Consider the following 72,089-nt stretch of genomic DNA (forward strand, 5'->3'; position numbering starts at 1 on the left):
CCAAAAATGTCCCCAGGGGTAAAATAGTCAAAATTCCTAGAATTCCCTCATGATCTCACTAACTCCCAATATATCATCAAATAATCATTCCCATTACCCAATATCCCGGTAATGTGCTAAATACCCAATATACCCCTTGACTCACTCCGAGTCAAGTATGGGTCCTATTGTGACTTTCCCACTAGCTTGCTCCCTAGGATCGTCTTGTGCCAAAGTAACCCAAACATACTCACATAATAATGTGGTCTCACACACACATATATCACATATATGTCAAATATTCCCAAAATGGGCCAAATTATGAAAATTGCCCAATTAAACAGAAATGGGTTCACATGCATATTTAATACACCTAAACATGCATATCAAGTCATATTATAATATAACTCACATAATCACATAATGATGCACATAAATATCACATAATTCCATAATTTTCCATCTTGGCCCCCTAATCAAGGCCCTAAGCCTTATTAGGAAATTTGGGACATTACACTAAACATCCTTTCTCATAATTTGTTACAGAGTAACGACCAAGCACCTCACCAAAGTAGGTCGCTTGAGATAGAGCCAAAATTCAATTAACTTTATCCCTGATGTTCTGGACACCAAGAACACGACTTGCAACAATGAAATCTGGAATTTCGTTTCCAGCCAGTTCTTTATGTTTGATAATTTCTTGACATTGTTTCCAATGAATAATATATCATCTACATAAAGGATTAAGAACACCACAATGTTTTTTCCCAAAGTTGTTAAAAACAAGGGCCGACTACATTTTTTTCAAAACCACATGTCTTAATGTTTCCATTTAACCTTAAGTTCCAGGAGCGCGAAGCTTGTTTAAGTCCATAGATTGACCTACTCAACTTGCCGACTTTCTTGTCTAACTACTTTAAATCAATTTGATTGATCAATTTTAATGGTCTCATCAAGATAGCCATTAAAAATGATTCATTGATGTCCATTTTCATTTTCTCTTAATCAAGAGTTGTGGCTATAGATAAGAGTATACTAAATGAATTTTGACATGGCTACTGGAGAAAGAGTTTTCTCTAAGTCAACTTTCTCTCTCTACCATGACTCTAGCCTTTAATGTCTTGACCTTTCCATCAGCCCCTCTCTTCTTCTTATAGATCCACTTGCACCCCATGGGCCTAAAGTCCAATGGCACATCTACAAGATCTCATACAAATTAAGCGTACTTCCTGGTACTTGGCTTCGAGTCAAAGACTGCTTTCAGACTTACCCATTGCATGTTTAAAGACCAACGGATCATTGTTACTTGTGTCCCCAACCAGCTTGTGAGTTTCACTATCCATTTCATAGGTGCCGGGTTCCGAGAAACCCTCCCACTATGACGAGGCATCGTAACTTTCTGACTTGGATTAGTGGTTTCTAAATCTACCTTGTTTTCATCGACTTGCGTCAGTGAGGATGGAAAGTTGTTTGATCATTTTTCCATATAATACTATTTTGCTACGAGACTTGAAATTCATTATGTAGTTGTTATCCAGAAAAGTAGCATTTGAAGAGTCAAACACTTTCTTGTCTACTGGACTATAAAATAGACCACCCTAAGTACCTTTAGAATAGCCAACAAACAAGCAAACCTCAGTTTGTTAAACTATCTTTCTTACCTTTTTCCTCATGACATAAACAGGACACCCCCAAATTCCATAATGACATAAACTAGGTTCACGACCATTTCATAATTCTAGTGGTGTCTTGGAGACAACTTTTGAGATGGCACAACATTTAAAAAATGTCACATGCAGTCTAGGTAGTATGTCTCCACAAAATATCTGAGTAAGAAGTTGGTAGAGTTGAATAGCTTATCATAGAACACACACTTTCATAAACGTACAATTCACACCGCTCAACAACATTGTTCTGTTGCGAATTCCTTGGGAGTGTTGCTTTAAACAATCCTCCAGGTTCAATTAAATGATCTTGGTTATGATTATCCAAATATCCTCCTCGCCAATCAGATCGCAAGATCTTTAACGATTTACCTAATATGGTTTTAAAGCCATAACAATGAATTCTTTGAACTTCTTAACAAATTTGCAGAATTCCTATGCTTTAGGTACTTACATGAGTCTCTAGAGCAATCGTTGATGAAGGTGACGAAATACTAATAGTAACCCTCACTTGAACATTCATAAGTCCCCAAACATTTGAACATACTAGCACTAGTGGTTCTTTGGTCCTTTCTCCTATCACAGAGAATGGAAACTTTGTCATTCTACCCTCGAAACTAGATTCACAAACAGGTAGGTCACCCTAGGTGAGTTCCCTCAAAGGCCCAGCCTTTGTTAGTCTTTGAATCCTATCATAGAAAATATGACTAAAGCGAAGATGCCAAAGGTACGTCATTTCTAACGTTATTGACCTTTTGTCGTTTAACGGTCCTAGATTTAGCTATCTTAAACAACTCATTATTTAGAACATAGGGTTCATTTAGTTGCAATAGGTATAGCCCGTTTTTCATACATCCACCCCACAATTCACATCCATTTGAAGAAATGAGATTTTATTACTTGTGAAAGTAACTACAAATTGTTGTTGATGTAATAAGAAAAACAGAAATTCAAAATGTCCATTGAAAATCGGAATAAAATAAAAATTGTCTTAAAACAATATATTTATTTCCAAAATACATTCAAACTTATCATTTTTCCTTGTTTGAAAAGAACAGGACATGATGGATTCCAAGTTGTGGCTTTTTATCCTTCATAGCTTTCCCAATGCTAAAAAGGTGTAAAAAAATACATGCATGTTTAGTAGATCTTAATTCAGCGATCCAAAACCGAAGTATCATCCTCTAAAATCACATACATCAAAGACAAATTTTGTTATCTTGGGTTCCATATGCCTTGAGTGTCGGGCAATCTTGTTCCAATTCCCAGTCTCCTTGTAGTTGGAAACACCCCCCTTTTTGTGTACTTATAATCAAGTCTTGCTCCAAGATGCTTTGCAACATTTGGTGCCTTGCCAATGGACTTCTTATTCCTTTTGTTTGAATTTCTTCCTCATTTGCTCTTCAAAAAAGAAGCTTAAAGCAGCTTCTCCTTGAGCTTATTTAGTAGTATTAGCATCGTTTCATTTGCTCGAACCACCATCAACAATCGTCTTTTGAAGGATTTGGTGATCGTTGCATAGGAAAAATAGGAATATATTTTATCATCACGAACTCGATGTTGTCCATAATCAACACCATGTTGATGTTGGACAAACATTTCGTGAGGTTCTCACCATAGAGTAACCTTTTATAGATTAGAGAAAGTATAAGGTGGGAAGCCTGGAGCTACGATTATCAACTAAGTAGAAATCAACGCATTGCTTGACAAACCCTTATTCATTAATTTTTTAGAAATAGCATAACAGTGTCCCGATAGGCGAGAGTCGAATATATTCACTTAGTTAAATAGAGAAACATCTCAATTAATAAAATGTCATAGACTTTTATTAACTACATATCCATCCGATCAAAGTAACAAAAACGCATATGTATCAGTAGGCAAGAGTCGCAAATATTTATTACGTTATGAGTTTGACCCACGATTTTGATTATTATAGACTTAATTTCTATAGTCACTGTAGGGATGAGTCTATAGAAGGCCCGCTATAACCATATATCCTAAGAAATTTAACCATGTTAAGAAGTCCAGTGAACACCTTCCGTAAGGAAACAAAATCAAAGTGTCATGAGGCCCCACTGAACTCTAACCTTGTTAAATCAACGGTGGATATCGAATTCAAAATTTTAAAACTCATTATTAAATAAATTAGTATTTTATTCTTTTTGAAAAATTTCAACTTAGGTTTGCCAAATTATTAAAATAATTAATAAACCAACATAGGTTTTCCAAATTATTAAAGTAATTAATAAACCAACTTAGGTTTGCCAACTTAATAAAATAATTAATAAACCATAGTTATAATTTTTTCATTAATTCTAAAATTACCATTGAAAATTAATCCAAAAATTAGAATTAGTTTGTTTCTAATTAATTATTAGGTCCAACTAAAAAGAATAACCTAATACAATTAAGTCAAACTTAGGTAAATGAGCATTAACAATTCGAGCTTGCATGGAGGAGAGCTAGGTTCAGTATATCGGATCCGCTACTAAGGCTCCCTAACTTCCACACAAAGCCCAAAAAGACAGGAATTTGAACATTTGTTTTATTAATTGTTATTCAATTGATTAGGCCCAATCCAGTAATGCAAAGCAAATGAGCCTTCACAAGTGGAACCACCCACAAGAGAGGAATTTAAACTTTACATGTTCAATTAGGCCAAAATAAAACTTTATATTTATGAAAGTTTTATTTGAGTTTTTCCACATTTTTCAAACACAAAAATTGGGTCATCATCATACTTATATTTAAAGCTCAAATGCAAATAATAACTTAATAATGATGCTTGATATGTTAATAATTGGATGGGCCTAACATGTTACTCTATAAGCATGTATTATTAAATTATGCAAATATACCACAACAATATACTATTTTGCAAAATACCATAATTAATTAACATCGAATTCATTAGATAAAATTCAATATAATTAATTAAACAAGTTGCAAAATATTAAATTAATTAAAATAGAATTTATTAAACAAAATTTAATTTCAAATAGCTAATTTAACCTAGGCTGTTAAGTTGTTAGGAATGACAAGATATTTTATTTTTAAATATTTTAACCAATTTTAAAATATCAAAATATATTTTAAGCAAATTTAAAATATCTAAAATATCTAGAATTATCTGATAACCAATTATAAATATTTTAAATAATAAAAATATATTGAAGAATTAGATAACTAATTTTAATATTTTATTTATAACAAAATAAAAAAAAAATCTTAGAATATCTTGATTATCAGATAACTAATTCAAAATATTTTGAAAAGCTAAAATATCTAAAATAATCAGATAATCAATTTTAAATATTTTAAACTTAACCACACAAAATATCCAATTTAAAAAAATTATAAAAATTAACATTTTTTTTTGTGAAAAAGCCCACTGCGAGCCCGGCGTACGGACGCCGTACGGTCTCGGGGTCCATACGACTTTTTTATGCGTGTTCGTCACGCATACTGTTGACTGTGTTTTTAGCCAACGACGTGAGAACATAAAAAACGATGAACCTTCAAGAGAAGTTAAACGACACAGACAGTTTTATCAAGAAAAGTAAATAACACAAGAGATTTTATAGTGGTTCAACCCAGATCAGTCGGTAATAGCCTAATCCACTTAGAGTTGTAATTATAGATCTATACTCAAGATCAGATGGACTGAGTCAACTGAGTTTCTTCAGTACAGATTGCAAAAATACAAGAATTCTTTCAAATACCAGCACTTTCTCTCTCTAGAATACTCAAACCCAAATTTTCCCAAAAAATCTAGAAAGAAGGAGCAGAAGCCCCTTTCTAATCCCATCAGCCACATATTTATATGCTTATGATCATATATCTAATATCCTCTAGAATAGGGATATTTTATTATATTTATTACATTTAAATTACAAAAAACATTCAAAATGTAATAAAACCCCCAATTTGTGGGAAGAAGGAGAGATTCCCGGGTGTGCGAAGACCGGTTCTTGTTGAAGTCGTTTATGGGAATCTTGACTTAGTCCTCTCTATCTGGTCGACCCATATCTCCTACTGACCACCCATGCAAGTGCTGGTCGGACACATGCATGCTGGACATATGCAAGTGCTGGTAGGACAAGCATTTGCTGGTCGGACATATGCATGGTGGTAGGACATGTTTTTGTTGGTCGGACAAGTGCATGGTGGTAGGACATGCACTCCTCTCCTCTAACAAGGCACTCTCCTCTAGCATGCCATATCTCTCCTCTAACATGGCACTCTTTATTTGGGCAACCATGCACTTGCTGGACATATGTATAAAGACCACATTCTTGGGGTCTCCTCGGATCAAGGTCCCCTGGGCTCTCCTCGGACCACTCTCTTGGGTTCTCCTCGGACCAAGGTCCCTTGGGGTCTCCTCGGACCAAGGTCCCTTGGGCTCTCCTCGGACCACTCTCTTGGGTTCTCCTCGGACCAAGGTCCCTTTGGCTCTCCTCGGACCAAGGTCCGACCTCACCTTGGCCTTTCATCGAACCAAGGTCCGACCGGGCACTTGGACTGCTCCTCAGATGTACTTGGCTTGGACGCGACACTCTCAAGCAGTCAAAACTCTTCATCAGTCTACCGGGTCACTATATCACAACTGTAAGGAGTCAATGTATTTATTGACTATTTAATGTGTCTTTTACGGACCATGTACTGCCATTTGTCACTTCTATTGCCACGTCATCAATCTCCATTTTTGGGGATAACACATACTACTCAATCAGTCCAAAAAATTAAAAATCAGTGCAATTTTTCAATCCCAAAACAAGCAAGAAACAACCAAATTATTGCTAAATTTATAGAACAAAACATAAACATGCACCATCCAATTCACACCCTAACATATCAATCAATTTCATACATGTTCATTCATGAAAATAAACTAGCAACCTATGACTCTGAGGCCAATTGTAGGAAATACATATTAGAGGATCTTTATTTATTTCATGTAATTTACATATTATCAAACAAACATATAAATTCCTAGAACATGCTCCTATGAAATTGATACAAAACAGAGTTAAGTATAGAAACTTACATATACGCAGCGGAACTGGAATAACTCCTTCCTTCAATCTCTCTAACCCTTGATTCCTTTCTGTAGCAAAGTATCATCAAGAGATTAAACTAGATCAACAGCACAGTCTTCCTCACCAAGCCTTTGATCAACCTAGAACTAGTGTGAGCTGGTTCTCAACACATGAGATAGAGATCTAGAAGAGAAGAAGAAGAGTGAGTGGTCAAGAAAGGATTAGACTGTCTAGGTTTTCACTTACCCAATGAATCAATTGAGACTAACTTCCTTTTGAAAACCCTAGATATCATATTCTTTATATAGGCAACTTAATGGGCTTTATTTAAATTTAAATTAAATTAAATAATAATAAGAAAAAAGATAAAAGCCTTGGGCTCCCACAAATGAACTTGGGCCGAATCTCTTTGTTTTGAATTTAAATCCCAACTGGGCCTAAATTCAAAAGTTTTTATTTATTTATTTTAATTAATTAATTAAATCCTTATTCAAATTAACTAGTTATAATATGAAACTTGATTTAATATTATTTATTTATATTGACACCAATTTATCAATATTAATAAATTTACCCAAAGATCTTCTTTTGTTATCTAAATCTCATATCTCTGTAAATTTTCCAAAAGTAACCTAATCAACTTTAAAAATCCTAATTGATAATTAAATCAATTAATTGAGACATTATAGATGATTTACTCAAAGGTGATGCGGGGACCATGGATCCATGAAATCAAGCTCTAATAAATTACCGTGAATTTATTTACGAATAATTTCACTACCTTATTAATTCCTCGTGACTCCACTATAGACTCGGAATTGAACTCTTGAATTCATAGAACGTATTTTCCAAACCATAAATACGTTATCCATTGTTATAACCATTACAGTCAATCAATCATTTATCAATGACTTACTAACGAGATGGGTCCAAATTACCGTTTACCCCTCATCAATATTTTATCCTTAATTCCCACTAAGTTCCTTATAAATGATACTTCCGTGAACTTAATCATAGAAATGAGATCTCAGTCATTTAATCTTTTGAACAAAGCAATTAAGGAAATCATCTTTTCACTTCTCATACAAAAGTTATAGATTTCATATCTATGAATAATACTCTCACTCAATTACACTACTAAATATCTCCAAGATATAAGTATGGGCTAGACTGTAGGATAAGCTGGTAACGAACAAGTCAAAATATTTTTAAATAATATAATTAGAAGAATATTATCACTCAGAATTAAGATTGACTTTACCTATGGTCAACGTTGTGACATTATTAGATTTGATAGCAACGATACTTATTTATCAATCAATAGTCAATATCGTTCCTAGTCTGATGTAACCAATTACATCCGATCTTATCTACTTGGTCAATGCCTTGGACAAGACATCACACCCCGAATGTGTAAATAGATCATATCGTAGATTGCCTAATTAGTGAAAATCCAATGCATTGATCTAATCTTAGGACTCGTTCTTTTGAACATATAATTATAACTATAATCCACTGTAACCTAGTCACTATAATTGTAACAATCCATATGTTAGAGATTTTATAAATGTTTGTATTATTTCAATAATCATGTAATAAAACAAGCAAACAAGACGGTTGTCAAACTAAATGATTTCTACTACTTTTATTGACAATGTGAAATTGTGTTACATGTCCGACATGGTTTTATAAGGGCATAAAATCCAACAAAAACACTCTTAGCATGTTTTCAAATAGCATACCATCATCAAACTGCATAAATAATTTTCATTAATCAATAAATAACCTCTAATCTAAAACAAAGCAACAACTAATCAAATCTAATGATCAAAACATATATCTCCAAGATGTAAGTATGGGCTAGACTGTAGGATAAGCTGGTAACGAACAAGTCAAAATATTTTAAATAATATAATTAGTAGAATATTATCACTCAGAATTAAGATTGACTTTACCTATGGTCAACGTTGTGACATTGATTAGATTTGATAGTAACGATACTTATTTATCAATCAATAGTCAATATCGTTCCTAGTCTGATGTAACCAATTACATCTGATCTTATCTACTTGGTCAATGCCTTGGACAAGACATCACACCCCAAATGTGTAAGTAGATCACATCGTAGATTGCCTAATTAGTGAAAATCCAATGCATTGATCTAATCTTAGGACTCGTTCTTTTGAACATATAATTACAACTATAATCCACTGTGACCTAGTCACTATAATTGTAACAATCCATATGTTCGAGATTTTATAAATTTTTGTATTATTTCAATAATCATGTAATAAAACAAGCAAGCAAGACGGTTGTCAAACTAAATGATTTCTACTACTTTTATTGACAATATGAAATTGTGTTACATGTCCGACATGGTTTTATAAGGGCATAAAATCCAACAAAAACACTCTTAGCATGTTTCCAAATAGCATACCATCATCAAACTGCATAAATAATTTTCATTAATCAATAAATAACCTCTAATCTAAAACAAAGCAACAACTAATCAAATCTAATGATCAAAACATACACATATATTGACAAAACATCAAATACTATTATAAAACGATGATCCAAGAATCAAACCATAAAATCAATCATAGATTAGGGGAAAATATATTACCTTCCTTGATTGTGTTCAAGAACAAAAAAGCAAAAGAACAATCTTGACACCTAGTAATTTCGAACACCACAAAGAAAAGAAAGAAAAGAAAACTTAGCATCGAGGAGGAGAAACTTATACTAAGGGGAATCAAAACCAAAATCCAAGATCTAATCAGACCTAGTAATTTTGAACCCCTAGCCTTCTTCTCCTTCTTCCTATCTTTCTTCCTCTTTCTATCTCATGCTCTCTCTTCCTCTCTATTCCTCTATTCTAGGCAGCCACCCTAAGAGCTCTTCAAGCTCTCATTTTTTTCTATTTAAGGGCCTAATGGTCGAACCCTAAGTGTGGGTGGGAAAAGGGAACTTTCCCAAATTCTATTTTCCATTGATTTTTCCTTTAAATAAAAATAATTAAAGAAAATGATATGTCTACCTAGCTAAATAAGGAAACCATTATTTTCCGTGGTCTTCACTTTCCACACGCCTACTCTCTCTCTCTCTCTCTCTCTCTCTCTCTCTCTCTCTCTCTTGTTTTCAATTTTACACTTGTGTGAAGACAAGTGTTCTCGAGTTTTCCCTTCTTATAATTTCATTTTCATTAAATAAAATAGGGAAATTAATATGCATGGAAATCTAATGCATGCTTATCATGCATACCATGCACATATTCACACACAAAGTGCACAAGTCTACCCTACTAACCATGCACTATCATGCACCTAATCAAAACTCATAAATAAATTCACAAAATAAATCAAATAAATAAAACAAATAAAATTCAATTAACTCTAAACATTCAAATAATTAACTTAAAATTCCTAACACTTAAAAATGAAAAAAAATAAAGTAACTAATAAAAATAAAAAAATTTGGTGCACTACATTATACCCTCCTTAAAAGGAATTTCGTCTCGAAATTCTTTCTTATCCAATAACTCGAGGTATCTTTCTTTTATGTCATTCCTCTAGTTCCCATGTTGCCTCATTCTTCGTATTATTCTTCCACATGACCTTATCCAATGGAATCTTCTTGAACCTCTGTTCCTTGATTCCCTCTTCAATGATACGCTTCAGCTGCTCATCGTAACTCAGGTCCTTCTCTAGTTGTAACGGTTCATAACTCAAGACATGGGAGGGATATGACACACACTTTCACAACATCGAAATGTGAAGGACATTATGCGCTTAGCGAGTATTGGGGCAGTGCCAAACGATACATAACTTGTCCAACTTTGTCCAAACTCTCATATGGACATATACATCTCAGGCTCAACTTTCCTTTCTTGTCAAAATGCATAACTCCATTCATTAGCGAGACTATCAAAACACAACTCACCAACTGAAAAACTCGATGTCCCTTCTCTTAAGGGCCACGTATAACCCCTTCTCGCCTACTTTGAGCAGTAAGATTGTCCTGGAGAAATCACTTAATTTCCTCATTAGCTTCTCTAACCATCCTGAGGCCTAATATATGTTCCTTCCCAACTTCATCCCAGTTCAAGGGAGATCTACACTTGCGTTCATATAGCATCTCGTAGTAGCCATTCCAATAGCATACTAATGACTATGGTTGTAAGAAAACTCCATTAGAGGTAGGGATCAGTTTTCAAGTTTCTAAAAAAGAATCCAAAGTACAATACCTCAACATAACTTCCAAAAATCTGGTTGGTCATCTCACTTTGCCCATCTGTCTAAGGGTGAAAGCAGTACTGAATTTCAACCTTGTACCCAATTCTTTTCTATGTATCCTTCCAAAGTTCGAAGTAAACACTGAGCCTCTATCAACAATAATCGACTTTGGTACCCCGTGAAGTCTCACAATTTCATTATTCTTATAATCTTGGCGATGTATTTCTTTATTCCTGACCACTAATATAACGTCTTAAGGTCTTGGTATGCTTTCGTTGATCTTAGATTCAAATAATGGGTGTCATATGGGCCTTTTCATAATTCTTAAACACACAAAGATTCTATCCTTACATCACGACAACCTCTTTTTGGAGAAAGAGAAGTCACCATTACCATTTCCTTGTACCAAAGCCTCTTGCTTTTCTAGGGCTCCATCTACTTTCCGCCAATCTCTATTCTGTTCTAACATAATGAATTATAGGGTGAGATTTGTTAAGCCTCCGATTACCAGCCTTATTCCAGCACTGATGATATGCCTTTTAAAAATGGTGCCTCCATATCTTTAGTGCAAACACTCATGTTGCCCACTCTAGGTCATGAGTAGGAAACCTTTGTTTATAACCTTGAATTTGTCTCGAGGCGTACGTTACCACCATTTCATTCTACATCAATAAGCATCCCAAGCCATTTTTGGACGCATCACAATACACCGTGAATCTCCCCCTTTGGTGGGAACACAAAAGATCGACACAAAGGTCAGCTTTCCTTTCACAGTTTGGAAACTTCCTTCCCGTTTCTTGGCCCAGGTGAACTCTTTGGTGATTATGGGCTCAGTTTGATCAAGGGCGTCGCAAGCTTGGAGAAACCTTCAACAACCTTCTGGTAATAACTTGATGACCCTAAGAAACTCCGGACCTCTGAGCCATTCTTGGTTTGGGACCAATTCCTAATGGACTCAATCTTAGCTGGTTCCACTGCTGTTCTGTCTTTGGATTCCAAATGCCTTACTTGTTCTTGACGTCTACTGTGTGCCTAACTCAAATGCTCCTCATTCTCTTCCTTAGTCCTAAAGTAGATTAGGGGTGTCATCTGTGAACACCACTGGGAACTTATCCAACACATCCTTAAATACTATATTCATCAATTCCATGAATGTCGTTGGGCATTGGTGAGTCCAAAAAACCTCACTAGAAACTTATGACACCTATAGCGAGCTTGAATGCCGTCTTGGGAACATCTCCCCTCACCCCCTCTCATTGATGGCATCCGGATCTCGGAATGCGAATCAATATTGGAAAACACTGCTGCCCCATGCAGTTGATCAAAAGGTCATCTATCCTAAGCAAACGATACTTGTTATCAATTGTGACCTTATTGTATTCTTGGTAATCGATGCACATTCTTATACTTCCATCCATTTATAAAAATTTCAAATATTGAAAGGATAATTATATTGAATACTTAAAATTCCTCAAAATAGGTCTTTACCATTCAAATATCCCAAAATATCCAAATATATCAAAAGAAAATCCCATTTATTTAATTAATAATACTAAACAAGGGATTTAGGGAAAAAAGGCTCTAAACTTCCATTGTCGACTCGTCCTCAGAGTCGTAATCAAAGATGTCCTCAGAGATATGAAAGTAATCAGGGGCACTAGCCCTTGCCCTTAACTTGTCGCTTACTTCCGGTATATCGTGTAGCACCTCTTGTCGCGTTGCTTCTCCCACAAGGTCGTGCACCATCTTCTCGTGCTCCTCTAGATCTACATCCTCATTTGGAGTAAGAATCATTTCCAGTCGATAGAACTCATAATTATCCACGAGCTCATAGATAGTGTGTTGGAAGTTAGCAAATCCTAGATCGTCTTGGATTATGTCGTGCCATGCTTAAGCTAGCTGGAGAAAAGCCTCGAGGACCATAGCTAGTGACTCCCTTAGCACCTAATATTGTTTGATGGGCCAGAGAAGCGCTCCAAAACATTACACACAGTGATATGGTACTGCTTTTTAAAACAATGAGTCCTAGTTTTGATAAATGTGATTGGTTATGCTAAACTATCATGTCACTGTATGTAATGTTTAAGAGCATATTTTGGGTGCACATATCATTACTTATTATTGAGTCATATAGAATAAATGTATGCACATATATATTGATATACGAGCGTACAATATGCTATTTAAATCCTGATTTCGATATCCTAAATTATCTAAAATTTCTTAAAAATTTGTGAGAACTCTGTTGTAACTACATTATCCACCGGTCATGTAAAAAAATATAAAGTTATAACTTATTCATATATAAAAAATATTAAAAATACCTATCGGTAAACAATTACTACAAAAAAATTTCCCATATATAAAGAGCTTGCTTGGTATTCCCATAAATTATTACATAATAGATTGCAAGAGTTAGAATATCTTTCCCACCTTACACTAAACAAAAAATACAAAAGAAAGTTATATTATATATTTACACAAGAAGACAGAAAAAAAAGAGTGTAACTTGTAATATTGATCCTTCTATAGAATATGGTAGATATTACTATATCTACTATTTTTTTGGTCAAAATATCTACTATCGAATTAAAAAAAAGTAATATATTATCTAATTAAAAAAATAATATTAATGCAACTTGCTACTCACGACTCACGAGTCTCGCTTAGCCGGACTTGTTTTTTTGGCTTAGATAAGAATATAGGACAATGCAACATCACATTACTATAAATACTCACCTCCCTGAGTTAAGTTCTTTATTATCTTTTGGAAAGTAAAAGTTCAAATAGTCCAAACCAACTTTTCTTTTGTTTCTTTATTAGCTAGCTACTACAAATTTTCTTTCTCAAAATATCAAAAACAAAATTAGTTATTGAAAAATATAACAAATTTTTTTTTTTTTTTACCTTAGACTAATATAATCTAATCACAACTAAATAGTCAGGTAATATTTTAAGGCTACAAATTGGGTTACTGTTCATCGAGCGTTGACCATTTACGCTCAAACTATGGATAGAATTTCATATATATATATATTTTGAGTTAATTAGAGAAAAGAAAAAAGGTATGACAACTTTTTCAATTTTATATAGTCTTATTGGTACTATGGGATGAGTTCCCCATGTTCTGTTGGCTAAACTATTACGGTGGCTTCTACAACAACGGCCACGTCACTCAGAACATATAATATAATAACAAAAGTATTCGTAGGAAAGAACTTCTCCTGGTGCCACGTGTCACTAACCAAAGGCGCCGCTGGTAAAACTCCAAAACCCAAAACCCGAAACCAAACATTATGAGACCACCGGTTTTAAAGCTGTGGTTTTTACAATTGGACACCAATGCAATTATTTTCATAATCTGGTTTTGATTTTTTTTTTGGTAAGCATGATCTGGTTTTAACTTTTGTGTCCAGCAAATATGGTATTATGCTTTGGGACCATTTGACAATTTAGTACACCAAGATTTTTTTATTATTATTATTTTTTTTTTTTTTGAAAAAAAAAACTGTGTTTGTCCACTTATATAAATACCCTCTTTCCCATCTCTGATACTCACTACAATCATCTAAGCTGATCTATCATAGCTTTGAAAAAACTGTTACTTTCACAAAATCACAGTCGTTTTCTGAGGAGAAAAAGAAGAAGAAGAAGAAGCCATGTCGAGCACAGCTGGTCAGGTCATTAAGTGCAGAGGTCAGTCTTTTTCTTCATTGATTCCTTTTTTTTTACTCATTTTTCTTATGATCGATCTTCTTCTTTGTTGTTTTGTATTGTTAATGATCATTTGTAGGATTTAATTTCTGTTAACTGTGATTACTGATGCTGAGTCACTGAAAATCTCATTGAAAAAAATTACACTTTCCTTTTTCTAGTAGCAGGGTAATACGTCATCCTACCCTTTGATGACTTGGAATCCTCTGTATTTTCTTAAAAAAATATTTTGTTTTTTCGAATGAGAAAAGAATGTTGGAGATTTTTTGACCAAAAACATAAAGTAAAATTGTTACAAATGGCAATCTAAGCCTAGATTTTGCAGAAAATTGTCTTTCTATGACTAGCGTGGTCGGATTTTTTTTTTTTCCTTTCAATAAAAATATTAAAAAACAAAAGAAATATTAATAATAGTAGTATGGGGTTTATGTGATTTCAGCTGCTGTGGCATGGGAAGCTGGGAAGCCACTGGTAATTGAGGAGGTTGAGGTGGCACCGCCACAGGCTAATGAAGTTCGTTTGAAGATCCTCTTTACCGCTCTTTGCCACACAGATGTTTATTTCTGGGAAGCCAAGGTAAATCTATGGATTATATAAAAATTTATTTATGTATATATTTTTTTTTTCCTTCAAAAAGAGACATTCTAAGCCTATACTCTAGATTCTGATGAGTGGTTTCTCTCTATAGGTAGCGTTGCAATTAGATTCTTTAGAAAGTAGTACTATTCTTGATCTTTCCATAAAACTTTTCATAGATAGATATATAGCATCATTTCTGTATATAATCTTTCCCAAATATAATTTGGTTCTATTTTTGCAGGGTCAAACACCGGTGTTTCCTCGCATATTTGGTCATGAGGCAGGAGGGTACGTATTTGTATATGGAATTAGATTTTAACATCTTTGCCTTCAGCTTTTATTAATTTTTTTTATTTTTTTGTAGAAGATCATAGTAAGTAACTAGCTGATGTGACTTGATCTCTGTTTGCAGAATTGTTGAGAGTGTTGGTGAGGGTGTCACCGAGCTTCAGCCAGGTGACCATGTTCTGCCGGTGTTCACCGGGGAGTGCGGGGATTGCCGCCACTGCAAGTCGCCGGAGAGCAACATGTGTGATCTTCTAAGGATCAACACGGACAGAGGTGTTATGCTCAATGACGGGAAGACCAGATTCTCCAAGAATGGCCAGCCCATTTACCATTTTGTTGGGACCTCTACCTTCAGTGAATACACTGTTGTCCATTCTGGATGTGTTGCCAAGATCAACCCTGCTGCCCCACTCGACAAAGTTTGCGTACTTAGCTGTGGAATTTGCACAGGTTCGAATCAACATATAGACAGTATTAGGGGCGAAGCCCCACACTCGACTAACTTAAATTTCTAGCTTCGCCTCTCGGCTACTAAAGTATTATATGGAAGCATGTTTAGATTTGATTTTGATAAATTTGGTGTTGTTGCTTTGTAGGTCTTGGTGCCACTTTGAATGTTGCTAAGCCAGCAAAGGGATCAACTGTTGCCATTTTTGGATTGGGTGCTGTTGGTCTTGCTGTAAGTTACTCATTCTTGTTTGTTCTTTGTCACTCTGATTCTGTCTGTGTTAAAGGGTGTGTGACTATATCCTCTTCTCTTTTTAGGCTGCCGAAGGTGCGAGGATGGCTGGCGCTGCGAGGATCATCGGTGTTGATTTGAACTCGAACCGATTCGAAGAAGGTAAAGTTGTTAAAGGCTGTTGAGTCTGCATTATACATAGCTCTCAATTAAGTTGTTATATACTTGTGTGTGTTGATTTTTAATACCTATTCTTACTTGCAGCCAAAAAGTTTGGAGTCAATGAGTTTGTGAATCCAAAAGATCATAGCAAACCAGTTCAAGAGGTTATTGCTGAAATGACCGACGGAGGAGTGGACAGGAGTGTCGAATGTACCGGAAGCGTCCAGGCCATGATCTCTGCCTTTGAATGTGTTCATGATGTAAATACTTGACCAACTTCATCTTCTCTTGTTTGAAAGACGATCCAATTATATTGCATTGCATTGGTTATTCAAAGATTAACAACATTTTTTTACTGTTTTGGCTTAGGGATGGGGTGTTGCTGTACTAGTAGGTGTGCCAAACAAAGATGATGCATTCAAGACCCATCCAGTGAACTTCTTAAACGAGAGGACTCTAAAGGGTACCTTCTACGGTAACTATAAACCCCGGTCTGATCTTCCCGGTGTTGTGGAACAGTACATGAACAAGGTAAACTGGTCTTGTCTCTCTTTCTTTTAACAGAAGTAGTTTGAGATTATACTTCTTTGCTTTGAAGTGGGGTTGAACTAAATTTAGCCTGAATTGCTGAAACTAGTCTCTGGGACCATCATTATATATTATGGAACTGGTGCCACTTCTAATAAACCATAGAAAAAGAAGTAATTAACTTTTGAACTTAAATGTAGTCATAAGATTCCATGTGTGAACTTTATTAAATTACTGTGAAGCAAAAGCCTTATTCTTTTCAAGGAAACATACTATTTTAGGTATATTTCCATTGTTTATTATTGATCTTGGTCTAAATCATTGGTATAGAACTTGTCAATCTCACTTTGCTATTTCTAGTATTGACTTAGTTTTGATATTTGCAGGAGTTGGACATAGAGAAATTCATCACTCACACAGTCCCATTCTCTGAGATCAACAAGGCATTCGAGTACATGCTGAAAGGGGAGTCTATCCGTTGCATCATCCGCATGGAAGAGTAGAGTGTTGCTCAGATGGGTTCTCTGTGTTCCATCGAATAGTCGTTGAGTGTTGATAATCGAAGAGAATATGCCATGAAGGAGTTTATATGTCCAGCTAAATAAATATGTCTGCATTTTCGAGTCTTGTCTTTTGTCCAAATAAAGAAAAAAAAAACTCTTTTACAATAATATTACAGCGATTTAAACTTTTCCCCTTTTGTTCTTACTTATGTGATGATTTGTTTAGCTGTCTCTCTGATGATGATAAAGTTTATGCAAACTTGAAAAATTACAATATAACTACTGCAAGCATAGTATACTACAATCTATTATGAAGAGGTAACTCTTAGCCAATGGTGTTTGGCTCCTCAAATAGTGAACAAACAGAGCAATCGGTGTTGTCCTCGCTGAAACATTTCAAGTTGGCCATGTTTCTCTGACCACTTCAACCCAAGATCGTACCCAAGTTCATCCACATTCACTCATAAATGAATTCTTAAATCTAAGTTTATTTTGTACAAGTAGGTTTTCATATTGTTATAAGTACGAAAATCACTAGTGAAGAAATTGCCCAATTATTAACGGGTTTATATTTTTTTGGACTTTATATTTTGACAAATTATTCTTTGGACCTTATATTTTGTAAAATTGTTAAAATAGAATTCTAAACCCGATTTTGGTCAATGTTTTCTCAATTAAAATCACAAATTATTTACCAAACTAACAATTCAGAAAAAAAAAAAAAATTATTTTGATTAAAAACTGTGTTATTATATTCAAATTTTTTTTTCATCAAAATTGAGTTTATGGTTCTATTTTAACTATTTTACAAAACATAGGGTCCAAAAAGTAATTTGTCAAAACACAAGATCCAAACAGGTAATGAGACAAAACACATGATCTAAAAATGTATTAACCCATTATTAATTTCGGGTTGTGAGGTAAACACACCTATTTTTAAAAGCAATGACAACATCGTCTTTGACAGCATATCTGGCCTGACTCACTTAATATATTTTCTAACTTTGCATTTCTTCTAGACCATGAGAATTTTTTACTCTGATTTATTCTTATTTTTCAATAACAAGTGCTCATAATAAGATTTGCCTTATTATTTTCTTTAGGCCTCCATTGAGCTAACTGTGTATAACCATGTGAATAGTTGGAATTAGAAAGGATTTATATTTTTTAGACCCTATATTTTGTCACATTACCTGTTTGATTTTGTGTTTTGACAAATTATTTTTTGGACCATATATTTTGTAAAATGGTTAAATAAAACCTTAAACCTGATTTTGGTCAAAGTTTTCTCAATAGAAATCACAAATAATTCACCAAATTAACAATTCAAAACAAAAATAAAATAATTATGCTTAAAAATTGTATTATTATCTTCAATTTTTTTCTTCATCAAAATTGACTTTATGGGTCTATTTGAACTATTTTACTAAATATAGGATCCAAAAATGAATTTTTTAAAACACAGGATCCAAATAGGTAATCAGAAAAAATACAGGGTCCAAAAAGATATAAACTCAATTAAAAATTGTTACCACAAACATGTCTCATCTTTCATTGATGTGGTTGTAAATAATGACACATCATAATGTACAAAAATAATGTATAAATTGAGGACGTGTCTAGCATTATCATTCCAAATATTGAAATAGTTTGTGGTTTTTGTTCATTTAAAAAAAATACTTAGATATCATTTGGTTGGAGGGAATGAAAATAGAAGAATAGAAAATGGAATGAGAAATTGAATAGGAATGGAATAGAATAAAAATTAATATAAATAAAAAATTAATTTTTTTTTAATCTTGCATTAGAATGGTTATTCCTTACATTTTCAAATGGAATAGTTATTCCACAAAAAATGTGAAAAAACCTTTCCATTAGAATGATATTCTAATACACTAAAATGCAACTAAACAAATGAATGAAATACAAAATGATTATTTTTCATTTCGTTCGATTTTATTAACTCCAACCAAACATCAGCTGTTATTGAGGTTCTTTTCTTTATGCAACTTGGGGTTCCTTGCAAAAATCTCAAAATCTAAAGTCGATAGAGTTCTGGAATAAGATGAAATCAATAGTGTTGAATTGTCAAAGCCCTTGGGTAGTAATGGGAGACATACCCCAATGTTTTACAGATATATGATGCCAAGTGTGGGGAAAAAGCACTCAGCTAAGAGACATGTTTGAGAACAGAGAAGGGCAATTTGAGAGAGAAAATTGTTCGTGATAATCAAGAAATAAAAGATAAAAAAAGAATATGAAAAGGCTGTATATTCTCTTTGTATTAATTCCTTATTAAAATGCTTCAGCAAATAGTGCTGAATATATATTACAGTACCTTGTACAGGTATAATAAAATTGGTATTATTATAGGTGTAAAGGTGGACACATATTGTACAATTCCACAATCAGTGGAGGCTTGTCTGATCTAGAAGAATCATATGACAGTAAATACACAAGGCATATTCCATGCTATCAAATTCTTATTTTAACATGCTCCCTCAAGCTTGGCTATTGTAGTGATACTACAACAAGATTGTTCTTCATATATTCAAACTGAGTGATTGAAACAGCTTTGGTGAAAACATTTGCTATTTGCTCTTTTTTAGGGATATGCTTGATTTCAACAAGGCCTTGCTTGATGAGGTCTCTAATGTAATGCACATCACCTTCAGTTTGCTTTGTTCTGCTGTGAAAAACTAGATTAGATGAAAGCTACTTGGCACCTGCGTTATCGCACCAAATGACAGCAGGTGTACTGTGTTTCAGTCCGATTTTTTTGAACAATTCATTTAGCCAAGCAACTTCTGTAGCTGTTTGGGATAGTGCTTTGTATTCTACATCAGTTGATGACTCTTCCACAACTGTAACGCCCTAGTTACTCAAAGACCGTTACTGTAGACTTTAAATAGTACTTAACTCGCTAAACGAGTCATTTGGTTATAAATGTGCATCTAGGTTTTATTAATAGGCTAAGGTGAAAAATCTCAATCAAAATGAATGAATATATTTTATTTAAAACAAAAAACTGTACATGGGTCCATAAAGGTGTTTATAAAGTTATTTACAATATAAAATGGTCAGTACAGTGTAAAAATTACAACCCACCGACCTAAGCGGCAAAAATAGGGTTTAGTTCTTCTGAGAAACACCTTAGCCGTTGTGGTCAAGCAGCCACATATGTACACATCGCCACCTAAGCTCTCCACTCAAGGTTGGGTGAGCTTTTCTTTCCCTTTACCTGCACCACATAGCACCCGTGACCCAAGGCTCAGTAAGAAAACTTATTACTGTATATATGTAATATCAATAAATGATTCTGGTAATCATTCAGGGGCTTGCAGCCCTAATCAAATAAGTGAGTCACACTTTGGGCTCCGCACCCTAATCAAATAAGTGACTAATAAGTCTATCTTTGGATAGATGACTAATAAGTCTATCTCTAGGGCTCTACACCCTAAGCCATGTGACATTCAGTCACCTAAGCCTTTTGACTCTGGCTCTATGTAACTAGTCTTTAGACTAGACAAGCACTTTTAGATTTCATTGAACTTAGGGTCGGTCAAGCATTTCATGCTCGTGGTGATTAGATCTAATTATTTTGCCCTGTGTTAAACACATTAATGTCGTTCTTGACTCTTAAGCCAATACCATACGACCAGTGCTCATATCACCACTGAACTTGACTGATAAGTCACAGCTTCAGGATCAATACTAAACACCAATGACGTTCTCTGATTAATGAGTCATTTCCATACACAGATAAGCAAGGTTGTTATGCATTTACAATGCAATCAATGTCAATAAATAGACCACTCAACATGCTTTATCAATAACCATGCATATCACATATTGGGCGCAGTTTTCTTACCTTTGGTTCGAACGAGAAATAGTAGAAGAACGACCTTTGAGAACGATCAGTCCTTAAGTTCCTTAGCGGTCACCTAGTCATAACCAATATGAAATCTCATCAATAAAAATAAATAATAAAAGGGTTTATAATCTAAAACCTCGCTCCCGGGGCCTCGAATCATACTAAAATGGCTAGTTGATTCGATCCCGAGCCATAGGAAATGGAACCCCGAGCCTAAGCCCTTGAAAACTCCTCCCTGGCACAAAAGGAAGGGGTGGGTCATGACTTGGCCTAGTGAGTCGCGACGTGCCCCCAAGACAGAGAGCAATCTATCTGGGGTACCAGGGGCGGGTCGCGACTTGGCCTAGCAAGTCGCGGCGCACCTGCTTCACAGAGCCCAAGGGAGGCTCTGACTTGGGTCTAAGTCGCGACTTGCATGAACTAGGTCACGACTTGACCCAGCGAACCCAGCTCCCCTGCCCATTTTCTCAATTCAAACCTCAATCAAACCTCCATCAAACCATCCCAAAATCAAAACCAATCATGAACATAACATATCCACTAGTTTAACCACAAAACCCAAGCTTTGAATCATTTAAAACCACACCAAATAACCACTTTTAAGATCAAAACTCTCAAGCTCAAGAACTAACTCAAAACAGAGCAAAACTAGAAAATGAAGCTTAGAATTCTTACCCCTGACTTGAATTGAACCCCTTCCAATGACTGAACCAATAATCTAAGCTCACAAGCCTTGATTCCCTTGCTTGAATCCTCAATCTTGCCTTAAAATTCCAAGCCTCGAAGAAGAAGAAGAGATGATCGAGAGGTAGAAGGAAAAGAAATCTGTTTTGGCTGCTTAATTCCTTCTACAACCAGCCATTCTAGTTTAAATATATCCCTTGGTCAAAATACCAAAATTCCCCTAAGCCCATTTAGTTCCTTAAACAGCCACCCAAGGGCAAAACAGTCATTTCCCACTAATCCCACTAATTATAATTTATATCCTCCAATTTCCGTTATTCCCAATATTCTCAAATAATAATTAAATCATATCCCATTACCCGTTCATTCCCGGTAATGTACTAAGCATCAAATTACACTTGAGACTCACCCCGAGCCCGGTACTTAATCCCATTATGACCAAACTGCTAATTTACATTCTAAGATCGTCTCATGCCGAACAGCTCGAAAAAATCCACATTATAATGTGGTCTCATCCATAAATCATAAACATGCACATAAATATACATATATGCCCTCAACATGCCAAATTACAAAAATTCCCTTCTAATGATAAATGAACTCACATGCATGCAATTATCATCATATAATCATATAATCATGCATTTAATCACATAATGGCATAATAAATCAATTATGGATCTCTCGACCCCCTAATTTAGGCATTAAGCCACATTAGGGAATTTGAGACATTACAACAACCTTTTGTTTCTTTGAGAACCAGGTAATGAGATTGCCACCGAGGTACACATAGTATCATGTGGTTGACTTTCTATCATCGATGGAGCCTGCCCAATTCGCATCGCTAAAGCATTCCATTATCTAGCTGCTTGAAGGTTTAAACACAATGCTTTGTTCAATTGTTCCTTTGAGATACATGAGTAATCTTTTGCATACTGTCCAGTGATGCTGAATTGGATTATGCATAAATTGACTCAGTTTGTTAACTATAAGAGCTATGTCCGGTCGACTGAGTGTGAGATATTGTAAGCCCCCCATGACACTGCGAAAGAATGTGGGTTGTTCAAAGGGTTTGTTTTCATCAATACTTAGTTTTTCTCCCTGTGAGATGGGAGTTGGACTTGGCTTACATGAAAACATATTAGTTTTGCACAAAAAATCAGTTGTGTATTTAGCTTGGGACAAGTGAATATCATATGCTCCCCGAGTGATTTCAAAACCAAGAAAGTAATTCATAGACCCGAGCATCTTTAGAGAGAAAAATTGTTTGGGGTTAGTGATGATATTGGATACTTTGCTTTGATGATTGCTAGTCAGGAGGATGTCATCAACATAGACTAGGAGATATAGTTCAACATCGACATTCTTATAATAGAACAAAGAGGTGTCTGAGACAGAATTTTGGAAGCCAAGAGAGAGCAGAACCTGTTTCAATCGATCAAACCACACCCGAGGTACTTGGCGAAGACCATATAAGGCTTTGTTGAGCTTACAAACACATGTGGGATGAGTGTTGCTTACATAATCGATTGGTTGAGACATATAAGTAGTTTCAGAGAGATTTCCATTAAGAAATGCATTGTCAATGTCGACTTGTTGAATGTCCCATCGATTTTCAGCGGCAAGAGCAAGAATGACTCTAATAGTAGAGTTTTTTCACAACTAGACTGAATGTTTCAAAGAAACACACAAGGTTTTTGCTGAAAACATTTCGCCACAAGGCGTGCCTTATAGCATTGGACAATACCATCTTGATTCTTTTTCACTCTAAACACCCATTTGTTGTCAACCACACTCATGTTAGCAAGCCGTGGAATAAGTGACCATGTATTGTCCTTCATAAGAGCCAAGTATTTAGTGTCCATTGCTGCCTTCCAGTGAGGATTTTTAGAGCTTCGACATCACTTTCTGGTTTAAGCTTAGTCATTAAAGCCAAAGGTGAGGGAAAAACGGTGTGTAGAAATTATGGCTTATAGAAACTTGCTTTTGCTCTCATGATCATGGGATGAGTAGGTTGAGGTGGCTTAGGTGGAGATTATATTTTTGGTGAGGTATTTGCACTATTTCGAAGATGGGAGGCTGATGAGATTAGAGATAATGGTAGGTTGATATGAATATGGTGTAGTAGTGGATGAGGATGAGGTTCATGGACTAGTTTGGTGAGATACTGATAGAGGTGTTTGACAATTTTGTGGTGCGTTTTGACTTGCAGCTGATTCTTCATGAAGTGAAGGAGAGGAATGAGTTACACCGTCAATCACAACTCTATTTGCATGTTCAGAGGTCAGTGTTGGATTGTAAGGCAACCACTGGGGATACTAACTGGATTTAAGAGCAATATCTATGCAAGAAGAGTCATATTTGAAACCAGTTTTGAAGGGAAAGTCAGACTCATCAAAGGTGACTCTACTAGCAATGTAAACTCGACCAGATGTATTGAGACAAAGATACTCTTTATGACTCGAACTATAGCCAATGAATACATTTATGTTTTATGCTGATCTAAGTTGAAGTTTATTTTAATTGTATAGCCTAAGGTAAGGGTAGCATGCACAACCAAAGGTTTTTAACAATTTGTAGTTGGGCGTGAGACCAAACAATTTTTGGATAGGACTTTTGTAGTTTAAAACTGGTGTAACAAGGTGATTAATGAGGAAAGTAGCTGTTTAAAAATCTTCCCACCAAAAACGTTGAGGCATACTAGAGTGAGACTGGTTTCTGCAATATTTCTATGTTTTCTCTCGGCTTTGCCATTTTGTTAGTGTATGTGTGGACAAAGATGGCGAAATTTGATTACTAGAGCTTTGACATGAGGTTCAAAAGTTCTATATTCACCCCCCCCCCCCTCCCCAAATCGGTTTGGACCATTTTAATTTTGGTTCCTATTTTCCTATCAACTTGTATTTGAAATTTTTTAAAGACACTTAAGACTTCATATTTTGTTTTTAATGGAAAAATCCAAGTGTGGCAGCTGAAGTCATCAAGAAAGTGAATGTAATAACGGTATCCATGTCTTGACATAAGAGGAGTTGGTCCCCATATATCCGAGTGAACTAAGTCTAAGGCATTTTTTGATTCTTTGAGAGAGGAGGGATAAGCATTATAATGTGCTTTACCCAATTGGCAGCTAGAACAAAAATTCAGATAGAAGGTAATTTTTTTTTTCATTCAGTAAAACATGTTTGAGTACATTGATTGAGGGATGGCCTAGACTAAGGTGCCATAAACTTGACTCATTAGTGGAAACTTGAAAACAAGATTCAATAGATGCTAAACTTGGACTGACTCTAGGACTATTATTGATGAATTTGTGAGCAGTGAGGCATGTTGGAATGTAACCTCGTGAACATGGTGATGGTGCCATGAGTCGGTGGAGCCCATTGCTAACCTTCCCTTGAAAAAGAACCCTCTTCATATTCATTTCCTTCAAAACACAAGAGTTAGGATAAGAGGTTGCATAGGCATGGTTATATTTTGTTAGTTGAGAGATACTAAGGAGGTTTTTTGTAATATGAAGTACACAAATAATTTTGGTCAGTTTAACAGGTTTAGAATCACCAGTAGCTTTAATAATTGAGCTTCAAATATGTGAAATAGAAAGTGACTAACCATTACCAATAGTGAGTTGAGTCTTACCGTTGTATTCATGTTGAGTATGAAGGTTTCCAGCATTGTCCCCGACATGGTTTGTAGCTCCACTATCCATGTATCGGTTTGAATCCTCAGAGTTGTTATGCTGGCTTGAGTTAGCTACAAAAGCCTGCTGTCCTCCTCCATTTTGATGACCAACATAGGTATTCAGAGAGGGATTCGAATTGGAGCTAAGGGGTGCAAATGCAACATCAAACCTGTGGTAGCACTTTGCTGCAGGGTGACCTGGTTTGTTGCAAAGTTGACACATAACTCGACTTTGATTTCCACGCCCACGCCCACGTCCATGACCACGATAAGAAAGAGACCTGCCAGAGTTAGATGGAACAAAGTTCATTTTGTTCTTAGCAACATAGTTAGCAGAAGGGGCAGAAAAATCAGTAGAGACATAGTTGAGTTGCTCAATATGCATTTCTTGGTAGTGCCAAAGAAATTGCACTTCGGGTAAGGTCACACGATCCCCCCTCGAAGTGAGATTGACAACAACTGAGTCATACTTGAGACCTAAACCACTAAGGATATAGATAATAAGGTCATTGTCACCGAAGATTTGGCCAGCAGCAGTGAGACCATTGGCCAGAGATTTCATCTTCAAGACATAGTCATGGATAGACAAAGGTCCCTTTTTCAGTGACTGTAGTTGGAACCGAAGCTGTAGTATGAGAGCTTGGGATTGAGTGTTAAAGAGACTCTCAAGAAGGAACACAACTCTTGAGAGAAGTTGCAACGGAGGATATGGCCTAGCATAGATTCCGAAATGGAGTTTATAAGCTAGCTTAAAAGAGCTTGGTCAGTACGTATCCACAAAGTAAATAAAGGGTTTACCTATCTTGGAACATTAGGAATGGGCTCTGCAGAGGCATCAAGATATTGAGAAGGACAGGGCCTTGTGCCAAGCAAAAAACCATCGAGAACATGTGCTCGGGCTGTAGGAGAATCTAAGAACGCCAATAAGGATAGTTATCTCTATCCAACCGTAAGGTAATAGGGGCTAGCTGCTGAGGTAGAGGAGCACCTAGTGCTGGAAGAACAGGGGCGGACGGAGTTGGAGCCTGAGTAGGAGGAGCCGTAAGGGGGTTTGTATTGGCGATGTTGACTGAGGAATATCCTTGAGAATGTGTAGAAGACATTGGCGCCTGATACCAAATCAAGAAATAAAAGATAAAAAAGGAAGATGAAAAGGTTGTATATTCTCTTTGTATTAATTCCTCAGTAAATGCTTAAGCAAATAGTGCTGAATATATATTACAGTCCCTTATACGAGGATAAGGGAATTAGTACTATTAGAGTTGTAAAGGTGGACACATATTGGACAATTCCACAATCAATGGAGGCTTGTCTGAACTAGAAAGATCCTATGACATTAAATACACAAGGAATATTTCATGGTATCAATTTCTTATTTTAATAGTGATTCTCACTGAATGAATATGTACATCAGGTATATTACATATACACTTGCTAAAAGAATGGAAAAAGGCGTAATCAAAGAATATAAAGAACCTAATGGACCTAATGGGCTTATGTACAAGATACCAGAAAATACTACAAATACAAGAATTATATATAAATATATATCTTAACATCACCCCTAAAGCTCAAGGGGCTAGTGAGAACCAAGAGCTTGGTGCGTAGTGAGCAGAGGTTTGGTAAGGAAATCAGCTAGTTGATCCTCTACAGGAATGAAGCGAACCTGAAGTGTGTGAGAAGCGAACTTGAAGAACTGGAGCCGCAACACGTTCTTGGACAAAATGAAAAACAATCTCGACTTGTTTGGTGCGAGCCTGAAGAATATGATTCACAGTCAAGTAACTGGCACTCATAGTTATCACAGAACACAAAAGGGGGAGTAGGAGAGGTAATACCAAGGTCAAATAGTAAGGACTCAATCCAAGTAAGTTCTGAAGTGCCATTGGCAAGACTATGATATTCAACTTTAGTGCTCGAGTGTGAAACAACTTTCTGCTTAGAAAAGGCCCAAGAGACAAGATTGCATCCAAGAAATATACAGCACGCATTGGTAATGCGTCTATCAATAGGGAAATGAGCCCAATCAGCATCAGTATAACAACTTAATTGAAAATCAAAGAGGCATTGTAACCATAAACCAAAGTGACGAGCACCTTTTAGATAGCGAAGGAAGCTTTTGACAACCAACCAATGAGAATTAGTGGGGGTATGTATGAACTAGCACAATTTGTTGACAACAAAAGAAATATCAGGGTGAGTAATAGTGCAATATTGAAATGCGCCCACAATACTTTGATACTTAGTATCATCGACCAAAAAGTGAATCATCATGAATAGATAAAATAGCAGTAGCAGCCATCGATGTAGCAACGGGTTTAGCATCAAAAAGAGAAGTACACATCAACAAATCAGAAACATATTTTTCTTGGCAAAGGAAAAGACCATCAGAGTTTCGAGTGACCTCTAAACCAAGAAAATAGTGAAAATTTCCCAAGTCTTTAACGAAAAAATGAGTATGAAGCTAAGCAATTAAGTGAGTAATAATCGATAAGGAGTTGCCAGTAAGTAAAATGTCATCCACATAAATGACAATAATGAGAATTGAAGTGGAAGTGTGACATGTAAACATGGAAATATCAGATTCTCAAGTAGTGCAACCCATAGATAACAAGGCCAAACTCTGTTGACGCGGTTCTTTGCCAACAAGTAATTAAGGAAAGAAGAGAAAGGGATTAGTGCTTAGGTTGAACCGAAACAGATATATGATCTTAGGAAATGAAATGGCTACTCAAGACACATTTTTTAAGTGGTTCAAAGGTTAAAATCCTTCTACTCCACTAGTCAATATTATTGCTATATTCTGGGTATACGATTACAGGGTATTTCTTACAAGAGAGAATCCAACCCTTATTAACTCCCAGGGTCTCCATATTTGTAGGAGAAGGCACCTGTGAGTTGGTAAGAAGGTCATCCTGTGACGTTCTTACCTATCGTATCAACTCTGTGACATTCATGATTAATTCCTAAACCTGACACATAAGTGTGGTCAAATCAATAGGTAAGGAGATAATGGGCCGCACGGCCCAACTCAGTCGTGGGTGTCTGAATACGCACGTTCCTGCTGCGTGTCCGAGAAGTCAGGGGCATATCAAACACGTGATGTCTGATATGTGCACGTTTACCTTGCGTGTGTTGACTTTACAAAGAGTCATAGCCTCCATATATAGCTCGTACCACGAGCTGGATACCTAACTCGACCTTCGGCCTTCAGAGTCCGGACTCAAGTCTTAGGCAATCTCGGCGAACCCTTGGGGTTACTTCGAGCTAAGGAGCTATGATCTTATGACGGAAGCTCCGGTCTTGGGGATATCCACGAGGTAATCCTGATTAGGCCGCAGCTCAACTCGCTAATCAGCCCATGGGAAAATAACGGCGTACATCTGCCCCCAAGCCCCTGCTCGTGGTATACCACATCGTATAAGGTCACAGTAGGGGCTTTTAGGCTTTCCCATGAACTCTTCACATTCCACCTCTTCCGCAGGCGCCTGATACGTGGAACATCGTGGTTGGTGACGGTACGTCTTACGAGAATCGCATGTAATGGCCTAGCCTATGCCCAGCCGTCGTTTCGTATTTCGAGTGGAGGGCCTCGGATCCCTCATCAGGGTCATCCAACGGTCCTTTATACGTGACCCTTCACGTAAATAAAAGGGGTGGCCACCCTACGCATGGGCCACCCTTTCATTTGAAATTTCTCAGAACTTCTTTCCTTCTTCTCTCTTCATCTCAGAAGAAAAAGAAACCCTCCTTTCTGCGACCGCCATTCTCAGTGTTCAAGAAGTTCAGGCATGAGGATTCCTTCGAATCTTTGGGGAGAGCAACTCCTACGAAGCTCCAATCTAGGCGACACCTTCACTCACCTCCCAACCAAGCACTGTAAGTCTCCTGATCATGCGTGTTTTGAAAATATTTTTCACTGTAGCTTAGGTAAATATTTACTGTAGCCACATGCAAGGGTTTACTGGTTTTTATGGGTATGAAGGGTGAAAGCCTTTTAGGTTAGGGTATTTTGCTGTAGGAAATCGTTTAGGAGTATGGTCTTTAGGATGCATTTTCTAGGGAAAATTTATGGGTAGGAGTTTTGGAATTTTGGGTGCAAAACCGGGTAGCTTAGGGGACACGCTTCACAGGCGGTTTTGCAATTTTTGCCTACTGAAACTTTCCCCCCAAGGAAAATTCTATCCTAACCCTCCTGACACACGAATTCCAAGTAATCGGGGATCTGTTGGGAGCACAGGCGCGTGTTCATTGAACTGCGTGGTCCCACTCTCCACGGGCTGGGCTTACCTCAACTCGTGCAAATAACATTTGATTTATACTCATGCTTGGGTCGCCTTTTCTGAAATATTTTCCTTTGTTTGTTAGGCGACCAGATGGCACCAAAGAGGAGCGCTCCAAAGAAGACCGTCGGCAGCTCGGCCTCTCAGCAAGACAAAGGAAAGGCGGTGATGCTGGATTCCCCGATCCCTAACTTTGGGCCGGCCGTGGAGCAGGAGGTCGAGGTCGCTCCTGATGCCTTCTTTGAGGCGGAGAGGATCGTCTCAAAGGTCATTGACCAGGCGAAGATCAACAAAATCTTTCTCTCCCACAACATCGCCCTGGGGAGAACATCTGTGGTTGCCCGACCCCCCGCGGAAGGCGAGCGGAGCTGCGCGCCACTCGATGAGGTATTCGCGGCCTGGAGCGGCGAGCATTTCAAGGCGGGGGCATTCCTCCCGCTGGACCAGTATTTCGCGGACTTCCTCAATTATGTGAGGTTGGCACCATTTCAGCTCCCCCCCAACTCTTATCGGTTGTTGGCGGGGTTGAGATATTTATTTTTGAAGCACGAGTGGGAGGTCCCCACTCCAGCGGACATTTTGTACTTCTTCTGCCTCAAGGTCAGCCCGAATCAGCGAGGGCGAGGCGACGGGTTTTATTACTTGACCCGATTTCCCAACACGGCTGTGGTCATCGAGCTGCCCAGCCACCCCCAACGACTTTAAGGATCAATTCTTCATGTCGACGGGGTTCAGAAACTGTGGCTCCACTACTTCAATCGTCCTCGTAAGTGTTTTTTTATCCTTAGCTCGGAAGTTAAGTGTCGTTTTAGCTCCTCCCGTATCCCTTTCTGACTTAGATTAATTCTGCAGCCATCTTCGCGAGGACAGAGAAATCTGTGACCCTCGGGGCCCAATACGAGACACTGGCGGGCCTGCCCCCCAGTGAGAAAGATTACTGCGTGCTTGTAACAGACGAGACGATGGTAGCCTGCAAGCTGATTTTCCCAAATCAGACTTTGAACCTCAGGAGGCCCTGGGGGCTTCCCCCTGCTCGCGACACCAGACCCATCATTGTGGAGGAGGTCGCGGGAGATGAAGATGAGGAGGATGAGGGCGACGAATTTCCCCTCGTAAAGAATAGGAAGCGGGCTTTGGAGGTCGCCCAGAGGACGGGCGAGGAGAGGATCCAATTCGGAGCAGCCGCGGGTCCTTCTGGCCAAGGTAACCCTTACATGTTTAGGAGTCTAGATAGGGCCACAGTAGACCCCCGACTGGCTAGGTTCAATCCTAGGCAGCTCGTCCATCGTCACCGAAGTGATCCGGACCTGAACACAACCCTGCTCCACTGTGTCGACCGGCTCGTCTTGGACTACCAAGATAGCCGGCCTAGGGGTACCGTAGTAGTAGATAACACCCTAGCATTTAGGTCGATTCTATTCGAGGAGTATGGGACCAACCTTCGGTTATGTCCATCACTCCGGAGGGGTGCCGTAGCTCCGGGGCTTAGGCAATATGTAGAGGAATCTAGCCCTGAGTCAGCCTCGGACCCAGAACTTGCGCCAGCTCGGGAAGTAATCAACTTAGATTCTTCTTCTAGCCCGGGGGGTAGGATTCCCTTTAGTATACACGTACTTGAATTGATTTTTTTTTATTACCCCTTTGTTTTTGTTTCTGTATGATTGCCAACTCTTGTACTAACCATGTTTTCGTTTTGACAGAAGAGATGTCTCAGCCCGAGGAGAGCCTGCGAGGTGCGTTCTTTGGGGGGAACCCCCCAGCAGGGGCCGCTGGGCCAAGAATGAAGAGGCTCCGGACGTCCAAGAACGCCGCCGGGACCCCCGCCAAGTCTCATGCAAAGGAGAAGAAGCAAGCCCCAGCTGCCCAGGTCGTGGGAGCGGTTCCTCCTGCTGCAGGGGGAAGCAACATGCCTCCACCCCCTCCGCGAGCTCCGGCCGCCGCTCGGGACGAAGGAATGGAGCTCGGGACTTCGGCGATTGTACCCTCCGAGGTACGCATCCCAGTCAATCTCCAGGATCTGGAGAAGATCCCAGAGGCCTTCCGGGGAACGGTGTATGAGTCGGCGAACTACGCCGTCAGCCACATATACAAGTTCAACGAGAAGGAGCTTCGGGCCATCGAGACAATGAGCCCGGTGGGCGTGCTGGAGTCTTCACTGGGCATGACCCTAACGGTAAGCTGACTTTACCCTTTCATGGCTTTTTATTATTGCACTTTGCCCTGTTTTTTCTCTTTTTTTTCTAAGGCAATTGTATTTTCACCTTCGTAGAGCGCCGTTGCCCTTCACCGGAGCATCACCAGGACCAAAACTCAGCTCAAGGACATGAGGAGCGAGCACCAGACTACCCTGCAGGCGGCTAAGGATGCCTTGGCAGCCTCGCAGGCCGAGTTGGAAAAAACCCACTCGAAAGTCTAAGAGCTCGAGACCTCCCTCGCCACCTCGCGGACAGACCTAGATGCCACGAAGGCTGAGGCTCAAGCCGCCCAGGCCGCCCTAGAGGCCGAGCAGACAACTTCGGAAAAGTCCCTGGAAGACCTTTTCTACCATTGTTGGGCCTACAATCCAGACACTGACTTCTCCTTCCTGTCAGCGAGCCTCTGGGAGCGCTTGCTGGTGAAGTTCCAAGCTCGCCTTGATAAGGAAGCGCCCTCAGAGGCCGGGGAAGGCTCTGGCGCAGCTGAGCAAGGCGAGACGACGACCTCCAAGGGGCCACCTAGCGAAGCCTAGGGCGTTTCTTCTCTTGTGCCCTTCACTATTTTTTAATATTTTTTGTGTAACCTTTGCATGAGGTGCTTCCACCTCGAGACAATTTGATTCAACGTTTTTAATTGATCCTCTTTCTTGCCCTTACGCATTTTGGTTACAATTTTTTGAAAAACTTAGTTCGCGTTAACTTTTATCCATATCTCGAGCTCTTTAGGAAGAACAACGATCAATAGATTTAAATCAACTTCTAAGTTTTATGACCCGGTTATGACTAGGAACTTATTTTGAAAACTTAGTTCGCGTTAACTTTTATCCATATCTCGAGCTCTCTAGGAAGAACAACGATCAATAGATTTAAATCAACTTCTAAGTTTTATGACCCGGTTATGACCAGGAACTTATTTTCAAAACTTAGTTTGCGTTAACTTTTATCCATATCTCGAGCTCTTTAGGAAGACCAACGATCAATAGATTTAAATCAACTTCTAAGTTTTATGACCCGGTTATGACCAGGAACTTATTTTGAAAACTTAGTTCGCGTTAACTTTTATCCATATCTCGAGCTCTTTAGGAAGAACAACGATCAATAGATATAAATCAACTTCTAAGTTTTATGACCCGGTTATGACCAGGAACTTATTTTGAAAACTTAGTTCGCGTTAACTTTTATCCATATCTCGAGCTCTTTAGGAAGAACAACGATCAATAGATTTAAATCAACTTCTAAGTTTTATGACCCGGTTATATCCAAGATAGGACTTAGTTAGCGTTAATCCTTATCAATATCTCGCGCTTTTTAAGAAAGACAACGGTCAATCGATATGAATCAACTTCTAAGTCATTAAGGAGACCTGGTTATATCCAGGTACCATATGCCCTTCAAGTAACTGGGAAAGGGTCTTTCGTGGTTACTTTAGATTACACTTGCAAACATGTACAAACAGCTGATTCTCATTCATACATAAAAAATGGCCTTCCAGGCTTTACAAGTGAATCATTGATAATATTTATTTAAGTGGATGGTGTTCCAAGTCTGCGGGATTGCCCCTCCATCAAGCCGAGCTAACTTATAAGTTTCCTCCTTGATGATTTTGATGACCTGGTATGGTCCTTTACAGTTTGGTCCCAAGACTCCATCTTTGGGATCTTTCTCGGCTAGGAAAACTCTCCTTAGGACCAAGTTGCCAACGCTAAAGGCGCGTTTTTTGACTTTGGTGTTGAAGTAGCGAGTGATTTTCTGCTGATAATGGGCGAGCTGGAGTTGCGAATATTCTCGCCTTTCATCAACTAGGTCAAGGGAATTGCACAGTAGCTCGTGGTTTCGGTCCTGGTCGTAAGATTGGACCCTATGCGAAAGCACTTTAACCTCCACGGGGAGGACTGCCTCACTCCCAAAGGTTAGGGAAAAAGGAGTATGACCCGTAGGAGTCCGATGTGAGGTCCGGTATGCCCATAGGACCTGGGGGAGCTTTTCTAGCCAGACCCCCTTCGCTTCATCTAATCTCTTCTTGAGGCTCGCCTTTAGAGTCTTGTTGACAGCTTCGACCTGTCCATTCGCCTGAGGATAGGCCACGGAGGAGAAACTTTTCACAATTCCGTACCTTTCACAAAACTCGGTGAACAGGTCGCTGTTGAACTGAGTACCATTATCGGAGAAAATCTTCTTGGGCAGGCCGAATCGACAAATAATGCTTTTAACCATGAAGTCAAGCACGTTTTTGGACGTTATCGTTGCCAAAGGTTCTGCCTCAGCCCACTTCGTAAAGTAGTCGATGGCTACCACGGCATAACGGACCCCGCCCTTTCCAGTGGGGAGGGCGCCAACCAAGTCTATCCCCGAAATGGCAAACGGCCATGGGGACGAGATCATCTTTAGCTCAACTGGAGGAGCTCGGGAAACTGTGGCGAATCGCTGGCACTTGTCGCACTTCTTCACGTATGAGATCGAGTCTTTGGACAGAGTTGGCCAGTAATACCCTTGCCTCAGGACCTTTAAGGCCAAGCTCTGCCCCCCAGTGTGGTCTCCGCAAAAACCCTCGTGCACCTCCTGCAGGATGGCCTTTGCTTCACCTAGAAGAACACATCGTAGGAGAGGCAGGGAGTGCCCACGCCGGTATAACACCCCGTCTACTATCGTATACCTGGGAGCTTGATAGAGTATTCGTCGTGCATCATTACGCCCTTCAGGCAGCTTTCCCTCGACGAGATACTCAAGGATGGGGGTCATCCAGGTCGGCCTGGCGTCGATCATCTCGACCTCCGTCCTTACTTCTTCTATACTTGGTTTCTCCAAGAATTCTACTGGTACTAACCCCAAGGTCTCCATCTCCCCAGAGGTGGCGAGCTTGGCAAGAGCATCTGTGTTAGCGTTCTGCTCCCGAGGTATCTGTTCGATCGAGCCTCGCTCAAACGCGGACAGCTCAACTTTTACCTTTGCCAGATAGGCGGCCATCTTGGGTCCCCGTGCTTGATATTCGCCCAGAACCTGGTTTACCACGAGCTGGGAGTCACTGAAGCACTGGACGGAGCCCGCCTTCAACTCCTGGGCTATCCTCAGCCCGGCTAGCAAAGCTTCGTATTCGGCCTCGTTGTTGGAGGCCTTGAACCTGAATCTCAGTGCCGAGTGGAATCTATGTCCCTCGAGGGATATCAAAATGATTCCAGCTCCGGAGCCGTTCTCGTTGGATGAACCATCCACAAAGATCCTCCACGACGCCTGGGACGAGGTGACCTGGGGTGAGTCTTCTGCGGGATCCCCCTGGAATCCCGCGCATTCTTCCATAAAATCGGCCAGGGGTTGACTTTTTATAGCAGTTCGCGGAGTGTACAGAATTTCGAACTGACTAAGTTCGATGGCCCACTTTAACAAACGTCCCGATGCTTCAGGTTTTTGCAAAACCTGCCTTAAAGGCTGATCGTTCATGATATGTATCGAGTGGGACTGGAAGTACGGCTTGAGCTTTCGCGAGGCCGTAATAAGGCAGAACGCCAATTTCTCCATCAACGGGTATCGGGATTCAGCTCCGAGAAGTCTCTTGCTGATGTAGTAGACTGGTCTCTGAACTCGGTCTTCTTCCCGTACCAACACGGCACTAGCTGCATCCTCAGTGACAACCAGGTAGAGAAAAAGAGGCTCTCCTGCTTTGGGTTTGGATAATACGGGTGGCTCAGCCAGGTGTGCCTTCAGGTCGAGGAATGCGCTTTCGCACTCTTCTGTCCATTCGAACTTCTTGTTTCCTCAGAGCAGGTTGTAGAATGGCAAACACTTATCGGTGGACTTGGAAGTAAACCGATTGAGGGCCGCCACTCTTCCTGTCAGGCCTTGGACATCTTTTCACGACCTGGGCGAGGGAAGCTCGAGCAGTGATCTGATCTTGTCGGGGTTTGCTTCGATTCCTCGGGTATTGATGATGAACCCCAGGAATTTCCCTGACGCGACACCAAAAATGCACTTCTGTGGATTAAGCCTCATGCCATACTCTCGTAGTATCTTAAAACATTCTTCCAGGTCGGAAACATGGTCGTCGGCAGTCTTTGACTTGACTAGCATGTCATCAACATACACTTCCATGTTTTTTCCGATCTGGTCCGCGAACATTCTATTGACTAACCTTTGGTAGGTAGCTCCGGCGTTCTTCAGCCCGAACGGCATGGCCTTGTAACAATAAACGTTTGTCGGGATCATGAAGCTGGTGTGTTCCTGGTCCTCCGGATTCATGGCGATCTGATTGTAGCCTGAGTACGCGTCCATAAAGGACATGAGCTCATGCCCCGTCGTGGCGTCTACCAGCTGGTCAATCCTTGGCAGTGGAAAACAATCCTTGGGGTAGGCTTTATTCAGGTCGGAGAAGTCTATGCAGGTCCGCCATTTTCCATTGGGCTTCGGGACCAGCACGGGGTTGGCGACCCACGTTGGAAACTTGGCTTCACGGATAAAGCCGTATTTCTTGAGCCGAGCCAGCTCTTCACTCAAGGCTTCAACCCGAGCTGTTCCTAGGCGTCTTTGCTTCTAGGACTTGGCGGGAATGCTTTTATCCAGATGAAGTGTATGCATGATGACACTCGGGCTGATTCCCACCATGTCCTCGTGGGACCAGGCAAATATGTCCAGGTTATCCCGCAGAAATTTAGTCAGCTCCTCCTTCTTCTTGCTACAGAGGATTTTCCCGAGCTTGACCATCTGTGATGGGTTCTGCGGATCAATATTTACTTCCTGGAGCTCCTCAATCGCCTGAAGCTCAGATCTGTCCTCGTCTATTCGGGGGTCAATATCCTCACTTAAGACGACATTTTCCCCTTCGGTGCTTTGAGGTTTTTCAATCTCAGGATTAGCTAAGGGTTCCTGAGATTCCTCTTCACCACCTTGAATGCCCATTGCCAGCTGCCCGGGTTTAGATTTTCCCTTCATAGAAATGCTGTAGCATTCCCTGGAAGCGAGCTGATCACCGCGAACAGTGCATATTCCCGTGAAAGTAGGGAATTTCATCGCGAGGTGGCGAATGGAAGTGACGGCCTCAAACGCCATGAGCGTAGGTCGCCCCAAGATCGCGTTGTATGTAGTGGAGCAATCGATGATCACGAATTCGAGGAGCTTGGAGACTGTCCGAGATCCTTCTCCTAGGGTGATCACCAGCTCGATCGTCCCTATTGCTGCTGATCCCTCTCCCGAAAAACCATACAGCATCATGGAGGTCGCCTTCAGCTCAGCGATGGTTAAACCCATCTTTTCTAACGTGAATCGGAACAGGAGGTTCACCGAGCTTCCGTCGTCGATCAGCACCATCCTCACCCTCCGATTGGCGAGTTGAACTGCCACGACCAAAGGGTCATTGTGAGGGAACTGGACATGACCCGCATCTTCCTCCGTAAAAATGATCGGTTGTCTCTCCAACCGCTGTTGTTTTGACTGGCGCTGCTCCAGGACGAACTCTACTCCGTTATGAGCCTTTAGTTCGTTCACGTATCTCTTTTGGGCACCCCTGCTCGTGCCGGCCATGTGCGGACCTCCAGAGATGGTGGATATCTCTCCTCCAACCACGGGAGGAGGGACGTCCTGATCTACCCGAGGCCCGGGCTGACTGGCCGGGACTTCTGGGGCAGGTCGACTTGCTGGAACCCTGTTCCGTGTGTATTGAGCCAAGGGGCCGGCTTGGATGAGAGTCTCGATCTCATCTTTTAGATGCCTACAATCGTCGGTATTATGGTCAACATCGTTATGAAAGTGGCAAAACTTAGAGGTGTCTCTCTTCCCCTTGTGGTGCTTTAATGGCTCCGGCCTCTTCCAGGGGACTCGAGTAGAGTTGGCTAGGAAGATGTTCTCCCTAGACTGGGAAAGCTCTGTATAAGTTGCGAAGACGGGCTTGACTTTGTCTACGGACTTATTCTTCTTTTGGCCGTGCTGATTGGTTTTTCCATTTCCCTTTCTTTTGCCTCCACCGGGCTGGTTGTTCTGTGTGACGTTTTGGGTCACTGCCACGACCTCCGTCCCTGCTCCAGTGGGTTGTTCAGGGACCTGGCTGGTCCCCGCAGCTTTGGCTTCGGCTTCCTCCAAGTTAATCCATTCTTGGGCCCTGTTAAGGAATTCGTTAACTGAGCTGACTCCCTTCCTTTGTATATCCTTCCAGAGATCTCCTCCGACGAGGATTCCAGTTCTCATGGCCATGAGCTTGGAGCTATCATCCGCGTCCCTGGCTCGAGCAGCGACGTTCGCAAATCTGCTCAGGTAGGCCTTCAGAGTCTCGTCGGACTGCTGCCTTACGTTAGCCAGGGAGTCAGCCTGAACACGGGCGGCCTAGGAGGCTCGGAATGCCCTTTTGAAATCTGCCGAGAAAGTCTTCCAGGAGTTGATTGACTGTCTTTTACTTTGCTTGAACCACTGCCTGGCAGGTCCAGTCAGTGTGGAAGGGAAGATTAAACATCTCAGCTCGGGGCCAATGTTGTGGGCCATCATTAGGGTGTTGAACATCCCTAGATGGTCCGATGGGTCTCCGTCCCCATTGAACTTTGACAAGTGCGGCATACAGAAACCAGATGGGTACACCGTTGCTGCTATACTGGGGGCGAAGAGTTCCATCTCGTCCCCTGAATCATATTCATCTTTTTCTTTTTCTGACAGGAGCTTCCTCATCAGCTCCTCCATCTGAGCCAGGCACTCGAGGGTTTGGTCCTGATGTCCTTGGTTACTCTGGGGCTGTTCAACAGCTCCGGATCCATTGTACATATTTGGTGGGTTATTGCCCCTCCTATCTTGAGATACGTTTTTTGGGGCATTCCCTCCGTTACTTACTTCGGACAAGGCCCCCCCTGAGCGAGCGTGACCATCTCCTCCTGCTGATTCCCCCCCTATGAGAGTTAAGGCGATCTCGCAGGTCGCCTCCCTGGGTGGTTCGATGACTTTGTGCCGAACTTAAACTCTGACGCAGGTCTCCCCCAGAGAGATCACTCCGGCGACTGCCGGTCCAGTGGCTCCTGCTGGATAAGCTTGGAGTCCGCCCTTGGTGGGGATGATCTGGGCTTTCCCTTGGCGCCCTGCTACGCCGGGAAGGTCCAGCTGACGGCGGGTTTCTCCTATTACTCCCATAGGCTGGGATATCTCGGACAGGCTGAGGAGTAGACGAATATCTGATGGGAGATGGAGGATGCCTGACTGGAGAGGCGATCCTAGTTCCGTCAAGACGGATCAAATTTGGTGGGGGCATTTCGACCCTACCAACTTGCTGGTCCCGCGCCTGGCGATCTGGACGAGGCGCAGGACGGTTGTTGGGGACGGGCTGATGCTGCGAGCCCTCCCTGGATCTCCTTCGGGAATTTCCTCGAGCTCCCATTGGCGCTCTCGAGGATGGCTGGGAGCTAGGAGTTGACGTTCTGACCGAACGACTGTATTGCTGTTGCCTGGCTCCAGGCACTTCTCCGAAGCTTGCCTCTTGATGGTGTGATGAGGGATTGGAGTTGGCTGTCGGAAGTCTATCCGAGCGGCTATGCCTGGACCAGTTACCCCGGCGAGACTTAGGAGCCTCGCCTTGCCTCTCTCCGACGTTAGCGTCGGTTGTGAGAGGGGGTAGTCGGGCCAGCACATCCTTGATCTGCTGGTTAGCTATTGCTAGATGGCTCCTCAGCTGAGTGTTCTCCATCTCCACCGCTGTGTAATAACACGGGTTTGGATTAGGTGGCCGGGGGGCCGAACTTCCGGTGTCACCTTGGCCCACCGGCTGCTTTCCTGGCCGCTGCTGGGTCTCAGGAACTTGTTCACCAGAGGTGGCAGTATGATGAGCCTCCTGCCCATCATTCTGCTCTGTCTTGTTACCGTGCCTGGATCGAGTAGTCACCATAGTTGGATGTTTGTGACAGCACTAACCACACTTGCTCTCAATGAAAGCACCAAATTGTTGACGCGGTTCTTCGCCAACAAGTAATTAAGGAAAGAAGAGAAAGGGATTAGTGCTTAGGTTGAATCGAAACATATATATGATCTTAGGAAATGAAATGGCTACTCAAGACACATTTTTTAAGTGGTTCAAAGGTTAAAATCCTTCTACTCCACTAGTCAATATTATTGCTATATTCTGGGTATACGATTACAGGGTATTTCTTACAAGAGAGAATCCAACCCTTATTAACTCCCAGGGTCTCCATATTTATAGGAGAAGGCACCTGGGAGTTGGTAAGAAGGTCATCCCGTGACCTTCTTACCTATCGTATCAACTCTGTGACATTCATGATTAATTCTTAAACCTGACACATAAGTGTGGTCAAATCAATAGGTAAGGAGATAATGGGCCGCACGACCCAACTCAGTCGTGGGTGTCTGAATACGCACGTTCCTGCTGCGTGTCCGAGAAGTCAGGGGCATATCAGACACGTGATGTCTAATATGTGCACGTTTACCTTGCGTGTGTTGACTTTACAAAGAGTCATAGCCTCCATATCTAGCTCGTACCACGAGCTGGATACCTAACTCGACCTTCGACCTTCAGAGTCCGGACTCAAGTCTTAGGCAATCTCGGCGAACCCTTGGAGTTACCTCGAGCTAAGGAGGTATGATCTTATGACGGAAGCTCCAGTCTTGGGGATATCCACGAGATAATCCTGATTAGGCTGCAACTCAGCTCGCTAATCAGCCCGTGGGAAAATAACGGCGTACAAACTCAATTTTTGAAACTACACTCAAGGTGACTGTTTGAGACCATAAAATGACTTCAAAAGCTTGCAAACACTAAGCGATTGAGTAGAATCAACGAAGCCATTGGGATGTCCCATGTAAATATTTTCATGCAAATCCCCATGTAAAAAGGCATTGGAAACATCCAATTAATGAATAACCCAGTTGAAGTGGAAAGCAACATTAACAACCACTTGTATAGTAATTTAAGGATGTAAACCTACATACAACAAATAATCTATACATTTGGAGGTGGAGGAATAAGAGTCCAAGTCTTATTTTTGTGCAAAACATCAATTTCTTGTGCCATGGCTTCCTGCCAATGAACCGATTTGTTGCATGGGAAAAAGTATGAGGCTCGGGAGAATGACCTATATAAACACTAAAAACAAAACGAGGTTTAGTAATACCAGCCTTAACACGCTAATCATTCAATGCACATTAATAGTAGATGAGGCAGGAGTAACACATTGGTCAGTTAAATCTACCACTAATGGAACATGAGGGAGTGGAGGGGGGATGAGAAGAAGAGAGAGACAGAGGAAGAGAAGGTGGAGATGAAGGGAGAAGGGAAGGAGCAGCGGAAGTAGAAGGAGAAGGTGCGGAACCGGGTATAGGGGAGGAGGAAGGAGGGAGAGGAGAAGAGGGATAGAAAGAGGGTTGTGGTGGAGAGGATAATGGAAAAAGCCAATGAAGAATAGAGGGAAAAGAACAGATAGAAAAATCAGGTTGGGAACGAGGAGAAGAGGGAGAGGAAGAAGAATCAAAGGGAAGAGCATACTCATTAAATATGACATGAAAAGAAATGTTAACACGGGTTGAAGTATGATCAATGGATAGAAAACATTGTGATGAGTAGAATAACAAAGAAAAACACAAGGTTTGGAGTGAAGTTGGAGTTTATGACTGTTATAGGGACGAAGGAAGGGAAAACATAAGCAGCCAAATGCTTGATGATGATCATAAGATGGGGACGAGTGGTAGTGGAGCTAGTAGGGAGAAGATGAGCAAGGATAGGACTAGACATTCAGTTAATAAAATAAACAATAGTTTGGAATGCATAAGCCCAATAGGATAACAACATAGAAGCTTGAGTAAGGAGAGAAAGACCTGTTTCAACTACGTGACAGTTTTTATATTCAACTTGACCATTTCAGGCAGCAGTATGAGGACAGGAAAAACAATGATGAACACCCATTTTTTCAAGAAAGGGAATGAGAGGTTTAAATTTACCACCATCATCAGTTTGCAAAGTTTTAATTTTAGTAACAAATTGCCTTTCAACCATGGCTTGAAATTTAATGAAAGTAGAGAAAGCTTAATCTTTAGGATTGAGAAAATAAATCCAGGAAAAACAGAAATAATCATCAAGTAAAAGCATGAAATATTTGAAAACTTGAACAAAAACAACAGGGGCAGCGCCCCAAGGATCCTAATGTACTAAATCAAATGTCTTACAGCCCAAGATTGGGAAAGTGGAAAAAGACAGTCGATGAATCTTTGTTACATGACAATTTTTACAAAAAGAAAAGAGGAAACAATGGAAATATGGCAGGAATAAAGGATTTGGTTGATGATAGGTGTAGCAGGATGACTGAGACAAAGATGCCAAGTAGAAGTATTAGTTGTGTGAGAAAGAAAGAGTTGCGGCAGGGATGAACTAGGCAGAGGAGGAAGAGGAGATAGGGTGAAACGATAGAGACCCTGATTAAGCAAACCTTGGAGTAGAATGGCTTGGAGACCTACTGCTTAACAAGAAAGTGAGTAGGATAGAACTCAATAAAAGCATTGTTATCTCGGCATAACCGAGTAGCAGAGACTAAATTTTGAGCAATCACAAGACTATGAAGGACATGGCGTAAAGAAACTTTGTGGGAATTAGAAGATAAATTTAAATGACCAATATGAGAAATGGGTAAAGCCTTACCATAGCCTACCATCACCTGTTCAAAGACAAGATAGGGAGAAGTAGCATCCACGGCAGTCAAATCTGGTGTGAAATGGTGAGTGGCCCTGGAATTCATACACCAGGTAGGATCGACAAACAATAGAAACAGTAGTATGAAGACTAGCCATAGAAGAAGAACTAATAAACTTATAATAGGAGAACTAGTATCAGTATTAAAGTTGCAAGGAGGGCTAGTGGGTTAATAATCAACATTCATTCGATGATAGCAAATAGCAGCAATGTGCCCAAGTTTCCCACAAATTTAACAGTTTTGTTTAGTACCAGCAGGAAGGTTGGGAAGAGAAGGAAGTCAAGAGTGATTAGGTAAAGTATTACATCTAGTAGGTGGGCGACCCAACAAACCAAATTCGGAATTGGAAAAGCGTGTGGGAAAGGGAAAGGGAGAGAAATTTGGTTGAGAATTGAGTTGAGGAAGGGAAAGAAAACAAGAAGAAGATTTAGAAAAAGGGCGAGAGGGGTTCAAGTGAGAAAGATTAGCTTCCAAAATGGTAAATTGGTCAGAGGAATTTTGGCGTTGTAGGCGAAAATCATATTGTAGGAGAAGACTATGAATCTGTTCAGGAGAAGGTTGTCGGCACGATTAATAACAGAGCCAACAAAACCATTATACTCACGATTGAGACCACTGAGAAGGTAAATAAGATGGTCGGACTAGGAAACAGGTTCACCAATGGAAACCTGGTTGTTGCAAAGAGATTTGAACTTCTCCAAATACTCCATGATGGACAACCTCATAGTTTGATCGATTGAAGAGCAGTGTGGAGCTCAAAAGTTCTGATCATAGTAGTCGATGAGAGCAGTGTGCATCCCAAATAGCTTTGGCAGTAGTATAAGTAAGAGAGCATAGAATCCGAGAGAGAGAGGCATACGTCCAACTCATCAAGAGCCGATTGTATGGCTACCAAGAAGAATACGCAGGATCGAATATGGTCTGCACCAGATCTGAAAAACTTCAGTGGACAGGGACAGGTACCATCCAAAAAGTCATCAAGGCCATAATCCACAACAACATTTAACAACTTTTTCAAGACAAGAAAACTAGTAGCATCCAATTTGATGGAGAAAGACTGATTCACAAAGGGAAATTGGGGAACAATGGAAGAGGAGGCATGAGGGAGGGAAATAATGTTTGGAGTATGAAGGGAGCTTGAGAGGAAACAAGGGAATGAATAGTAGTGGTTGTGGTCTATATTGGAGAAGAAGAAGAGACTGGCATCGTGGCCCAGACCGGAGAAGAAAGAATCGACTCTAATGCCATGTTTGAGTATAGAGACTGGTAATTTGAGAGAGAAAAATGTTCGTGTTAGGGGTGTGCACGGTGTGGTTTGGGAGGTTTGAATACTTTTTAATACACCACGCCACAAGTGCAGTATAGTAGCTAGAACACACCGTGCGGTGTGATTTCGTTGCACCAAACCGACCAAACCAAACCATTTTTTGCTGTGTGGTTTGGGTGGTTTTCCACGGTGTAAGTGTGTTAAAAAATATGTGTGAGATAGAGATGATGATAGGGAGGAGGCGCAAATGAGATGAGAGAGGAAATAATTATTGTCGTGTATGATGTGTTAGAGAATAAGGTTATACCCTAATTTAAGTGGGCTCCTAATTTAAGTGGACTCCTAGTTTCAGATTGGGTTACTAAAAAATGGTAAATATGTAAAGTTTAATTTTTTTTTAACATATTTGTAAGTATACGGTGCGGTGTGGTGCAAACTAAAATTTCACACCGCCAAACCGCGCACCACATCGCATCGCGCGGTTTAGCTAAAATACAAACCATACCGAACCATTCCACTTTTGACACCGTGGTTTGTGGTGTAGTGTGGTGCGGTGCGGTCAGTCGCCGCGGTTTGCCGGTTTAGATGCTCACCCCTAGTTCATGTATATTCTCACTTGCTAAAAGAATGGAAAAAAGGCCTAATAAAAGAATAGTAAAGAACCTAAAGGACCTAATGGGCCTATGTACAAAAGTATCAAACAATTCTACAAATACATGAAGTATGTACAAATATATCACTTAACAATACAAAGTATTTCTTAGATATTTTATGCCTAGTATAACAAGTTCAGGGTCAGAGGTTCAACATCTTCCTATCTACATACACTACTTGCTTATTTGACTAGTTTGGCATCAGTGCAATCCAGTGGCTACACTAATAGGAAATGAGTTACTGCAGAAACTTGGTCACGGATTTGGGGAATTCAGATAACTTGTAGTATGCAACTAGATGAAAATCACAAGAATTCTCAGCAAACTCTTCATTGTCTGAAAGAATTGTCCACAAATATTGATTGGGCACATTTATGCTTCCTTTAAAGAAGACAATAAACCTATGAGCACTAGTAGATAGGGAGCGAACTCATCTCTTGAAAGAGAGATACAAGTTATGCAATGGGCTTTCGAGCAAGGGTGGTCCAGAATTTGCATTTTTTTTTTTTTCATATTTTACAACTACAATTCAATCTTTTCATATAAAAATAAAGTGTGGAGTCCCGTGTAAAATAATTTTGATGTTTGTTCTAAATTTAGTTTTGTGTCATTTTTCCTTTATTAGTACATCTCATTGGGTAGGTATTTTTATGTTTGGTTAGAAATAATAGAACGAAAATGAAACAATTTTCATTCTTTTGTTTGATTGAGTTTTTCCACTATTTTGGATTCCATTCTAAAGTGATAAGAAATATAATTATAATGCTTAAATTAAAAAATTTATTAATTTCTTGTACTCATATTAAATTTTATTTCATTCTATTCTATTCTGATTCTCATTCTCATTTTCCTATTTTGATTACTTCCAACTACAATGTAAAGGCTGATAGTTTAACTTTGCGTGCAAGATGTGATAGTACTTTGTTTGATTAGAGGAAAAGTTTATAAATATGCTTTCTCTCAGAAAAAAAAAAAGTTTTAACCAATTAATGTACCACAAATAATAAAGAAGATAAAATAATAACAAAAAGAGGGAAACCAAACTTTTACATGTACAATATTTTTCTGAAAAGAAAAATTGCAATTTGTATATACACGTGTCTGTAAATACAATATTTTTGTAAAATATATACGTAAAATATTTATATTTGCTTGACCTAGCTAATGATGTTTGCTACGCCCCACACACCCACTGATTTCCCAACCAGTCATAGTGATTCTCCCGATTGGTTTGACTAAATAGTTGGTACAAATAGAAGAGATCAACTCCAAGAAATTTCAAACAACTATATCTTTTTTTTTTTAACCACTTTACGATTATATGTATTGAGGTATTTATTAATCAATAATTGAGTAAGTTGATGTCTAAACACCTAGGTCCTAGAGAGGCTAAGAATATTGACTTGTGCATATGTAGTCAATATGGTTGCACTATTGTTCTTTCCTCAGACGACAAAAAAACTGAAAAGAAAAATCAATTATAATATATTTTGTTTGCCATCCCAGTTGCCTTTAATGTCGTTTTGCATTTGTTCATATTTTCCATTTGGATATTTTTATTGAGACCTAATGTCTTTGTGCTTGAGTTTATTTACTACGATGAAAATTCACCCCGACTAAAAACTCTTGACGCAAATGAACCAAAACATGAATCATTATAGAGGCAACTAAGACTTTTTAATTTAGAAAACAGTAAATCTTATACCTTTTTTCATGTAAAGAATAAATTCATGTCACATTTGGATGGTGAGATTGGATAAAATTACATTGAATTAAAAAATATAGAAAAATAAATTAATTAATCATTTGTCAATAATATATTAGAATAAAATAATTTAGATACAAAGTAACAAATCTTTTTTCTTACTAGAAAGTAATTGAATAAGATCAAATTAATTCCAAATTTTTTAATAAGATGAAGTTAATACAAACTAGGATATTATTAAGATTATTGTTGGATTAATTTTTCAATAATCTATCTAATTTGAAAACAGCATTACATTATAAAAATGATCAATTCTATATAATTTCACTTCCAAATCATGACCTGACTATATAAAATTGGCTTTATTTCATAGAAGTAAAAAATTAGCAAACTATATTAATGATATGTATAGAAAATTGGACATAATACTATATGATCACGTCTAGGATAATATTGATTTTTAGATATAATAAATTCTATTATGTGATTTCATTAAGTAATTAAAAAATCAATGTACGTAATTCCTTCCAAAAAAAAAAAAAACATAGTACGTAATTGAAATATTTTTTCTCAATCCAATTTCTTTTCTTTATATATATATATATATATATATATATATATATATACTAGGTAGAAGCAATACACGTTTGCTTAGTCTTAAAGTTGTAAATATTGCCTATAATTTTAATAAAAACTAGTCCACTGTTTTTTTTAAATATATATAATAGAATGAATTATAATTCTATAATATATATAAATATTTATATTAATTATCTCTACATATATATGATATTTAAACACAACGTTGACATAAATATATATATTTATATAACTACATGACATATATATATATAATACAATAATATTTAAAAAGAAATTAATAATATTATGTATCTCATAATATCCTTTGGTGAATTTGATGAAGAAAAATAGCTCAAATCACTTGATAAAAAACAAACTATCACACAAATTTATAAGATAAAAACATGATGCATGTCTTTATTATTTTTAAATAAATATGATTTAATTATTTAAATTATTATAAAATATATTAAAAATATCATTTTCAATTAATTAATTAATTAATTTTTATTTAAGTTTATATTTATTCTAATTTTTTAATTTGACAGTGACAACAAAAGATTATATATTATATTATTTTATTTAAGTTATAAAATATACAGTTTTATTATTTTTAAATAATCATTACTATAAAATATCTCAAAAATATTCTATTTTAATTTGTTTATTTATTTAATTTTATTTAAGTTTAAGTCATGTTTACAATCTACCATTAAATAGAATAATATTCTGTTAAATATAATAATATCCCGTTAAAGTTAATGGAAAAAAAAAAAACCATTAAAACCAATAATTTATGTTATCTACACACTTATTATATAGAAGAGATATATAAATTTTCTTGTGTAGGACATCACTTTTGCCCGTATCAGTAAGGACGTTTTCTATTTTCGGTACTTTGAGAAATTATAACTCAATTTCTTTTGCATGATGACGTAAATTATAGTTGTAACAGTTATCCTGCTAATTTTTTGGAAACTCCGAATAATTTACAGTGTCAAAATCAGAGTTCAAACATTCAATTGTACGCTTGCTTGATTTTTTTTTATACACGTGGGAAACAGACTACTTGAACTTTGATTTTGGCACTGTAAATTATTCGGAGTATTCTAAAAATTGGCTAGAAGCCTACTATAACTATCATGTACGCTATCATATAAAAAAAATTGGGTTATAATTTCTCTAAGTATCGAAAATAGAAAATGCCCCTATGGTATTGGCAAAAGTAATGCTTCTACCTAAGAAGTTCCCTAGATATATAGATATATATATGTATATAAATATATATTATAGAGTAAATTGCGGCTAAAATACTTAATGTTTTCAAAATTTTGTATTTTTATACTCAATCTTTTTTTGGCGATAAATATATTCAATGTCTTCAAAATGTTGCACTTTTATACCCAAATTTTTTTTTGCGGTAAATATAATCAATGTTTTTAAAATGTTGTACTTTTATGCCTATTTTTTATTATTTTGAGAAGGGAAATTTGCGGCATAAATACCCATTTTGTTCATTTTGTTGCTAATAAGTACCTAATTTTTAAAAATTGCGGCATAAATACCCATTTTGTTCATTTTGTTGCTAATAAGTACCCAATTTTTAAAAATTGCTGCATTAATACTCAAAATTCCACTTTTTAGACTCTGCCGTTGGTACCCACTTAACAGAGTTACTATTAAGGACACGTGTACTATCCTGATAGTTCTTCTTTTTTTTCACCTAATTAATTAAGAAAATACAATAAGTACCATCAATAATGTGTCTAACTTTATTTTTAGCCCGATAAAAAGTCAAAGAGGAAACTTTAGAGTACTTACTATCAGATGTCATCTGTCTCTAAGACTTTAGAGTACTAATTTTTATTTTAATTAGTTTTATGTATTTTCTTAATTAATTAGGTGAAAAAAAAGAAGAATTATCAGAACAGTACACGTGTCCTTAATAGTAACTCTGTTAAGTGGGTACCAACGACAGAGTCTAAAAAGTGGAATTTTGAGTATTAATGCAGCAATTTTTAAAAATTGGGTACTTATTAGCAACAAAATGAACAAAATGGGTATTTATGCCGCAATTTTTAAAAATTGGGTACTTATTAGCAACAAAATGAACAAAATATGTATTTATGCCGCAAATTTCCCTTTTGAGAAATAACAAGAAAGTTAAGGAAAATTATAGGTTTTTAATTATTTTTTAAATTTCAATTTATTTTCTCTTTCTCATTATTCCTCAAAAACTATTTTAAATTAAAAATTAATATATGTTTTATTAAAATTAATAATTTTTTTTTAAAAATAACTAAAAAATATATTTCCATCAATTTAAAATATATGTATTTTTTAAAAAAGTGAATGAAAAATGCAAGTTTTAATTATTTTTATTAATTTTAAAATCTTAAATGATTTTTTTATTATTTTGAGAAAGAATAAAGAAGTGAAAATAATTTAAAATTTAAAATATAATTAAAACCCTATATTTTCTGGGTTGATCACTATAAGACACGTCTCATTATTCACTTTTTCCGCTTCTCTGAACTCATCGTATCACTAACAACTTGAGAATTGATTTTATAATTGAAAATATTTTGACCAAAATCGGATCAAAAGTATTATTTTAATCCGTTTTGTAAAACATAGAATCTAAATTATCATTTAACAAAACACAATAGCCAATCATACGTATACAGAGAAAATACAGGGCCAAAATGATATTTTCCATATCTATAAATACAAAAGTAAGAAACACATATGCTAGTCTAGCGAGGAAGCTTCTATGATCGAGTTCTATCAAACTTGATCCTATCCATAAGGCCATATAAAATTTATAATCTCTTTAAACGAATTATAATATGAGGCCTTATATTGATTGACACCCCATTTTATTATTAAAAATTAAAATAAATAATTTTTTTTTTAATTATGCACGATCTTTTTTTTTCTCTTTCATTTTTTTTGACAAATTTTTCTTTTTCATTTTTAAATCATTAGGAGAAAAATATATAAAAAGCGTTTAAATGTAAAAAAAAAAAAAAAGAAATTAGATGTATATATATTACCTTTGAGAAAAATATACAGACGTAGAGAATAATAAATAATTTTACTTATTTATTTTTATGAGTTGCCTATATATATTTTTGGGTTAGTTATCTGTTTTTAAAATAAATAAATATACTAGAGTTAGAAGGAAATAAAAAACATATTAAGTATTAATTAATAATGTAATATCTTTTTCATCAGTTGGTTTAGTTTTCAACAGAGCTTAATTTGTCAAAACAAGTAGCGTCACTCGTAAAAACAAAATAATTAACAAAGAAAACGAGTGAAGATCATAGAATGGATTTCATGGGTTGAACTCCATTCATTTCACACTCCTTTTGTTATAATTATTTTGGACTTTGTCAAATTTGATTGAAAGATTATATATGATCTAGCTAGGCTTGAGTCCATTTATTTCTATTTATTTTTGTAATTAAAATGATGCTATAATATATATTATTAGTCAAAGTTGGTCACATAATGGCAAAAAAATCTTCTTAATTTAAATAAGAATTTTGAATAAAAAATATATACATTTTAAAGATTTCTTTATGAAACTTTAGTATTTATTTTTATTGCCAGCAAAGTCTATACTATTAATAAAGTCAACGAAATTGTAAGAAGGGAGTCTAGTTTGACGAATTCAATGTAAATAAAAATAATAATTTAGCTAAAATTAAGAGATAAAAGTTTTATATTTTGACTATTTTCTCTTAAAGTTTATATAATTAAATTATTCATTCTATAAGTTATTTGGTGTTGAAATTTTTTCAAACGAAACCATTCCCCTTATTGTGCGTATCATTATTTTTAAACATTAATTATTTATGTACTATTAGTACATATAATATGTGTATTTGATATTATTTGTATATATAATAAAATCAAAATAACTTAATTTATATCCAATTGCAATCTTAATTAATTAAGGTTTTTAATATATGTTGATGATATCCTGCCAAAAGACATATATGTTGAGTCTACTTGCGCAAGATGTCAACGCCAAAACATATAAATATATAGATATCCAAATTATAATTTTTATTCCACTTGAGTATAAAATAATTAACACTTGTTAATACTTGGTCAAAGTAATATCTATATCTAGACATAGACGTACAGGGAAACTCTATAGTGCACCCCATTTTTTTGGTGTACGGTGCACATAATTTGTGTTTTTGGTATCTAGATGATTTTTGTCAATTTTTTTTTATGATTGTCAATATTTGCAAATTTTTTTAAAAATTTAAACGATTTATAATATCGAAAATAAAGTTCAAACAAATTACTTTCCATGCTCATAAAAAAAATAGTCACACGTACAACAAACTATTTGAACATTGTTTTCGATACTATAAATTATTTGAAATTTTTTAAAAATTTGAAAGATCCTCTAAATAATTATAATATACACGGTAATAAAATAGATTGCGTCGAAAACCATTCAGATAACGAAAAGTCGAGAGAGTGTATGGTAAACCCCTTTTTGGGATGCACCATAGAATTTCTCTATATAAATTTCCACAAAGCCAGGAAGGTGCATTAGAACTGTTATATAGTACTGTTGGGATTTATTACATTTATCATAAATAAAATAATTTGAAAATAAGTTTAATAAAACAAATCAAGTACATATCGAGATATACGAATGGATATGTAGTACCTAGCTAAATCTAATATTAAATATTTCATTTTATCATTAATGGAAAATTGTAACGTGATGTTAATATATGTATATAGATGAATCCAAAAATATATATATATATATGACACACGTTATTTACGTCAGCGTTATTTTAAATGACATGCAATGTATAAAAAAAATACTAAAATTGACAAGTTTAGCTTCTGGTAACGTTCGTACACTTACAATTAATGTATTTTTTTCTATATTAATATTAGGCATGGTATTGGGGCCCATGTATATACAAAACTGACACTTTAATGTTTTCATACAGACTTTTCCTATAAATAGAGCCCTCGAAGATCATAACGAGGCACACAAAACTATATAGGCAAAACCAGTCCTTATGTTCTTGAATTTCTTTCAACGAAAATTGTAATAACTCACCACTGAAAACGTCGTCGTTTCTTTAATTCTTGCTATATTCTTCTCACTCGTATACATATACATCCATAATGAAGGTACGTAAAAACATATATACATATATTATGTTGGTACAAATATTCGTTTTCGTAATTCATATATATACAAGAACTTAACATGTGTATACATTAATTATCAGAAAATTGTGCTGAAAGTAAACATCTTCTGCGAAAAGTGCAAGAAGGAAGTACTAACATCGGTCACCAAGCTTGAAGGTATATACATATACATATATATATATATATAATATTTATAGTTTAATAAATGATGAATATGTGACATATATGAATATATATATATATATATATATTTATACATTATAGGGATAAACGAAGTTTCTGTTGATGCTGAGAAGGAGACCTTAACAGTAATAGGAGATGTTGACCCAGTGCTACTAGTCAAACAAATAAAGAAGGCTGGAAAATGTGCTGATATTGTAAGTGTTGGACCTCCCAAGCCTATAGAAAAGGTCGAAACTTTCATAATTCTCCCTCTATGCTGCAACGATTGCCAACTCGTCGGCGTCAGCCACCCTTCCTACGCCAGTCCCGGATGCAACATCCTATGATTGGCGGCGGCAGCTGTGTTGGGCGCCACCTATGCCGGTGGCGCTACACCCTAAATTCGTAACTACTTTTTTTTTTTACATGTACAATTGAATGATATTATTTTAAAACTGTTAGATGAGAATTTATTTATTGGATATGAATTAAGATTTGGTTTTTTTTTTAAGATCATATTGTGATTTTGTTGTAACTTTCAAAATTCCCAATTATATATTGGAATATTATTCTTTGTCGTGTGTTAGATTTATATTTGAGAATTTAAGGGATTGTTGTTTTTAACAACAATAATTTATAAAGATCACAAGGCAATATATGCCCGGTTAGGAAAGATAAAATTAATAATTTTTTTTATAAATATTTGTGTTTACCTAATGTCTTTTTTTAAAATATATTAGTGGTAATAACAAAGTCGATCTCAGTAGCGTTTTGTCGTTATTAGTTAATTAATCGACCCACGTTGACCCTAACACACCCTTAAAAAAACAATGCAATGAATAAAAGGTACTAATATTTGGTACTATTAGAAATAATTACCTTTGATTATTACAGTCATTTTTTTTAGGGAATATTACCTACCTCTGATTACTTGTTACTACTTTATGTTAATATAAAATTTTGCGGCACCTTAATAAAATAATGGTAGCTGAATTGAATAATTTACATGTTATTGATCTTGGACATTAAAAAAATAAAACACATTGCCTACCAATTGATCTTATACGCGCATCCTCACCACACGCCTATAAATATATGTATATATATCTATTTTATTATATTGATAAAAAAAATTATTATTTTTAACGGTTTCTTCGGTTAACTTTAACGAAATATTTTAAATATTTAACGAAATATATCTTTAATACTAACTTAAAAATAAATATTTATTAATTATATTAATATAAATTTAAATATTACAAAATATCATTATTATAATAATATTTAATATAAAACTACATATATAATAATTATATTAATATAAATTCAAAATCAAATTTAAATGTTATAAAATATCATTATTATAATAATATATAATACAAGACTAGATATTTAATAACTATATTAATATAAATTTAAATGTTATAAAATATTATTATGATAATAATATATAATCCTGCATTTTTACTAATTATATTAATATAAATTCAAATATTATAATAATAATATTTAATACAAAAATAGATATTTAATACTTATGTCAATATAAATTCAAATATTATAAACTATTATTATAATAATATATAATACATAATCTTAATTTTTATTAAAAAAAAATTTCATTTATGTTTAAAAATTATCATATTATATATATTTAAAAAAGTCATAAATAATATTTTGGTTTAATTTTTTATTTAATATTACTTATTTATTTGAAATATTTATATGGCAATGATACAAATTTAATAAATATAATTAATAAATTATATATAAATAAAACTAAACAAATGTACATTACACGTTGCTTATATATATTTATATAAATACATGTTCTTTATACTATCTCCAACGCAATGCTTTATTTCATTAATTTTAATCAGCACCCTATAGTGGTGACAAGCAAAATATTTTTTAAAAAAGACTTATCCAACCGTAACAAAGTTTTAGCTTAAGTAATCTATAATATATTCTATTCAATATGTAACTATACGAATGACATATTGTTAGCTAGTCGACTTCATGATAATCTAAAAAAATGAAAATATTTTCCTTAAAATGTGTTAGTTAATTAGTTTAGTTAAATTTACTCCTCTTTATGTGTATATACATCGCTGGATGAAAAGTTAAAATTAAAAGTTCGGTTCATGAGCTGCATTGGTATATTTTAATCAGCAAAAATATAGTCAACTATGCAAGCATTATTGTTTAATTACTTTAAATATTATTCTTATAAAAGAGAGAAAAATAAGGGTTAGTCCCTAATAAACTATTCAAAAAGTTAAAAAAAATTAGTCCATAAATATTTTTCTTTGAAAAAGTTAGTTAGCTACTCTTATGTTTACCAAGTTCATGACTTAGATTCGATATACAATTAGCATGAAAACACATTTAACAAATGTAAACCCAATTAATAAAAATACACACCCAATTTTTACATACTCAAGTGATAAATAGTCAATTACAAGCACTACTAATTAATTAAAATAAAGAAATTAACTAAAATAGAACTCCTTTTCTTCAATGAAAAAACTCTTCTTTATTGAATATCCTACTCAATCAAGCACAATTGGTGCAAAAGTACAGAGCTCAAAAATCTTAATACTAAACTGAGAAGAAAAATTACATATGTAGACAATAAATGTCCACATCATAATCTAACAGCTTAACATAATATGATAAACATAACAAATATACAGTTAAATAAACCCAAAAAAATTGTGACCCAACTTATTCATAAGAAGCCAACTCAGTTAAATAGATATTTACAGTCTACTAATATATTGTTCATGTACATAAACTTTTCGAACTTGGTATATTAAAAAGGGAAATTTGCGGCATAAATACCCATTTTGTTCATTTTGTTGCTAATAAGTACCCAATTTTTAAAAATTGCGGCATAAATACTCATTGTGTTCATTTTGTTGCTAATAAGTACCCAATTTTTAAAAATTGCTGCATTAATACTCAAAATTCCACTTTTTAGACTCTGCCGTTGGTACCCACTTAACAGAGTTACTATTAAGGACACGTGTACTGTCCTGATAATTCTTCTTTTTTTTCACCTAATTAATTAAGAAAATACAATAAGTACCATCAATAATGTGTCTAGCTTTATTTTTAGCCCGATAAAAAGTCCAAGAAGAAACTTTAGAGTACTGACTATCAGATGTCATCTGTCTGTAAGACTTTAGAGTATTAATTTTTATTTTAATTAGTTTTATGTATTTTCTTAATTAATTAGGTGAAAAAAAAGAAGAATTATCAGGACAGTATACGTGTCCTTAATAGTAACTCTGTTAAGTGGGTACCAACGGCAGAGTCTAAAAAGTGGAATTTTGAGTATTAATGCAGCAATTTTTAAAAATTGGGTACTTATTAGCAACAAAATGAACAAAATGGGTATTTATGCCGCAATTTTTAAAAATTAGGTACTTATTAGCAACAAAATGAACAAAATTGGTATTTATGCCGCAATTTTTAAAAATTAGATACTTATTAGCAACAAAATGAACAAAATAGATATATATGCCGCAAATTTCCCTATTAAAAATGAACATAATATGTAGTCCATATATTGGCCAATTTGAAAAAATATATATATATTTAAGGAAACGTATTGTATAGACTAACACTATATGACATATTAGAGGTACTAATAACACAATTATTTTTTGTCTCCAAAAAGATACACACGATTGTTTTATAAAAGTTTAATAGTTTAATGGTTTCTAGATAGTATATTAATTATTATTAAAACATATTGATTATTAATCTTTACGTTATAATTAATTTATAAGACATATATGTCGTTTATGGTACTAAAGAAGGGAAAAAAATGATATATCCATGTCAGAAAATAGTGACTAATAACTAATTCAACGAAAAGGAGTTATCTCGGCATTTTTTGGACGTTTGTTTTGTATGCTTTCTTTAATTAACAAAAAGATGTACTTAGCTGAAAGCCAAGTGTATATCCACACATGTTCTCATTATTGTTAATTGTCATTGTTGGCAACTGCTATATATATTTATGATCAAGTTTGTCTTGATTAATATATTTATACTATTAATTAATTAATACCATGATTGAGAGCCTTCTACATCTCTCTCAAATCATTTACATGAAGAAGACTCATCATGCCAACTCCGTCCCAATTGGTTATGGTATCTATATCAACCAAGATGTCTTTAGAGTTCACACAAACATCAGAAGAAGCTTTAAGGAAGAAAAAAAAAGGCTATCGTTAGTAAAAAATGAATAGATGAGAGATAGTTGGACCATCTTTTTTCCCGCAAAGAAAAACATGAACAACTTCATTCCTCAAAGCTTGATAAATAAGAGATGATAAGCCATGATCAGCATAAACAAAATACAGATCAGGGGAGAATAGATCACCTTGAGGCAAAAACTTATTCTTGTCGAAACAATACTGCCATGACTTTATCAAATCCGAATAGGTGACTGATCGATGATGAAACTCTGATTTTTAAGATTACCAGCAGAATTTTACAAACAATTTAATTAATGCGGAATAGTTAAACAATTTTTTTGATCAGACATATATTCTGATGTATCTAGACACATTGCTGATGAATCAGAATATACGAAAAATATAAATAAACTAAAAGCAACATGACACAAGAAGTTTTTTACGTGGTTCGGAAAACCTAATCCACGGGGTCACGCCTAGAAATAAAATCAATTAGTAAAGTCTCAAGAATACAATAAGCAATTGACTTATACAAGTTTAGACTCCCTCTAAATTCTTGTCACAACCTTGAAGTACTCCACTTTAATAATCTGATTTTGATAAACACCAAAAACATGAAATCTCTTTTGAACTTGATGAGTGCTTGTTTCCTCCTTAAGTGAGAATTATGGAAATATTCTTCCGAAGATTGAATGTCACGTTCATAAGTTTTATGATCTGTTTAAAAATAAACAATAGAAATCAAAACAAACAAACAAACAAATAAAGAGATAGTTGAACAAAGACTACTATTTACATATAAAAGAACTCTTCAAAATATAAAACATTAGAGTGGTTAAGAGATGAGATTAGTTGCTGCAGAGGTATGGTATTAATAGAGTTTAGGAAACCCTAAGCTAGCCAATCTCATTCATGATCTCAATCAGACCAAATTAGGAAGTTTCTAAAAATAACTCTCAATTATCTTTATTGCAGAATATTCCAAATGTAACAGAGTATCATCATGTAGCATCAGAAAAATGGACGAACCTGGACTTAAACTCAAACCAAATTCATTACGAAATCAACTTACTTGGACACAAATAATATTTCAGTTTCCTCTTTTTAAATATAATAAAATCAAGTAAAATATGTAGTGATCAATTTCATAATAGACATGCTTATTATAGACAAAATTGGCATAAATAAATAAGGAAACTTGGACTATATAAAGTGCACTTAATATATAATTTATACTTACCAAAAAGAGAAAAAATCCACTTACTTACCCAAAATGGAATTTCAAAAATAGCAATTAAATTGATAAAATATATTTAATAAAAAGTCAGCCAATTTAGAATTTTACAGATGAAATGAAAACAAATATCTTTTGGACCCAATCAACATGAAACCCTAACTTCAACATCATCCCTTGAATAAAATACAAATGGGTATTTAGAAAGCCATAGAATATGTAGAGAAAGAGAAGATTTTATTATTTGGAAACTGATGCCCTTACAAGTGAATGTGGAGGAGTATTTATAATACCCTTCCACTAAAACGACATAAAGAAAATTTAACATACACTCTTCCCTAGACTGAAGGAATCTCTGCTACTCAGGCTTTAAAAACGACAATAAAGAAAATTAAACGTACACCCTTCCCTAGACTGAGGGAATCTCTGCTACTCCAGACTCTTTTTATTTTATTTTATAATTAATACAAAGAATTGTCTTTTCAAACTGCAGGGAATCTCTGGTGTCTTCAGGGAGTCTGCAAACTTCAGTGTATTTTTTCTTAAACATGTTATTACCTAAGCGAATCTAGTCAGCATAGCTGGGTGCGTCACATGGGCGGGCGAATCTTCTCAGAGGTCACATGGGTCTATTTAATGATGGGTTCATGACTGGGGCTAAGATTCATGCAGGTGTCATCACTGCCATATTCATCAAACATACTTGGTTCTCCACGTGTTGGTCTTTTCTTGATTGATAATCCCCTCATTATTTCTTCATCAAGCTGTCTTAATGATGTCATTATTGGAGATGAGCACAGGGTATCTGGTTGTTGTGAGTCTTAGAAGATTGAATCATTATAATCAACCTCATATTCGGAGTAATGTTGATTGTAATAATGCATATCTTTTTCCATCCTTAGTGAGTAGTTTGCTGGATACTGTTCCCAAGGTGCGCCGTCTTCTAGTCGTGGCCATATTTCTTCAGGAATTATGCCATTTGTGCTAAACAGTAGTTTCTCCAGCTGTCTGTGTTCGGGGTTTCCGATTATAACCATTGGGTATTCACTGGATCTGTACACTTGGACATTTGGTGTAAATGACAGATCATGGTTGACATTTAGCTTTAGTAACAAAATGGTGTAGCACTTTGTTGGATTTTCCACGTTTTCATCAGCGTGATAAGAGAAACCAACTGGTCTTTTGTTGCGGACTTTTTCCAATTGTTGGGTGAGCATATCATTCCAATCAGATAATGGCTTGAACCATTGCAATAGATCCATGGGATGTTGGTATGCAGGGCGGAGGTCAGACCTTTGCATGTAGCTACGAACCGATGTTCGGAGTCCTATGGTATGAACCTCAATAGAAATAGTGTAGGAGCTCATTAAGTACCAGAACATGTGGATGATCTTTTTTGGCATGAAAATGGTATTCTCCATGTGAAGGAGTTTGGCAAATGGGTACTTTGGATGGAAGCCTAACTCTTTTGCCATTGATTTCCATGACCTCTGATAAGGGTAGATTGATATCTAGGGCATTTTGGATGGCCTTTATTTTTGGGGTCTTGTTGTTGATAACCTTTTGAGTATCTTTTGGAAATGTAGAGATGATTGCTGCAGGGTTTTCCATGAAAACTAGAGGGATGGGTTGTTTAGTTTCTTGGGAGATTATATATATAGTACTCTGGTTTGGCCTTGACAGGAAATCTAGGATGGTGTTGGATTTTCCTTTAATGTGCTTGACTTGAAAAGTGTAGTGAAAGAACCACGTGGCTAATCAGAGTAGTTGAGCATTGACAGCTTTGTTTTGTTTGAATGTGAGCATTCCTTCAAAGGATGAGAAGTCTGTTTCTACCAAGAAATTATGACCGATGAGGTGGAATTCAAACTTCATGATTATCCATCAACACTGCTTAGACAATCTCCCACAAATTAATCTTAATGAAGAACTAGATGGCTCAAGCGACGATATGTAATCATCCTCCTCTGGCAAATCTGAATTATGGGAGACTGACGATGATGATAGTAGCGGCGAAGCCCCACATCAATTTATGACAAACCACACCCAAGCTTCGGGGTAGACAGAGAAACAGGGTTTCCTCAAACAGAGCCAATCATAGAAGAAGAGGCATCATCCTCAGAAGAACAAAACACCACCAGGCACAACTTTGCGACAAGCGAAAAACCTCATACCTTCACATTGGACAATTTACCACCAAGTCAATGGAGGTCTTGCTTTCTAGAATTCAAAGCTTGGACCTTGCTCGAAGTTCAAAAGCCCAGGGCAGAAATAAGAGATATCCTTATGCAACTCGTGTCAAGGTTCACTGGAATACTGGAAGACTGGTGGCAAAGTCTAGGAGAATACATGCACCTTCAATTCCTACAAGCAGAATCAATCGAAACAGCTCAAAACCACCTCTATGTCGAATTTTATGGGCAAGATGCCCAAGTAATCGAAAGACTCAGAGCAGAGTTCTTTAAAATGAAGTGCTGCTCAATGGATAAGAATGACTTAGAGCTACATTATCAAAGAATGTCCAAAAGATTCTACCTAATTGGGGGAGTAGATGATCCAAACCTAAAGCAAGCCTTACTGGCGTCCATACTAGAACCACTCGGAGAAGAGACGTTCAGACTCCTCTTAGCAAATGGTAGAATGTTACAGAACACAACTCTTGGTGAGCTATTCCAGACAATAATGAGAGCACTAGAAAAAATGTGCTCCCAGAATAAGTTCCTACAGGAATATATGAAGCAAACAAAGCAGCTAGATAAGGTATGCAGCCCAAGAGACCTCACAATCAAATGCTCAACTAAGTCATCTTGTTCCTGCGAAAGGCCAAACTATGGTGGGAGGAGATACAAAAGCAGGTCATTCAAACCAAGGACTCAATGGAAATTTCTCCGGAGAAAAAATAGACTAGGAAACTCTTCTAATAGATGTTTCTTGTGCGAACAGAAAGGTCACTATGCCAAGCAATGTCCAAAAGGCAAAATGATGAAGATGATCTCACACATCCAGGATGTAACAGGAGTATCTCTCTCCGACGATGATGTAGAATCTGTGTTCTCTATAGAAGATGAAATCTCTCCATATATTGTCTGTGCCTTACGACCATTCTCAAACTCAGACAACGATAATGAAGGAGGAATCTTCAAAATGAATGCCATAAATTCAGTTCATCCTATCCCTATGGAAAAAAATGCAAATTATCCCTATCAAATACTCAAAACCAATCAAAGTAGCTGCCTTCTTTGATACTGGAGCCTCCTACACCATCATGAATCCTGATATACTACCGCCAAAATTCTGGAAGAAAAAGAAGCAGTATTTCCACGCAGCAAATAACCAAATTTTCTGCACGGAACTAATCAGCAAGCCTATCAAGCTGCAATTTTTTCCAGGTTGCTCAATAGTCCACAGGGTCATCGACTCCAAACTTCCAAGAAAAGATTTAATTATAGGTTAGACCTATACACAAAGAAAAAAGATCTGAGAATACTTCCACAGGGGTTGGCATACAAGCAATACTTCACTCCATGGGAGCAAGTTCCGAATTACTTTCACATGACTGAAGATTGTCTAACATCGATCAAGGAAGGCATTATCCAAAAATCATGTGCTAATTCCCATATGGAGTTCTCGCATAAATGCGACCACCCACTGTGGAAAAATGAAGAATTCTTCATTTCCCTTCCATTTAAGATGAATGAAGATGGCAAACCATCCTGGAATGAGCCCCAATCATCAAAGTTTGGCAAACAATGAATGTGAAGAGCTAAAATTACAAGGATTAATCGAAGAAACTGAATCTCCATGGGCCTGCCATGCATTCTACGTCAACAATAGATCCGAACAAGCTCGAGGAAAGCAAAGATTAGTAATAAACTACCAACCGCTCAACCACTTCCTAACAGATGACAAGTTTCCTCTGCCAAACAGAAATTCCTTGTTCATCAGCCTATCATAAGCAAAGGTATTTTCCAAATTTGACCTAAAAGCAGGCTTTTGGAAACTAGGAGTCAAAGTAGAAGACAGACCGAAAACAACATTATGTATCCTAAACCATCATTTCCAATGGACTGTAATTCCATTTGGGCTCAAAACAGCCTCATCCCTCTTCCAAAAAGCCATGAGCAAGATATACAAGCCAATCTTAAACCAAGCCCTTATCTACATTGACGATATCCTAACTCAGTTTTCGTGTATCACCAAAAAGTATGGAATAATGTTATCAGAAAAGAAAATGGTCTTGGGCCAGCCCAAAATTGAGTTCCTAGGGATGAAATTGCACGATGGCACGTACGAAGCCCAACCTCACATAGCCCAAGAACTCCACAAATTTCCAAATGAAGGCCTCACAAAGACCCAAGTCCAACAGTTCCTAGGGATCGTGAACTACCTCAGAGACTTCGTGCCCCACCTGTCAGGCTTCACAAGCCCATTAACCAAGATGCTTCAAAAAGATTCTCCACCTTGGGCTAAAGAACAGACAGAAGCAAAAAACCTGAAATAGTTAATGAAAAATTTACCACCAATTTAGATTCCATCAGATGGAAAAAGAATCCTGCAGACTGACGCTAGCGACAAGAATTGGGGAGCAGTCCTATTAGAGGAAGACACCAACAATAAAATAAAGATGTGCGGATACAAGAGTGGAGCATTCAAAGATTCCCAACTCCACTACCACTCTACTCTAAAAGAAATCCCGTCGATCAAAATGGGAATCATGAAGTTTGAATTCCACCTCATCGGTCATAATTTCTTGGTAGAAACAGACTTCTCATCCTTTGAAGGAATGCTCACATTCAAACAAAACAAAGCTGTCAATGCCGAACTACTTTGATTGGCCACGTGGTTCTCTCACTACACCTTTCAAGTCAAGCACATCAAAGGAAAATCAAACACCATCCCAGATTTCCTGTCAAGGCCAAACTGGAGTACTATAAATATAATCTCCCGAGAAACTAAACAACCCATCCCTCTAGTTTTCATGGAAAACCCTGCAGCAATCATCTCTACATTTCCAAATGATGCTCAAAAGGTTATCAACAGCAAGACCCCAAAAATAAAGGCCATCCCAAATGCCCTAGATATCCAATTTACCCTTATCAGAGGTCATGGAAAATCAATGGCGAAAGAGTTAGTCTTCCATCCAAAGTACCCATTTGTCAAACTCTTTCACATGGAGTATACCATTTTCATGCCAACAAAGATCACCCACATGTTCTGGTACTTAATGAGCTCCTACACTATTGCTATTGAGGTCCATACCATAGGACTCCGAACATCGGTTCGTAGCTACATGCAAAGGCCTGACCTCTGCCCTGCATACCAACATCCCATGGATCTATTGCAATGGTTCAAGCCATTATCTGATTGGAATGATCTGCTCATTCAACAATGGTAAAAAGTCTGCAACAAAAGACCAGTTGTTTTCTCTTATCACACTGATGAAAACGTGGCAAATCCAACAAAGTGCTACACCATTTTTTTTACTAAAGCTAAATGTCAACCATGATCTGTCATTTACACCAAATGTCCAAGTATACAGATCCAGTGAATACCCAATGGTTGTAATCGAAAACCCCGAACACAGACAGTTGGAGAAACTACTGTTTAGAACAAATGGCATAATTCCTGAAGAAATATGGCCACGACTAGAAGATGACACACCTTGGGAACAGTATCCAGCAAACTACTCACTAAGGATGGAAAAAGATATGCATTATTACAATCAACATTACTTCGAATATGAGGTTGATTATAATGATTCAATCTTCCAAGACTCACAACAACCAGATACCATGTGCTCATCTCCAATAACGACATCATTAAGACAGCTTGATGAAGAATTAATGAGGGGATTATCAATCAAGAAAAGACCAACACGTGGAGAACCAAGTATGTCTGATGAAGATGGCAGTGATGACACCTGCATGAATCTTAGCCCCAGTCATGAACCCATCATTAAATAGACCCATGCGACCTCTGAGAAGATTCGCTCACCCATGTGACGCACCCAGCTATGCTGACTAGATTCGCCTAGGTAATAACATGTTTAAGAAAAAATACACTGAAGTTTGCAGACTCCCTGAAGACACCAGAGATTCCCTGCAGTTTGAAAAGACAATTCTTTGTATTAATTATAAAATAAAATAAAAAGAGTCTGGAGTAGCAGAGATTCCCTCAGTCTAGGGAAGGGTGTACGTTTAATTTTCTTTATTGTCGTTTTTAAAGCCTGAGTAGCAGAGATTCCCTCAGTCTAGGGAAGAGTGTATGTTAAATTTTCTTTATGTCGTTTTAGTGGAAGGGTATTATAAATACTCCTCCACATTCACTTGTAAGGGCATCAATTTCCAAATAATAAAATCTTCTCTTTCTCTACATATTCTATGGATTTCTAAATACCCCTTTGGGCTCTTTCTCATATAGGGGAAGCATTAGGATAAAACCTGGTTGTTCAACCTTAGGTAGTATAAAGATACATATCGCAACATCTTTATAGCAAGGATCAATCTCAAACAATATCCTACCCAGGCAAAAGTAGACGCCAAATAGGGGATGCGCTGTTTTAATCATCTTTAGTGCATCCAAGCACTCTAATTAACCTTGGGATTATATTGTATCTATTATTTTTGGGACTAGATTTCATTTGTTGAATTATATATATACTATCATGTTGGGTGTTACTGTACAAGATAAAGCTTCGGCTTTATATCAATTTTGTTATGTAAATCTCCTTATAAGTTTAGTTTAACTACAACAGGTTAAATTACAAGTTTGCCCATAGGCCAAATACCAGTACAGACACTCAATACAAAGACTTGAACAACAACATCTTTCAGTTACAACAGAAATTAACAGAAATAAGAAAAGGCCCAACTAATTACAACTCAGCAACCTAGACTACTTCCTCAGTATATATTAACCAGATCAAGTTGGAAGAGATCAACCTAAGAAAAATGCTTCATATATTCCTTGTGAGCTGAGCTAGAGAGATAGTTAGAGAGAAGCTCCGAGGAGCTCAGTTGTAATCACATGCAAAAGAAAGATCAGAAAGAGAGTTAGTAAGAGAGAAAAAGAAAAAGAAAACAGAGAGAAAATAAAGATCAGATTATCAATCAAAGTGTGTGATTTGAAATCTGTTGCAATCACTTGTAATACCTGTTGTGATTAGTGGATAATCAAGCACTCTGAGGTAGCTTGACGAAGACGTAGTCCATCGTTCTGGGGTGAACTCCGAGATCAATTTTGGTGTTCAGATCCTCTTCCTCTGTTTGATTCTCTTGAACTCTAACCCTAATCTTTCACTGTCATTCATGTGTGCGTGTGTTCTTGATATTGTGCATTTGATTTCTGTGCTCTGAGTTGAATAACTCAGTGTGTTATTTGGTGATTTGCTTGTTGGGATGAACTGGGCCCTTTAATGTTTTGGGGTTTTTATTTTTTCCATTTTTCATGGACGCATGAAATAATTGCAATATTACCATAGAACTTTTGTGTATTAATTTTTTGTGTCTTGGAGTTAGAAGCTGCAGATTCTAACAGTGGTATCAGAGCCAGGTTCTACCGCAAGATTCAAGACACAAATTGATACAATTAACAAGCAAGACTGGATGAAATTGATAATCAAGGGCAGGAGGAAGTTGATCCTCAAAATTAGGGGGGTTTGAATCCACAAGAAGATGACAATGACATTGGAGATTTAGTGGATGTGTCACTGAATGATCAACCTGAAATTCCTAACCCCATCTCTGATTTAAATTCTAACATAATCAATATGAGTAGTTTTAAGACTGACATTGATAAGTTTGATGGCTCAGGTGACTATAGGATTTGGAGGAGAAAGATCAGATCTTTGTTGGCACAACAAAAACTGCTAAGGGTTCTGGAAGAACCTATTGAATGGCCAGAAAATACAACCAAGATCCAACAGGAAGAATACTTGGAAACTGCTACTGGAATTATCATCTTTAATCTGAGTGATGCAATCATCAGATTAATGGACAAAGAAGAGACTCCAGCAGGGATATGGAGAAAGCTAGAAGAATAGTTCCAGCAGAAGTCTTTAACCAATAAGATTTTTCTCAAAGAAAGAATCTTTGGTTTCAAGATGAACAAATCCAAGAATCTTGAGCAGAATCTAGATGAGTTTTTGAGAATGCATATAGAACTGGCTGATTTCGGTGTCAGATGCAACATTATTAGCCGTGGGGTCCGCCGCTAATAATGTTTTTATGATATATTTTAAAAATAATTTTAAATAAATTAATATTTATTAAATTTATATATTTTAAAAAATAATTCATAATAAAATTTAACAAAATAACCAATTAATAAATTTAAACATAACTACCATTAAAATTAATGTGAATAGTTTTAATATTTATCAAACTAGCCAATATCGCTATTGTCATTAAAAATAAATATAGTATTAATTTAATCAAAATACATAAAATAATAACTAAATAAAATCATTAAGGTTAATATTGTAATTATCCTCATCTTCAACATTTTGTTGTGGCTGTGGCAGTGAGGGCGACGGCTGTGGCTGTGGTGAATGAATATAAGGTTGCTGTGAAGATCGTCCAAGCATGAGGTCCCCAAACTGATCCCAAGGCTGTGGCTACGACCCGCCCTCCAAACTCACCATATCTAACATATGGCTACTACGACGAACCTCCAACCTCCCCATACCTAACATTAGGTAGCGAATGCTGCATCGATCCTCCTTGAAAATTGGTAAAGTTAAAATATAGTGGAGGAGATTGGGAAGAGCGTCCAAACATGTATTGATTTTGATACTGAGGGGGTTGTTGCGACGACACATGTGGTGAATACGGTGGAGGAGGCTGGTACTGCTGCTGTGGCAGATACTGTGAAGGAGGCTGGTACTGCTGCTGTGGCGGTGTATAAAGGTGAGAATGGGCAGTGTTACTCTGAGAAGATGTACCACCTTCAGATTGTGGTGGAAAATACCTCTGTAGAACACTGTCAAACCGTGGGTCATACAGATTACTGGGTTGTTGAGGTACCACCATCTGAATCATCTCACGCATTGCCTTCATCATCAGAGCCATATTAGCCATATCTTCATTAGGCGTAGGAACATTATTTGCTTGGGACTGACTTTGATCTGTAGAGCTGGAGGTTGTCTTTCTTGCCTTGCCTTTCACCCTATAACCCACTCCTCTTTAGTAGTTAGATCTCTCCCCGAGTACTTTACTTAGTACCTCATATTGATCGACCGGGGACGAATCAACGCCAGATACATTAAGAGATCCATCATTCTGTTGTTGAGTCTGCCTATCAAGTTGTGACCTCTGAACCTCTGCCACTATTTTGTCCTGTATAAAGATAATATTATAAACAAAAACTACAAGAAAAAGGCTCTACAGTGACAACTTTTGTCGTCGTTGTAGATCAAGCAGTCGTCGCTGTAGGTAGACCGACATGTCGTCACAAAACCAGCGTCGTTGTAGGTTCGTATGTGTAGCAATCTACGGTGACGACAAAACGTAGTCGTCGCAGTAGGGTTTTACTACAGGGACAACATGTCGGTCGCAGTAGGAAATCTTTTTTTTCGATTGGACTGGGATATTGCAACGACATGTCATCGCTGTTGGTGGTGCAAAAGATTTGAAAATTTAAATTTCAAAAAATTCTACAGCAACGACATGTGGTCGCTATAGGTATACAATTTTTTAAAAATATATATTTAATTAATTATATTGATTAAAATTTATTTAATAAATTATTAAATATTAATTAAATAAATAAATAAAACCAATTTATTAAATGAATAAATAAAACCAAATTAACAATATTCATAATCTAAAAAATGTAAGATAATAAAACATAAGTAGTATTGTCTCCAAAATAAATAAAAAAACACAAAATATTAATAATTTAAAAATAGTAACTTAACAAAACTAAATGTCATCAAAATATAGGGTCTACCATGAGTCATAATATAACGGGACATGGTGACCAATAAGGTTGCCAATAAGTCTCGTGAACAATGTCCCAATATCACCAATTGCTTTGTAAGTTCCCTCCTTCAGATCAAATTGTAGAGTCAACAGACCTTTATTGTCGTTGACGAGCTGCTGCAAATTTTTGGATCGAGACCGAGCTCTTCTTTTTGTGGCAGCCGCTGCATATGTTAATTAAACAATACAATTAAATTGAATAAAATAATAACAATTTTTCATTTATTGATAAAAGATAGACTAATTATAGTATATTACCTGTCTCACAAGAAGTAGGAACTCGCGTGGGACCTGGAGGAGGAGGAGGAGGAGGATCCGCTCCATCACCGCCATGAGAACGAGCAATAGTAGCAGACATATCTTTGCAGTTTAAATAATTATTAACTTAAACTCAGTTATAGTTGGAGGTTAATTACATAACTTAAATAATTTCGGTAATGCAGTTGAAACTATTGAAAAACAAACATTGTTGAGAAAAAACATATATTGATTGAAAAGTCTTCAAATTAAAACATACACATTAAACATACAAGTATGAATATGCATAAGAAAATATTAGTCCTCATCAATGTCGATTCCTACATCATCATCTGTACTTTCTAAATCATCTTCACTAATTTCATTATCATCATCGTCATTGGTGAAATCATCATCCACATCCGGAACAGATCGAGACGTTTCCCCATTATGCTGGTGTGACCAGGTTGATCCAAATGCATAATCTCCAACTCTCGTAATTCCACAGTGAGTACAAAATTTGATGAAGTGCTATCGTGTATGACATCAACCTCATTATCATCATCGATACTTGGATGATCCCAGATCTTTCGATGATTGACTTCTTGTACTACCTTCCAAATTTTGTTTCTTGAAGGATCTTCCAAGTAAAAAACTTGTTTTGCTTAAGTGGGGAGAATAAATTGATCGTTCTTGTACCATTCAGAATTAATCATGATACTAGTTATGTTATTCTCAGTCACATTTCAACCCTTGCTTGCATCGGTGTTGAACCATTTGCATCAAAACAATACTACCGAGTAACCATGGGAATAGCATAACTCTACAATCTCCTCAAGTTGGCCATAGAAAGTGAAACCATCAGTTCCTGGCACCGAAACTCCACTATTTTAAGTGGTACATCTTTCTTCATGACTATGGACCGAAAAATTCACACTGTTAACAATGCAAGCTATGTAGGAATATGCATTCTGATTGGATCCATTTGCTAAAGCAAATAGTTCATCAGTACACTCAATTGACTATACTTGCCGCAAACGACCCATCTATAGAGTATGACACAAAAAAAATACAATGAGATGAGTATTAATCGATACGAATTTCGTAAGAATTCTACAGTTTCGATAATTTACCTTCAATTTAAACCAGATAGGGAAATATTTTTGAAGATTTATGCTTGAATTTTCTCGAAGGCATTCACTGTATAGCACAAAGATTAAGGTAAGATAACAGTTTGCCATGAATTAAATTTAATGAATTCATATATGTGTTGAGCTACTTATCCATATATGGTTGGATTTCAGGGCAATTGTTGAGTACAAACCACTCCTCTTCTTTCCGATGAAGACAATTAAGGGATATGATTTTCTTTTTGCTACTTGGACGACATTGTGATTCAAAAACTTACAACTGTCTTTTAGGAACAATATCCGCATTTCTTTCTGATCGATTAAATTTAGTCTGTACGCCCTGAAGATATTGCAAACAAAAAGTCAAAGCTTCATCGACAACATAACCCTCTGCTATAGAACCTTCAGGGCGCGCCTTATTCCTCACATAATTTTTCAACTTCTTCATATATCGCTCAAACGGATACATCCACCTCATGTAAACTGGTTCTCCGAGGATAGCTTATTGCGGTAAATGAAGAATCAAATGAATCATTATGTCAAAAAAGGTTGGAGGAAAAATTAACTCCAACTTGCACAAAATTTGTACACTTCATCTTCTGCATTCTCCATGTCCTTAACAACCAATGTACGAGCACAAATTTGCTTAAAGAAATTGCAAAATTCAATGATTTTCTTCGAAATAGACTTATCCAAGTAGCCTCAAACTCCTACCGGAAACAGACGTTGCATAAGAATGTGACAATCATGAGATTTCAACCCAACAATGTTGCCATCATTGTCAGTTACTTTAATAGAGAAATTTGAACTGAAGCCATCAGGAAGTCTAACTCCTTTTACGAACTGACAAAAAAATTGCCTATCATCCGGTGTGAAAGAGTACATAGGATGTGTTTTGATCAACTTTGTACAGTCTTCCTTGAGGTGCAACTCTTCTCGAATACCCCAATTCTTCAAGTCTACTCGTACGTTGGTGGTCTCTTTAGATTTCTCATTCATAAGAAAAGTACCGAGTAAACTGTCGCAAACATTTTTCTCTACATGCATCACATCTAACTTGTGCTTTAGTTCAAGTTCGGACCAGTAATCAAGTTCAAAGATACTATTTTTACTCCAATTAAGCTCTTTTGGATCTCGCTTTCTTTTCACACCCCCGAAACTGACATGTTTACCCGGCAAACGATCTGGAACATGCGCTAATTGTTCGAGTATGTCTTGACTACTGAATTTTCTTGGAGGACGTCCTTTTTCATAATTCCCATCAGACAAGCGACTCTTCCTCCAATTATGCATAGAAGATAAGAGTCTTTTATGACCAACATAAGTCGTCTTCCCAATTACCCGACATGAAGGAGTGTCTTCGTTGCATGAAGGACATGCCATATATCATTGGCCACACCAACCAGACAAACTACTACGGGCTGGAAAATCATTGATAGTCCATAATAGTGTTGCACGCATTCTGAATACACTGTTCATTGCAGCGTCTCTATTTGAAATCCCTCATCCCACAACTCATTCAATTCGTTTACCACAGGCCTCGAAAAGACATCCATGTCCTTCCTAGGTGATTTCGGACCAGGAATCAATAAGGTCAGCATGAATGATGACTCTTTCATGCACAGCCAAGGAGACATATTGTACGTGCAGAATATTACTGGCCACATTCTGTAAGATAAACTCATGTTACCAAATGGATTTAAACCATCAACAGCCAAACCCAATCGAATGTTTTTGGGTTCTTTGGAAAAATTAGGAAATCTAGAATCAAATTGTTTCCAAGCACCCCCATCAACAGGATGGTGCATCACGCCATCTTCTTTCGACCGTCCCATACTATGCCAAGTCATATCATTTGTTGTATGTCTTGAACAATAAAGACGCTTCAACTTAGGAGTCAAAGGGAAGTACCACAACACTTTGTGGGTGACTTTTTTCCCCTTTGTGTCTTTGTCAACCCATCGGCTCTCACCACATACAGGACAAAACTATTTTTAGGAATTCTCCTTCCAGAACAAACAAAAGTCGTACTTGCAAGCATGAATTGATTGATAACCTAACCCTAACTTCCTCATTTTTTTCTTAGACTCATAGAATGAAGCCGGAATCTTATTCTCTTTCGGGAATGCAAATTTCATAAACTTCAAAAGTTCATCAAATGAACTATTTGTCCATTTATTCATAACCTTCATGTGCATCATCTTCTCCAAGAAGTTCAAGGAAGACAACTGTAACGCCCTAGTTACCCCAGAACAGTTACGGTGAACTGGAAATTTGACCCGCTACCCGAGTCCTTTGGTTAAAAATGAGCTCTAAATGTGATTAACAAGTTAAGGTGGAAAAACCAATAAAAAGGAAAGGATATTTTTCATTACAAACTGCTCTGCAAAGCTAACCAAAATATTTACAAGTTGTTCTCAGTGCAAAATGGTCATTACTGTCTCAAATTTACAATCCCGCCGACCTAAGCGGCAAAAATAGGGTAAACCCCCTAGTTCCTCTGAGAACGCCTTGGCCGTGGTGGTCAAGCGGCCGCATATGTACACATCACCACCTAAGCTCTCCACTCAAGGCTGGGTGAGCTTTTCTTTCCCTTTACCTGCACCACATAGCACCCATGAGTCAAGGCCCAGCAAGAAAACACAATATAGCATGATATAATATCAAAAATGATCATAATAATCATTCAGGACTATCAGTCCAAAACAAATAGATGACAGTCTCAAAAGTCACAAAAGTGGGTACAACCCCCTTTAGCCTTGTGACGATAGGGTCACTCGGGCTTAATAGATAAATGAACCTTTCATAGGTTTGAACAGGATAGGTGTATGGTGTCTAGTCACCAACATAACCTTCCTCATGACCATAGAGTCATAACCCTGGAACATCATTCCCTAGCCATGTGACAACAGTCACCGGAGCCTCATGCCCTGGCTTTGAGTAACTAGTCTTAGACTAGCCAAGCGCTTATAAGTTCATCGACCTTAGGG

The 72,089-nt window shown here is 37.1% G+C and overlaps 2 protein-coding genes and 1 long non-coding RNA gene across 3 annotated transcripts; 1 reads left to right on the plus strand and 2 right to left on the minus strand.

The window, feature by feature from the left end:
- The first annotated feature begins 14,457 nt into the window (after nucleotides 1-14,457).
- Nucleotides 14,458-17,562, plus strand: LOC133807299 (alcohol dehydrogenase 1). The gene is made up of 9 exons (XM_062245540.1): nucleotides 14,458-14,616; nucleotides 15,074-15,210; nucleotides 15,455-15,501; nucleotides 15,626-15,951; nucleotides 16,098-16,180; nucleotides 16,267-16,342; nucleotides 16,445-16,602; nucleotides 16,712-16,873; nucleotides 17,257-17,562. The coding sequence occupies exons 1-9, from the start codon at nucleotides 14,580-14,582 to the stop codon at nucleotides 17,371-17,373; spliced, it is 1,143 nt and encodes a 380-aa protein (XP_062101524.1). The 5' UTR covers nucleotides 14,458-14,579; the 3' UTR covers nucleotides 17,374-17,562.
- Nucleotides 17,563-20,360: 2,798 nt separating this feature from the next.
- On the minus strand, nucleotides 20,361-24,750 carry LOC133804911 (uncharacterized). Its single transcript, XR_009878701.1, has 2 exons — nucleotides 21,245-24,750; nucleotides 20,361-20,614 (listed from the first exon to the last, which is right to left on the minus strand). It is a non-coding gene; the product is annotated as an uncharacterized LOC133804911 (long non-coding RNA).
- Nucleotides 24,751-24,794: 44 nt separating this feature from the next.
- Nucleotides 24,795-26,363, minus strand: LOC133807396 (uncharacterized). The gene is made up of 2 exons (XM_062245712.1): nucleotides 25,568-26,363; nucleotides 24,795-25,355 (listed from the first exon to the last, which is right to left on the minus strand). The coding sequence occupies exons 1-2, from the start codon at nucleotides 26,169-26,171 to the stop codon at nucleotides 25,315-25,317; spliced, it is 645 nt and encodes a 214-aa protein (XP_062101696.1). The 5' UTR covers nucleotides 26,172-26,363; the 3' UTR covers nucleotides 24,795-25,314.
- Nucleotides 26,364-72,089: the final 45,726 nt, after the last annotated feature.

The sequence above is a fragment of the Humulus lupulus genome, chromosome X, assembly GCF_963169125.1.
Source record: "Humulus lupulus chromosome X, drHumLupu1.1, whole genome shotgun sequence".
In the NCBI taxonomy this organism is placed as follows: Eukaryota; Viridiplantae; Streptophyta; class Magnoliopsida; order Rosales; family Cannabaceae; genus Humulus; species Humulus lupulus.

Excerpts from the sequence above, each read along its gene's own strand:
- LOC133807299 (XM_062245540.1), top strand. The coding sequence starts at position 14,580 with ATGTCGAGCACAGCTGGTCAGGTCATTAAGTGCAGAG. Across the intron at positions 14,617-15,073 it reads TCAGGTCATTAAGTGCAGAG|CTGCTGTGGCATGGGAAGCT; the intron begins GTCAGTCTTTTT and ends ATGTGATTTCAG. Across the intron at positions 16,603-16,711 it reads CCTTTGAATGTGTTCATGAT|GGATGGGGTGTTGCTGTACT; the intron begins GTAAATACTTGA and ends GTTTTGGCTTAG.
- LOC133807396 (XM_062245712.1), bottom strand. The coding sequence starts at position 26,171 with ATGAAATCTCTGGCCAATGGTCTCACTGCTGCTGGCCAAATCTTCGGT. Across the intron at positions 25,356-25,567 it reads TACTCAACATGAATACAACG|GAAATGAATATGAAGAGGGT; the intron begins GTAAGACTCAAC and ends TGTGTTTTGAAG.